This window comes from Xylocopa sonorina, chromosome 1, assembly GCF_050948175.1.
Source record: "Xylocopa sonorina isolate GNS202 chromosome 1, iyXylSono1_principal, whole genome shotgun sequence".
In the NCBI taxonomy this organism is placed as follows: Eukaryota; Metazoa; Arthropoda; class Insecta; order Hymenoptera; family Apidae; genus Xylocopa; species Xylocopa sonorina.
Genome location: NC_135193.1, coordinates 11344997 through 11400690, shown reverse-complemented (window position 1 = coordinate 11400690; position 55694 = coordinate 11344997). Strand labels below are relative to the sequence as shown.

Genomic DNA, 55694 nt, shown 5'->3' with positions numbered 1-55694 from the left:
TTCGTACGTTTCTCCCTGTTGTTCCTTCGCCCGTTGTGTCTTGCCGCTTTGGCTGGGCGTCGGTCTGGGCTGGTAAATGCCGCGGAGGGCTGCGGATTAATTGTCGCCGGTGGTTATTTGATTCTTTTTCTATCGCGCGTACATGGTTTTCTTGCTCCTTCCCGGCTCCCCCGATCGTTATAGAACCGTGGAGATTGAAATGTTTGATTGTGAGCATTCTTAGGAAAATGTAATTAGAAAAAGAGTAATGGCTGCATTTCAATCGAGGCAGTTTAACTTCTCGCCAAGATTTATCGCTACACGTTATATTTGTTTCTTTCGTGACAAAATTAAGATTAAATTTCTATCGAGACGGTACGATTTAATGTTGACAATTAAGAGTTAAGTTATTTCAAGCCAGAGGTCGTAGAAAAGAATAACCAATACCACATCGATAACATCGTTAAATCGTTAGAAAAATTTCCGTCGAGTACAAACGATGGAAATAAGTGAGAAACAGAACGCTTTGCGTTGAAGAGGTAACCGCGAGAAGAATCGAGGTCCCCGGGGGGTTGAGGAGAAAACGAGGAGGCGGCGGTGGATAGACAGGTCCGGATCGAATTTGCATGCCAAAACCACGTTTCCCCCGGATGCCTGCGATTCCAAGTACCGACTCGTATAACACGGCGGGTTTCTCTCCTTTGCCTCGACGCACTCAGCCGAGCGTCGCGAGCAAGGGATGAAGTTTGTCGCGTACTCGATAGAGGATAATTCCATTCAGCGAATTTTCCGACTGACCGACCGCACTTGCAAAGGGACGCAAAGGGATCCGTTTCGAGAAACCGCGGTGGAAAGTATGGAAAATTCGGGGCGATCCCGTGGCTTTCGTCGCGCGGTTACCATCCCCTTTGTGGCCCAGACGCGGACCACCTTTGTTCCCGTTCCCGATATTCGACTCTGTCTGAGTTTACGCGTTTACGAGTAATTTAAATGTTCGAAGGTGTACGAAACGCGTGTGATATGCAAAAATATGAAAAACCTTCAAGAAGTTGAGTTAACAGACGTTACACGACACCCTCATCTTTCACGCTCACCGATTGCGGCATGGTTTTCTTGTTAATCGTAAAGATCAGAGTTAGAGGATTATTTGTGGACTAATTTAGCCGATAATGACGCAGCTAGAGCAGAGCAAGAACACTTAACAGTGAAAGTTTCTTATTAAACACCTCTCGAACTGATGGCAATGACGTGGCAAAGTCGTTCCAATTTTGCTTCTCATCCTATCAACGCTAAATCACGTGAAGAACACGGTGTAACACGTTCTGACGACATCGAGAACAGATCGACCAACGAAATCAAGTTTCCGCGATTAAATGCACATCAGACGGATCGTTTGAAAATTTCTTTCGAAGCTTGTCGTCCATCCGGGTCACCTAATAACGCGTCGAGTCAATGGACGTCGGACAAGGGGTTAAAGACGATACGAAACACCGCATTTTCCCAAGAGAACAGAGGCGAGACGAGGGAACAAGAGAGAAGCATCGGGGGCAATCTCGACACCTCGCCACAAGCAGAAAGAGCACCACGGGCCGACTTATTAAGTCGAAAAGTTGCGCGCTACACCGCCACCCCCGATTCTTCGTCACGGATTCACCCTCTCCGTCGCTCTGTCCCTCTCCTTTCCTCTCGACCGGTTGGCCGCCTTATCGTTGCTTCGCTTTCAATTTATTAGCACTCGGCAAATAATTACCGACAAGAGGAGGCTGCGACGCCGCTCCTCAGCGTCGTCGTCAACATCGTCGTCGTCGTCGTCGTCGTCGTCGTCGTTGGTTCCTCGAATAACGGTGCGCGCCGCGGCAGCTCTGCCTTATTGAGCCGGAGAATGTATTCAGCTGGCTGGTTTGAATCGTCGTCGGGAGAAAGGGACAACGGGAACGGGAAGATAGAACGAAAGTCATTCAGGTGCGAGTTAATAAAAAAGCATTTCGAGCGGAGGCGAACGGATGCCAAGTGGCTGACTGCGCGCGGCGGCGTTCACCTCTATATAGAGACGTTCCTTCCTTGCTCACCGATGCGGCCACGACCGATATTTTTCTCCCTTGCTACCGCCAGCCGTAGCTAGTGTTCGCTGGGACGTGAATCGACTCACGGGGAAAAGGACAGCCTGACGACGACGACGATTCCTTTGCTGCTTCCTCGAGGGAGACGTACATCGTTGCTGGGTGTATCTGCTTTCGGTTAGGTGTAGACAGGGGGTGGAGACAGGGCTCGTAGTCTCAGGAAGAAATTAGGAGATGGCGAAGTTTTGCGCGAGTGCAAGCTGTAGTTAAATCATGCTGTACGTTTTCTAAATCTCAGAAGGGTGAGAACAGTTCTCAGTGTAAGGAGGAATGGTTAATTAATTGATTTACTTCGCACCCTCCCACATGTTAATCCCATAATGCGGGTCGCTGTACCGAACAAGGTGATCGACGTCGATCGACCATTATTTTTTCTCCACCGCGCGTTCACTCGATCCGTTTCAACGAGCATTTCGTTGTTAATCGTAAACTACACCCTTAACAATCCCGCGTGGACGTATTTCCATAATAAATCGCGAATTCTAGAGCGGACAATGCGGCGCCGATACAATGCCCGGCGAAGGGCGGCAACATTCGCGCGACCAGAACGCGTCCATTGTGCCGGTCTCGTTTTAATTATTATATTCGACGAAAATACTTTTCTGCGCCCACCGCCCACCCAACCACCCTCGTTCGCTACCACCGGCGACCCTCGCCCTCCTCCTCCTCCTCCTGCCCGTTCCACCAGAGATTTCAAACGCGAGTCACGCACACCGTAACGTCTGTTTCCTTCCGCGAGCCTTCCTTAAATAAAATATCATAATGCCACCGCTGGCGGCGGAAAATAAACGGAATTGTTTCCCTAATTGCATTCTATATACTCGCGTTTTTCTTTTACCCCTACCACAATGCGTCATTATTACACATTGAATATTATACGCTTATTCAACCCGTTCTCGCCATTGGGACTCCGCCATTCTCTGCGTTCCTCCACCCACGCGCCACCGCGCGTCGATATAACCGCGATAACAATCGAACCGGCAAAAACCATCCACGAGGAGTACGAATAGAAAAAAAGGAGATCGGGGGTGGGGAGAAACGAGAGAGGAAAACAGCAGGCGGAGAGTGGAGGAACGAATAAACAAATAAATGATTGTAAGGGTTGTTCGCGACGTTGTTGCGGCGTCTGTTCGCCCGTTTGTGCACGCGCGTATGCACACCGGTGTACGCGGTTTCCGGCGGAGGCGCGCGAAAAATCGAGCAACGAGAAAGGAAAAGCGACGAAGAAGGACTGGGAGGGTTGATGGGCGGGGGCGAAGGAAAAACAACGGGGCTAAAAAAGGGACTGGGGGGTAGGAGAGAGCAGCCGGGGTGGGGAGAACAGAGAATTTTACGCGACTTGGGAAAGGGACGAAGAAAGGGAGAAGAGAGAGTTTTGCGCGACTTGGAAAGGGGTGGAAGAAAGGGAGAATCGGCGAGAAGGGCGACGGGAATTCTCGTCGTCCCGGAAAAACGGGCATTATGTGCACGCACCGCTGCAACTTCAGCGCTTGGTCTCTACCTGGCTGGCACCCTGGCCAGCCGCGCACCCCCGCCGCCTCGAGACGACGGCTTGGAGAGGGCGGAATTCCGAATTTTTCGTCGCAGCTTTTTTTGTCGCCGCCTGTGCTCGCGACGAGGGCCAACAGGCGGCCAACGTCGACGAATACTCGCCCCTGCGTGTATACACGTCGCGCGAACAATCGCGCCGTGTACCTCGCGAGGTGGATCGTGGAAACGTTTCAGGGCGAATTAAAGAAACTGAGAACGTTCGCGAGGATACTTTCTGGGTTGACTCTGTTCCTTCGCAGGATTCTCTCTGAAAATCACGCTACGGTAGTTTATATTTTACAAGAAACAAAATTGCTGCTCGAGAGGAGCCATTTAAAAATCCCAGCATCGATCTTAATCGATGGTACGTGGACAGGAACCTTTATTCGAGGAATGCGACCCGTAATCAGTGCTCTGAAATATTCACGGCGCGGCGTAGAGAGCGCAAGAGCGAAGTAGTCGAACGAGCGGTCGGGGCCGAACGGTTCGAGAGGCTGCGTGGCTGCAGCGGCCGACCACGCGCCTAATTTATTAAAATAACGCTAATTTATCGCGTATCCCGCGGCCGGGCCAGCGCTGCTTCCAGGAATCCACGAAATCTATCGAACTGGTACCCGGACACGTGTAATATACAAGCTGCGAGCCCGCTCGTCGGGGGTTAACTCGGCGTGACGCGCGAGCGCCCTTATCGCCGCCTCTATATAATTCTTCCGGAGTGGACGTTAGAGGCCACAGGTGCCTCCCAGTGTCCCGTTCTGCCTCGTTCGCCGATGTACAGGGTGGTCGAGTGGGTTATCGCGTGTCTCTTTGCAATCGCGCGCGAATTACGCGCGTGGAACGATCGTTGGCGTGGACTTCGCCAATTTTCCTAGAAACATGTGAGAAGAATGTCTCGACTGTGATTGCTCAGCCTCTTGGCGGTTGATATAACAAAAACAGTTTTTTCATGCAAGAAAAAGTAACGAGTAGACGTTGATTCGTTCTGCAATGTCGTGAAAACGTAGAGGAGGGTTAATTAATCAGTCAGAAAGGCAAACTTCTCGCACCTGTGCCAGCTACAAAGTGACTGTACGCGCGTCACTCGGTTTCGTGCAGAGGAGTATCGTGGCATACGTTTGGCTGTTTAGTGACTGCGACGCGGAAAAGGGCGAAGAACGGTAGGAAATGTACGAGTTGGAATAGCGTAGAAAATTATGCGTTATATGCGTGGACGTAGAAAAGGAAGAGGCGCAGAGGGAGTCGAAGGTGACGCAAAAATGGATCACAATTGTCTAGAAATGGAAAGGTACGATCATTCGTTGACCTGACACGCGGTCGAAAAAGGGTGCGAGACACCTCGATGCACTTACAACGGTTATCGAGTCAATTAAAAAAGGAATTGAAAGTTCGATAGAAAGAACCGTGTGGACCGCTCAGGCCAAAGCGCATTTCGGGGCGCATGAAATATTCAAAAGCTTGCCGGAAGAATAGAACAATCAACTAACGGGGAGCAACATCCGAGCGATTCGAGGGAGAGCGCGGAAAAACAAACTCGCGGAATAGAAACAGCGTTGAACAACACCCGACAGGTGTTAACAGAGAAACAACACACTCGAGGGAACGCGGGAAAGCCTAAGCACAGCGCGAGGCGAGAAAAGGTATAACGCTGTGCGGCTGGTTGAAAATTGAAAATCAACCCTACGAGAGTCCCGGTGAAAACGTCGAACAGAGAGGAAAGGGCGTGCTGGTCGATAACTCGCAACAACCGTCGACTAGAAAAGGGAAAATTGAAAGTTCACTCGCAGAGAGAGAGAGAGGGAGAGAGGGGTTGGGGTGCTGGTGGAGAGAGAATTAATACTTTGAGCGTGGCGTCGCTCGTTTCCTATCTTTATTTCCACGAGCGGGAACAACCGGACACAAAACCCTGAAAAATAACGTAATTAATCAGAAATTTCTCGATCACCAACTTCTCTGAAATTCTTCATTTCTACGTTCAATTGATTTTTCTTGTCCTCTCGTACAAATGCTTGCAACTAATGACAAATCCATACAATCTGCCTCGTCGATTAACATAGACGTTGCTGTACCAAAAGCATTAGGTTCGACATTTATCATAGTTTCGCGAAGAGTATTCGAGGCACGCGTTCGCCGATTTCCGAGCAGTCGAACCGTTAAAGATCGAGTAACGAGCGGACAGGGGTGCAGCGGTGAACGACTGGCGAACGGAACGGGACGGAAGGTTGGGCCACCAGAAAACGTGGAACGACGACGCGAGAGAGGAAGAGAAAGAGAAGGCGAGAGGGGCTTTTAATTTAGTGTCCGAGTGCACGCGGCTACGGTATAAATATTTTTATTTATCCGTGGGCCACGCTGCACGGTGTCCAATGGTGTCCAATGGTGTCCGGTGGTGCGTGGCCCACGGTATGGTGGTGGTGGTGCGTCCGCGGAAATAAGCCGGTAATTTACGTCCACGAGACGGCCACGGATGCCCCCGGTGGGAATTTTCGGCCGATTTATGGGATTCCGCCGTCGGCCACGAAAGTGGAGAATTAAAGAACACATTGTGCCTGCCGGCGAGTGTAGTACACGATCCACCAAGCGATACGTCCACTCGATAAAAACGCGGATTAGAGGGGACCAGCGCGACACGCTTTTCTTCTGGGATAGGAAGCTTCGACGTTTATATTGTCCGTGGCGATCGTTTATGATCTAGGAAAAATTCTTCCTTTATCGTCTGGTCTTTCTTTTCTGTAAAATTCTTTTTCTTTATTCTGTTTCTCCGCGCGGATTAGATTCGAAGATAGGGGATGGATTTGTATACCGATCGAGGGCTTTCTTGTTTCTCGGGTAACCTCGTGTAACGTAGAAATTCCATTTTCACGGTGTGCATGTAATTATACTCTCGGAACCTTGTGTCGTACATTTTTAATCACACTGTTGCTTTTTATTACAATACTGTATTAATGGTACCGAGCAATCAATTCACGGCACCTGTTGGTCCACAGTTCTCCAGACCAACATGATAATGCCATTATAATTTTTCCTTTCGACGTGAAAATGAATTTCGATTATCAACGGTTAAACAATTACATCCCCGTTTCTTCTCCTTCGTAGTTGTCCCACCGACATTTTCCAGCACAATCATTTTATTAAAATCAATACCCAGTCACAGCAATCAGCCCTGTGTCTGGAAGCTCGAGGATCGTTCTGCAATTGCTCTCTCTCTCTCTCTCTCTCTCTCTCTCTCTCTCACTCCCTCGTGCACACCTCCCCGTTCGTTTCTCCGCTTGTTAACCCCGTGTTCGACAGGGTTTCACTAGAATTTCCAGCTAATAACACGCCCGCGCTCGTTATCGCGCGTCACACGTGCATTAGCACGAAACTAAGGGAACTCGTGCACGGTCCACTCGGCGTGTTTCCTTTGAATGTTCGTCGTTTCGCTGCTCGAAAATTGTTTGTAAGTGAGAAACGGAGAAAGAGCCAGAGGCGTGTCAGAAAGAGAGAGAGAGAGAGAGAGAGAGAGAGAGAGAGAGGGAGAGAGAGAGTGAGGGAAATAATCCGTGGCGTTTCACTCGGCAAAGGTGCCAACACGCTCGCGGTCATTCGCTCCGCAGAAAGGGAGGAAAGTCGAGGGGCAACGGGGATGGAAAGAGGCAGACCAAGGGAGGGTGGGAAGAGCGGAAGGCAGTTGGCAAGTTTCAAGGTGCAAATTAGGTAATTGTAAATTGTAAATACAACGCCGTGCAATTACACCTTGTCGCGCGCGCCTTTGACGCAATTATCGATTCTCCGCTGCGTGTTCGCACTAGGGCTTTGCGGAGGGAAAGATGCAAGGCTTGAAACGGTAACAAGTGAAAACGAGGAGCTGCATTTTTGTCACCTCTAATCATTTCTTCTGTTACGCTTATAGAAACGCGAGAGTGAACCTTTTGCCCGTTTCGCGATCGATTTCGCGTCGAACGAACTGGCAGATTCTTAAAGTCACCGTACTCTCAACGAATCGAGAGGAAGAGCACCAATTTCCCTTCCTTCCTTCCTCCCGTGCAGAAGGAAGCAGAACGTGGCGCTACCTGCTCGCTTTGGGTGCCCTTTTGTGGATCGGATCGCATTGTTGCCAGGCTGGAAAAACGCTCGATGATTCCGTTTCGATCAATGACACGTCGGGGACCCCCAGTCCGCGATCGATCGAGTTCCTTTTTTCTCATTCATTGCCCTGAATGCGTATCAAACGCACAGGAGCCCACGTCGTCCAGAGGGGGACACGTCGAGGCGGAATTATTATTTTCTTCTCTGTCTTTTTCAACGGCGAACCCTTCCTCGAACGCCAGGGAGTTGGGACCCGATTTTCGAGATAAACAATCCGCTCTACTTTCGCGCAGGGATTTACTGCTTCTCCTTTATGCGAGAAGGAGGCACGGAGCAATCCGGCTTTCCTTGAACGTTCGACACGCGTGATCGAGTCCTGTCAGACAGTTTTCCCCGCGCTACGATTCGATAATCGATTAGGGTTGGAATCGTTTTATTCTCATGTTCGAAAGTTGTTCCCTCGCAGGTGGAATGCGAGCGCGCGCAACGTTTCGCCATTAGCTTGCTGGTTCTCCAGTTTTTTATTCTTACCTCGCGAGAATGATAAACGATTTATTCAATTTAACTGGAAAGTGGTTTCTATTAGACATTCCTTTAGTTTGTTGGCTGATTCGGCCGATTGCTTCGAGACAGACAAGGCAGAAGTTTGGGAGAAATTGGTCCAATAAGTATCTGAACGAAGTTTTATTATCGTTCGTGCGAGCGATGAAGGAAAAAGCGAGAGATCGCGAACGGAGGTGGAGAGAGGGTGGTTCAGCGGTGGGTGAACCGATCGGAAGATTGTTTAGCGGAACGCGAAGAACGAACGAATCGAAGATGGATGTAGTCTGCGCGAATAGATTCGCTGGCTACGTTCATTAATCAGGAAAGCCCCTTTTGCATCCGCCAGTGCCATAGAGATATCGATTGCCTCGGTTCAACGGGCTCTATACAGCTACTTAGCCCGCCTAGGAGCGCCTCGAGCGCGTTCACTGTGCGCCGGATTTCCAATAAACGTCATTAACACTCGTCAACTCGTGCAGGAATCCGCGACGCCTACGATATCGCCTCGTGTCGACACGCGAAAGCTACCCGATTACTCGAGCCGATCGAAATTAACCGCTTGACCGAGGCGTCTAAAGAAACCTCCAACTAGCTCCTTATTTTCTATATAGAACATATTTTTCCTTTGATAATTGCGCGACAATAAACTACCCTCAAACTTCACACAAATCTTATTCCACGCATTGCCATTTTGTCTGATCTATCAAATTCCAAAATGCTAATTTAATTTATACATTCAAGTTTCCTTTCACCACGCGATCTTCCAATTTCCCGCACAATTACAAAATTCGACATCCACGTCCTCGACACAAGGCACAACTTAATACCCTTCAGCGCGGCGAGAATCCAAAGAAAAATTCGATTCCTGGTGAAAAGGGTTACAAGGCTGGCCTTAGCGCGCGCGATCCGAGGTGGTCGTCCATCGATCGCAGAAGTGGCAGGACAATCTTCTCGGACGGTTCTCCGCGAATCGGTTGGATGTCCCCGTCCTCGCACCCTCCCCCCGCGCACCTCTCACCGCCGTAGTTTTGCATTATCCCCATTACTGCTGATTCACACGTCCTCCTTTGTGGGCTTTGTGTGCCGCGACAATGCGTCCTTCTCTCTCTCTCTCTCTCTCTCTCTCTCTCTCTCTCTCTCTCTTTCTCTCTTTCTCTCTTTCTTTCTCTCTTTTTCTCGCGCTTAGAAAACACGAATGGCCCGCAACAGCGAGCCGGATGACAAACGACGCGACGGCGTACCCCATCGACCTGATATAATATGCGACTTCGTCCTGGATCCTTCGTCCACCGCCGGGTCTCGAGCGGCTCCTCCTTTTTTTTCTTTTTTTTTTCACCTTCTCGTACTTTTTGTTCTCCCCGTCCACCCGGCCGCGAGTGTCTCGGGCCTCGAATTAATTGTAATTAGCGGCGTTTGTGCTCGACGGCCGTAGAAGCGGTCCTTGGGGCTTAAAATGGTTGGGTGGTGACGCTGTTAGGTCCGCCGGCCCGACGATGGCTCCTTTATCCGCGCTGCGATTCATCTGAGACGATTCTAATTGGAAACAACTATACCTCCACGATCGTGGAGCCCGTTGTCTCGAAACGAACTCGTTTGGGGACGATTTCGAGGCGCGATAATTCCAGTTCCGAGCAGATGTTTAAGTTCGAGAGATCCGTTTATCGTTTCTCCATTTTTCAATGTGTCTACTTGATTAGCGGATAATTACAAAGGAAACGCGTGTATCGACTACTTTCCCCCGTGTTTTCGGCGATTCTTTCTCTCCGGACGATGTAATCGCGTAAACGCGTATCGTTTTGTAGTCGTCGGCCACCTGGGAGCGATCGAACCTCGAACAATCGTAAACGCAGAGTCACGATCGCCTCGTAGCGGCGTGGAGAAAATGAACGGTCGTATAGAGAACGAAGAGAGAGAAAGAGAGATGTATATGTATACAGAGGGTGAAAAAGAGGAGGAGAGAGACAAGGGGGTGGCTGTCATTATAGGCGCGGGGCAGAGCCACGAAACGAGGCCGCGCGCTAAAGAAACGGAACTCGTAGGATGACGATCGAATCCAACGTTTAACGATACTCGATTGTCGGTGAATTCCGGCCTCGAAATTGCCAGGCAAGACCACCTGTACTGCCAACCAAGTATCGCGCGCGTACCAACCCTCGCGAGCGGCTCGAAATCAATTCGCTTCGATTTGGCGCCGATTTTTGTTCCAACGCTTCGAAAAATCTAGACTGCTGGTGCATTCTAATTTTCTCGCTTGTACGACGCTCGAATGGAACAATCAATAGCAGCTACGGCTCTCACGCATCGAAACGTCGAAAAGTGGACGACACTGTCGGCTTGAATTTCGAATCAAGAAGTATACAACGGCACAAACGGGGACACAGAAGTTCCGCAAAGTGCGAATAAAATCCGCGAGCGTTTCTCGTGCCGTCACAATTAAATGGACTAATTAATTAGACAGCTTGTTTCCAAAGAGACGCGCGGTGAAACGGTATCTAGCAGCGTATTCAATTGGACCAGCGAAGCCCGTGATAACGCTCTGACTAGCATCTAGCTACTTAGCGTACGCGAGAGCTATTTAGTACCTAATCCGGTTAGTCGAAGATAAATCGCGACCAAGACAATTATCAAACAGCGATCTAACGAAAAATCATCGAAACGTATCATTGTTATCTAAATCCGCGCAAAGTTTCAATAAACAACTCTTGAACTCAAGAACTTGTTCATTAAACTATCTTAACGAACCTGCTCCACCATTCACTATTTTTTCACCAGCGAACTCGCGTTCTGACAGACACGCGTTATCGGTTCAGATCGGTTTCTCTCGATTTCAACTAGTTGCTCGAGTAAAGAACGAGAAACGGGTCGGCGAGTCGAGTCTCCAGCAGCTGCGATCGGCTCTGTTAATTTCGAAATTAACAGCCGATCGGCTATCGACAACGCGGAGGCGATTACAATTGACGCGGACCAGAAACAGAAGCCCATTTTCGCGGGGCAACAAAGGGCCACGGGCAACGTGACCAGCGAGACTCGTGTATGGATCGAGATTCGTCTGCGTTTTACCGATCCGCCGCCGCCGCCAGGCCGTCGAATTATCGGAGCCCCCGGATGAATTTGATTACGGCTTCTGAAGGTGCCGTGGAGATGGGTGACGCGGCAACAAGCATTGTGGTATCGTTTAATAACTCCCAGTGGGTGTCTAGCGAAGGCCACCGGTGTTATTCGGCTACGGGAGGCATTCATTCTCCGAGTGGAATCCGTAAACCGACGGCGCCGCTTCAAAGGATCGGTCTACGGAACGATCCGATCGATCGTCCAGTCGATTCTTCTCCTTGAATAGTCTTACACACTTCGACGCGGCGTTCGCGTTGTTACCGTCGCTTCGAATGGTAATTAATATCTTCGTGTCTTTTGTTGCTTCGAGCTAGAGGCTTGAGTAATGGAGGGTGAAGGAAAGCGTGGAATCGGAGGAGTCGGACACTTGTTGGGCAGCTTCGACAATTATGGATAAAAATTTCGAGGCTTTGAGCATGGGAGATTATTTTCAATCCCTGGTACTTAAGGTGAATAAATTTTGCAGAGCTCGGACTTGCGCGAGAAACGGCCCGAGCCCCGTTCCTAAACCGTTTCTAAACTCTCGCGTTAAATTATTATCCGCCATTTTGCTAATTCCATTTTCCGCGGCTTAATCCACTCGTTAAAATTGAAATTTAGTTTCCGCGGCGCTCGGAACGGATCTGATCGGCCTCTGAATCCGGCGATCGACGTTTCTTCCTTTTTTTTTATCGAAACGTTAATTTCCATGTAAATGGACATCGAATTATGGCACGGAGGAGGAGGACGGTGGCTAACGCGAACGGATCTTTGCTCGTGTGGAATGCAGCTGCAACTATGTGGCAGCCTCGTCCACCGACGCGTACGTGGAGTCTTCGATCCATCGATACGATCGATAGAATTAAGAATTTTTTCATCTTCCACATACCTTCAAGGACCTTTACATACTCTTCTTACGTAGCTAATTAACTGTATTAAATTCCGAGAAACAATCCAATGTTTCACATATGGAATTCTCTATGGAATTGTTCGAAGCGAGAACGATGGCGGATAGAGAGAAAAAGAGGGGAGGTGGAAAATCGTAGCAAGCAATAAAGAAAAGCGACGGAATAAAAGGCAGGACGACACCAGCCGATGGAAGGCGTCCACGTATGAGCATCCGTACAGCGGGAGGCCGCGACCAGGTGTACGAGTGTGAATAAACCACCGGCTAATTTACATAGACCGAAAACCGACGGCCGCAGCCTTCCTCGATGGCCTGGAATTCTCCAACAACAATGCTCGTACGTTTTATCCGGCGGGTGTATCTTGCCCGCTTTCAAAAGAAGAAACTCACTACCTGTTAGCTTCGACGAGGCGGCGGAACGCCGGGCCCCCTGAGTCCCCCTTTCGAAATTCTTATTTCGCGAGTCGCGTTCAAGCCGCATTCAATCCGAAGTGGGCGTGAAAATTGCGCCTTATCGAAGAAACCTCCCGTGAAATTAAGCGTTTCGTTAATTCCTACGCTTTTTCTCGTTTCCTTTCTTCGCTTGTATTTCGAAGAAGAGTCGATGGACCCGATCGAACAGCTTTTTACCTCGAGGCCCTGGGTGGCACCCTATACAACTCCAATCGCAACGCACAAATTGCAGTGGCGGTGGAACGACGATACTAACTACGAGCGAACTAAACAGCTTGGTAAATTCTTCCAAACCCTGCGAGTAAACTCGAACGGTACCAACCGTTCATTCCGCAGCAGCGCGAAAGAGCCTCTGACCTACGTCGAGGCAGCGTTCCCGAGAATCGCGACCCTAGGAGAGGCCATTGGCAAGGTATTCCGGGTGAACAAAGCGGCTGGCAAACGGGCGCCCCTTTTCGCTCGCATAATTCGTTGATTGGCGCTTCGCGGTTGCTCGAGTGCGCGTTTTACACGACCGATCGCGATCCAGTCCCGCTATAATTAATCGTTGATCATTGTTCGCGGGGGGGTTGCCTGCAGGCATCCGTCGCCCGTTTCCACTTAGCGCTCGAGAATCGACTCGATCGCTCCTCCACCGCCTCCTTCGTCCTCGTCTTCGCTCCTCCGCCTGCTCTTTCTTCGTTTTCCCTTCGTTCTTCGTCGTCGCCCGTGTTTCATTCCGGCCTCTTTTCAAGCGACGAACAACCGTCTCGCACCGCCAGGAATTACATCGACGATATTACGGACATTAGCGAGGGTTCCACGGAGCAGAGTCCTCGCAATCGTGTACGCGCTTCGTTTTTCTTTTATTTATTTTCTCTTCGTTGGTCGACGCGGTGTAAATAGGTGAAATTTATTCTCCTTAATTGACCGCAGAACTCTTATTTCCTGAGGAACGTCTGGGATCAGATAACGCGATTCGTTGGCAATTAGGAGGAGTTTTCTTACACGAGGTTTCAGATACTTCGATGATAAACAATCATCCTGGGAAGAAGGGTGTTATGGTAGCCTGCAAGGGTTTCGTTTCGCGTCACGTTAGTCTACGAGACTATGCGAAGCCACTGATTCATTTCTTCCGTTTCCTATGGCACCTACCCCTCTATCCTTTCGAGTAGCTTTCATTCGATCCTGCATCAAGTTTCAATTTCTCAAGCGTTCATAAAAAATGTGCATATCTCGTAGTTGGAAAGCGTTGCCACGATTCGACGCGGCCGAACGTACGTCAGAACGCGCGATTCAGAGAGCTGAAATGCACACGCGAGGGGTTAACTTTTCCTAGCCCCGCGCCGGTGCATGCTCCTCGCGAGCAAATAAATCCGACGCGATCCGCTCCGCCGTAATTAACCCACTCGAAGCTGAAAACGGATGTCCCATTCACTCGCCGGTGTAAATTCTAGCTGGCGCGGCGCGTCTCGACTTAATTCCCCTCCCAGAAACAACCAGACGGCAAACAACGGCGGCGCGCGGTGTCGCAATAATTCCCTAGGCGTGTGCTCAACGAATTATCGCCTAATCTCGGGGCAAAGCGAGCCGGTCGGCTGGCTGTTTGCGGTGCAATTATTTCGAGCAGCTGGCCCGCAGTGCTAACAATCCCTCGCCTCGTGGTTGTTTATGCGAGTCAATCGTTGCTGCTACCAGCAGCGACGCGGCCTCGCCGCGGTTCCTCGCCGAGCAAACATTTGCCATAAGCGCGCTTCGCCGCCCATAACCACCCGCTAACGCGAACCACGGAATCCGTACACGCCGGTTTGTTCGCCTTTCGTCGACGTAACCCGTGAGAAATTCGCTTTTTAATCTCGCCAATTAACGCCACGACTATTTTCGATCTCGATTCCACTGGAACTCCATTGAGCTTGTATTGAGAGGGACCAAGGGGTGGTTTGGGGGTTGGATGCGACGAGGGTGAACGAGTTTCATCCTCGATTGCTATCGAAATTCTAACAGAATATTAATTACATTTACTCGATATCTTTGCGTGGGCATTTCTCGTATATTTTCGTGGAAATCGAGGAAGAGGACGCGGCTAAACCGATCTAACGCGATCGCGATTACTGATACTCGCGTAGGTCTGCCACTTGAATCATCGTTGGTGGTGAACGAAACGTGCTCACTGTCGGCAGCGACGCGATCTCGAGAGTAATTAATCCTTTAGAGGAAACGGAGAGGGCTGCGCGAGGTTTTTTTGAAACGCAGCGCGGGCGGAAGGAAAACCGTCGACCGGAAGTAGACGCGCGTCGACTTGGCTACGGTGAAGAGGGAACCGCGGCGGCCTTCGAGGCTCGAAATTCCAGCGACGGTGCCACGCTAATGAAGCCGTGAGGTGGTGGCCGCGGAGAGCGGCATCCACGGACCGATTTACATTCCGGTTAAGCGATTTAAGGGAACCCCGGCGAAAGCCACTCGTTCAGAGGCGAACGTAGATTGCTCGTCGCTCTATAATGAATTTAATGAGAAAACCGTCTGTAGCCTCGTCTTTTCAAACGGCGCAGGAGACGCGACCTCCTGTCGCTCGACTTCGATCCGACCGACTGACGGGACGTATAATTAGTAATTAAATTATCCGTTTCGCTTGGGACCGGTAGCAGAACCCAGAGACAATCACGCGTTGACTGGTGACTCGTCTCGAGTGTAGAAAACAATTCTAGTTCCTCATTAAGAAACTAACATGCTTATAATATTTTTAAACATTGAGAGGAATAAATTAAAACGTTACTAAATCCTAGAAAGCACTACGAAACAGACAAAGATTTCGTTCCTCGATGTATCCTGTATTTTCTCTAACAAGAACCCGACTGTTTCACGGTCAGATGAAGACCTTCGCTGAGAACCAACGCGTCGTGACAGAAACCACCGTCTCGCTTCCACCAGTTCACCAGTTTACCCAGAGAAAGAAGCCTCACCGATCCCTGGTCCCCTTCACGGCGAGGGGCGGCGTCTAACTAGGCCTTACGCACCGTCCACTTAAAAAGCAATGGGGAACAAAAGGCCGCGGATCAGGCTCGATCAAATCCGTATCAACCGCTCCTCGACACCAATCTCGTCGAGCCACGGGAATCGGTGTTGGCACAAAAAACCGGGCGAAGCTCCGGTTGCGCCGCATCGTCGGATAGACCGAAACGGGTCCCCTAAGCGGAGCATTCCAAAGTCAGCAGGTACTAATGAAGTCGTGCGCGTCCGAGCGGTTGAACGTCCGCTCGAAGAGACCGGGGCCCCAGCGGATGATTTAGATTCCACCTAAACGATCTGTCTAACCGAGGAAAGGCGCGTCAGGCTCTGCCTCGAGTTCATCGCTGCTCACTCGCTATAATGGATTTAATGAGAAGGTAGCCAAGCCACCGCTGGTCGCGAGCGTTCCTCGTTCCACGGACGTCTCTCGTGACCGTCCTCGCCACGAGCGCGTTCGTAAACGCGTCGCATAATGGCTACGAACGAGAGAGAAACAATGCCGTGGGTGTCCACGAGAGGATAATGACGGTGAAAATTGTCAGTTTGTCGTGGCGAGGAGACGCGCGCGAGACGGTAATCACCGTTCTCGCGAGCGCCACCTCGTTATCGGCGGACCTGGAGGAATTGCTACTGGGCACGAACCGCTTTCTTCGGGATGCGACTCGACGAGCGAATGTGTGCGCGGAGTTGTCTAACTGCTTGTTAGTTCGCTCGTTTTTTTTTTTTCGTTTGATGAATGCGAGAGCGATGGGGCCTCTCGAACACCGGGTACTAAACTTTCAACACCTTACCGCGTGGATGGGAGAGTGGGTCGGGGTGGTATAATGATCGGTGGCCGTGATTGCTCGATGGGTGATGGACCGTTCTCTTGGATGATTGGGTTCGTTGCTCGATCCGCGACTGTCTTTCGATGTTTGATGGATCTCGTGGTCGTCGATGTCGTTATCATAGCTCAGAGCGAGTTCAATTGTAGTAACTATCTATACTAGCTAACGCATCTGTCTGCAATTTGCTTCCTATTGGGCCACTAATTAAACATATACACATATTTAAATCCTGTCTCACGTAAATTTCTCTTTGCCATCGTCTCGTTAAATCATCCCCAATACTTTATATCGCGTGTTGAAACCAATCAAATACACTGTTCCCTCAACATTCCCATTCGAGCCTCAAACAATCGCTACCCTTAAATTACCATCAGCCGCGACAAATCGGCAGCCTCCTACAGCCACCACAATGGAACGCGTTACCACCGTCGATTCGACGACGCGCGGCTCGCTTGACCAGGCGTTGAAAATCGTCGCAGGCCCCCGTTTTCCTGGCAAACTTTCCCAGGAACCCGAGAGGTCCCTTTTATCGCGCGCGGGATCACCAGCGAGGTGTTCTCTCTTCACGGACCCGATGGGCTGTCGCAGAGGTGCGAACCGTATGAATGGACACCGATCGCAGCTGTCGAACTTCGACAATGAGCCTGCGCCGGCAGAATGCTTCTTCCGCGTTTTCCATCGCGCCTCCGCCCGTCACCCGTGTCGGATTTCGATAAAAGACGAGCTGCTTGGCCGAACGGCGAGACTACGGCCTCTTGTTTTCGGGGATTTTCGAGCTACCCGAGGTCTCTCACTCTCTCTCTCTTTCTCTCTTTTCAAACGTGGAATCCCTGGATCTAGCCACCGCGCGGCATTGTTCAGGGCCACGTGAATCGGAGACCAGACGAGTCTTCCGGGTCCATTGGATCGTATTGAACCGATCCCCATTCTGGAAACGCGAAATTTTCGCGGTTCTCCTCGATGGAACTGTCGCTCGAAAATTGCGCTAATGAATAATGAGAGTTTCAGAATGAATTTGATGGTTTTTTTCCCGGAACATTGTGCGTCTCTTCGCAATTATTGATTAAATATTGAATTAGACTCTTCCTAGTTTATTGTACATGTGATATTTTCTTAGCTTCTTTCGAGAATTCGTTTTTATTGGATTTTAACGTATTTAATGTTTGAGGAGTAGTAAAGATTTGGAATGGATATCGAAACACTGGATGATGGTCGATAACGAAGACAAAGGTGAAAGGGGGAGAAGGTGAAGATTTCAATGGAGGATTTAGTCAGAATACGATGGAAGCCAGAAATGTCGAAGACGAGAATAGCTAGAGAAGAAAGTGGATTCGACGCGACGAGACCAGCTGGAAACTGGACCGGACGACGACCACGTTCACGATTACACGATGAAACAGCTCTCGAAGGATAATACTTAACGTTTATTTTGCTTTCTCACTTACAGTACAATATTTATAGATTACTTCTGCCGCTTTAAAGTCGTAATACTCGGAATAATCGTACAGTTTAAGAGATTTATCGTAACGATACAAATACAAAGGTTACACGTCGTTACAGCGGGTCATGGACGTTTCACGAAAGCATCTTCCACTCCACTCCCTTATACCTCATTTTTTTTCCTCCAACCATTACCACGTACTCTTCCTCTCGCGAAACGTCTACAAAAGCTCTTTCTCTCTCTCTCTTTCACTCTCTCACTCTCTCTGGCTCTTTCACTCTCACTTTTTCTCTCGTGAAATCGTTCAAACGAACGGGCACGTACAAACGAAACAACGAAAAAAAAGAAAAAACAACCAACCCAGGAAAGTACTAGGTACTTTTGTCTCAGGAGTTAAACAAACGAAATCTGAAAAGAGAAGAGAAAACAAGAAGGGGTGGTTCAACGGGAGAACGATACTTTGCAGATTCTCAATTACGATTCTCAGCGATCTATTTCACCGGTTGCTGAACGCTATACGATCGTTAATCGATCAACAATATCGAATAAAAAAAAATATAACAGAATCTTCGCGTTATTATATAATAAATACGTAAAAACCAAGAAGAAGGGTTAGTTATCTCACCGTTTGTACCACAGGGAGGAACAAACTTTCGCGCCAGGTTTTTTAATTCTTTTTTTTGGCTTTTAAATTTTCAATAATGAACAACAAAAGAAGACGAGTGATCTTCTTCACCTTTCTTTTTTTCTCGTTAAAAAGAGGGGAAACAAGAGGGTTAAGGGAACGAACGCGTCGCATTCCTTCAACGAATCGTAGGTCTATGTACAGAACGATTACGAATCAAACGACCGCACGAAAAACACGTTCTCCTTTCGTTGGTTCCGTTGCACAAGGCTCTCCATTCTTACGTATGGTGGATCTCGAAAATATTCCGACTTCTTCAAAATAAAAAAAAATAAACTATCATTCGTATCTTTAACAGCGAAACGCACAAGAAATGAACAAAATGATTCCCATATTACACCATATTACACATGGCTACTAGATTGAAAAAATTGTTGATGTATCGCGTACATTTGCAAATTAAGATTGTAAGAACCAAGATAATTATTCTTCGTGTTCACCAGCTGAACATCAAAGAAGAAACGCGAAATCAAATAGTATTATACAAACGACGCGTACAAGAGTCAACAGTTTTTCTCAATTCGCACAGTAATTTGGTGCAATCAATTTAATCGTTCCCTTTAAATTTCATCAAAGGACAAAACGAGTAAAATACGAAATCGCGCAAGCGTCTGAATACTTTCGAGACTGAAAATTCAACGAGAACGAAACACGGAAATTAGGAATCGGTAATTATCTAATTACTAACCGTATTAGAGACGAGGTTCTCGGTTTATCTCCGTTCGATGCGCGAAGAACAGGACGCCAATGAAGGGAAAGGTCCTCAGGATCGTTGTGGACGCGCGATTGGTGGTTGCCACGAGCGTCCAGACATCGAAACGAGTCTCTGGGCTCCTCTGGATCGGCGCGAGGGGAAACGTCGGGAACGGGTGGTGAAGGAAAACCGTTTTCGAGCGTCGTGCGCGATAATAATTCTTGCTACACTATTTACACGGGGACTATGTACACAGATTATTTTTCTCTCTTTTCTTCTTTCTCTTTTTTTTTATAATCTTACGTCTGCGATAAATAATCGTCGCGCGTCGCGAACCCGACGCGTCTGGGGATGGCTAGAACACGGAGAGTATCGACTTCGTTGTTACTTTCAACGATCTGCACCGTTGATGGCCCTCTTTTCGCCTGGCTAACGTAGGCGAACGTGTGTCCCTTGGTCCTAGCGTTAGGTACTCCTCTCTATGTACCTATCTCGAGGTGGATTCGACTTGGCGTGGCTTCACAGGCTCAGTTTTGGGATTTACACTCCTCTCTCGTTCTTGATGCTCGTTTCAAGGGTCGATCTTCAAACGGAATTGGTTTCACATTCGGTTCTGGATTTATCGTTTGACTCCATGAATTTCAGCTTTCCAATGTTGCTCTTGATGACGCGTCCAGGAGTATTTTACAGAGTGGACTCAGATCAAGTTGGCTACGTACTTTGCACAACTTTGCCTTCGTTAACCGTTATTATCAACAAGAACGAACTTCCCAATTCAGCTCCCTTATTATTAGTTCTCCAATCGCGAGAGATTAAGATCACGACAGTGGTTTCGCGAACTTAGAATGGCACCCAGGTACCCAGAAAGTTCCCTGAAACCTTCTCTCGACGTCGCGTCGGCCTCGCCAAGTCTGACAAACTCCCACCATCGGCCTGTGGACCTTTGGAACACTCTGGGGCCAGAGTTCAAGGCAACTGCTCCTCGAAGATGGATCAGAGCTACGCTCTATCGGGTCAGAAGATGACAGTGAGCGGTCGTCTGAACGATTCGTTTCCAGGCGCTGGGGCGGTTTGGTAGCCGCTGTACTGGCTCATCTGCGGGCCCAGGAGGCCGCTGGTCTGCACTGGGCCCGGGTAGTAGGTCGGTAGACTCGCGCCAGGACTCGCTGCCGACGAGGTGGACGTGGAACTTGCGCTGGACGAGCCTTGTTCGGTCCTCTCGTGCTGTTTGCTCATGTCAGGCGACTCTGCGGCTGGCGACCTCGTGGGACCACCGCCGCCCACGACGCTGCCGGGGCTAGACTCGTCGTAGAGCTTGTTGTGATCGTAACTGGGCCGATTGTAGTCGGTGATCGTCGGCTTCTGGTCCATGTAGAGCTTCGACTGCTCGAAGTACGCCTTCGCCGAGTCCAGGTAGCTCCTGTCGAGGTACGACTTAGGGCTCGAATCCAGGTACTTGGGGTCCGAGTACATGCTCATGGCCAGGGTGCTGGGCGGCATGTACGCCGCGCGGTACTTGTCCGCCTCCATCGAGTACTTCATCGCGTCCATCGAGCTGACCACCTGGAACAGGGAAGAAGATCGAGGGGTTGGCGATGTGGGTGTTGAAGCAGAACAGTTTTACAATTATAATTCCTGCAATTAAGGGTTTCATAGCGAATGAAAGGTATCGTTTGCGTTGAAATGTCCATCGTTCCAGCGTTCCACCCCTAAACAGTCACCCTTGTCACGACAAGGAATCTAGCCAAGAGAACGAGCACGCTGAAAGTTTTACGAAACGAAAGCAATGTTCTACTATCTCAAGAGAAGTGTCTCGTTCGTAGCGAGGTTTGGGGGACGAAGAAAGGACGCAACGCGTTCGGTTCGGTCGAAAAGCGAATCGCGAAATCGCTGGATCCGCGACGGCGGGGGCGCGCCGGCTGCGCCTCGAAGGAGATTTGTTCTATCCGGAGGACAAAGCTGCCAATGGCTATAAATTTCGTGTGTGCCGTAGCCGCGCGAGGCTGGCCTGCGAGGACGGCTCGCCGCGTGAAACTGCCACGGGATCCTTAAAAAAAGAAGGCGACGGGAAGAGAAAGGAAGAGCAAAAGATCCGGGAGGAGCGCGCGATTATTCCCGATTCTATAATTCGTGGACGAGGACCGCGCGCGGGACCCTTTGTCGGATCGTTAAGCGGCTTTGTCCGGATGATTTACATCCAGTCTTAGCCGCCTTGCTCCTCTCTCTCTCTCTCTCTCTCTCTCTCTCTCTCTCTCTCTCTCTCTCTCTCTTTCTGACTTTGCTACGTCCAATTGATTACCACTCGGTTCCTCTTCTGGCTCGGCTGAAAATCCTCGCGAATCGTCGTGGCCTCCGTCGGCCTCGAGTCGCCGTCGTCGATGCGATGGATCCGGAAATTAAGCGTCCCCGGCGTGTCTCGTCGTTCTAAGCTCTGCGAGCTAGGGTTGCGGACCGTCACCAAGATTCGCTGCTGGTATTTATAGCGTCGCGAGTGATTCGACGTTATTAGAGGGTTGATTCACTGGGGATTATTGGTCCTCGAGTTCGTTCAGATGTAGAAGGTATCTGCGCTCGTCTGAACAGGCGATCTCGAATAGTTTCGAACGAGCAAAGTATAATTTCCTTCGGTTAACTTCAAACCTCTCTCGTCTCATAAGTAGACTGTAATCGATTGAACGTTTCAAATAGAACAATGTCGAGAAACAAGTAAAGATAGATATTCCCATCGTTGATCCTGAAGACTTTTTACACGCGTTTCCATGGCGACAGTGTGACCAATTTCTCCAGCGAACACAAATTACCACATCGTCTCCGTTGATCAGGAATCCGTTCGACGAACTTTCGAGCCAGTTCTTGACAAATTACTCGTCCCAAGTTCCAGCTAACTATCCGTGGCACCGTGCACCCCGCGTGGATCGCGCATAAATTCGCGGGCCAAAGTCCGGCTTCCGATCGAAAGTCTACGCCCGCAGTCGGATCCATAAGGTCGCAACGTGGGTGAAATATCGACGGGCCGGGTGCGACAATGCGCCCGCGGACGACTTTCTCGCTTCGACCGAGTCGTTTCTACCCGTGAACGGAGAGGATCCATTCGGAAAATAAAGTGCTCCTCTAGGCAAAAGACATTCCACTCCCTCCTCTGTCCGTTCCCGCTCTCTTTCTCTCCTTCGACGCTCCCTTCGTCGTTTTCCATACCTGACGACACACTGCGACGGCAGAGAATAGGCGCTTTTGTGAATGAAAACAGAGAAGAGGAGCGGTACGACGTTATTGTACGCTTGAACGGCGACACCGTGCTGCTGCACGATAATTAAGTCTTGCCAGGACGAGCGATCGTTGGCGACGAAGACGAGGCGCGTCATCGACTATGGAACAGCAGATTTTTCGTTTATACTTAACGATGCAGATAAATCTAAACTTCCTTTCTCGAATGGATAGAATAAGAGCAACATCCCTCTCCAAATACAATCATAAAGACTCGAAGAGCAACGCGATCCGTCAAGAGTGGCAAAATTCTTCTTCAACATTCCAATCCTCCACTTCTTCATCTCACGCCATCAACCAAAGTTGGTCCTTACCAACCCCCAATTTCATCCCTCGGATCTCCTTGACTAATCTGCCATCGCGCAATTTAACGAGCTCTCCACGCACCCCCCAGTTCACCCGCAAGCCCCCGTCGCGCATTATCCTGAAATCACCGCCACCCTGTATTCCTTTCATCTTTCCTCCACGGATTCGAGGTGATCCAGCCGTGGAGACCCAGCTCGACGACGGACCCAACCGGGACGCGTCCTAAATGGCGAACGGCGATGACGGTGCCGACGATAACACACGCACGCGTTGGAATTCTTCGCTCGTGCCTCGGAGCCAGGTCCGCCAATAATAGTCGGCCCGGCCTGTATCGCGCCGCTGCGTCGTTCCAGACGCGTCGGCCATTCAGCCGTTGAATGCAGAAATAACTAGCTATCTGTTTGTCTCCCGTACCCAGCTGCGGAAATTCATACACAGACCACGGTCTCCGGTCTCTGTTTGCGAAGCCACCCGTGGGCCCCTTTGTTGCGACAGCGAATGAAACGTACCTACGCTCTCTCGTCCTCCGCCTCGCCCTCCTCTTCTTTCCACTCCGCGTCTCCACCGCTGCCAGAGCGAACCCCGTTCGTTCGCGTCCCTCTTCTGCTTCTTCTTCGCGATCACCCGTCGATCGCTGTTTTTTAGCTTCGACGAGTAGAGAGATTTGACGAGAGATTTTGTTGAGTTCTGGGTCTACTTTGAGGTGTAGCTTTTGGTTCGAGAGAGATTAACGGGGTGCAAGTGTGAGGGGGTTGAAGGTTCGAAGTATTACTCCAAATGATTGATAATTTTTGTTTGTCGAAGTTAGTGAATTTTTCATGATTCTTGGGAAGACCATTGTGGAATTAATCCGGGACATCTATTTCGTAGCGATTAATAGAAATTTGTTGGTCCATCGAGAAAAGGGGCGCGTGAATGCAACGATAAATCTCGAGATTCCCCGATCGAGTCTCTCGACGTCAGATTCCATTGAATGGGGACCGCGAAAGAAATAACCGCGTGGGTGGCTCTTTTCCACTGGGATCTCGATAACGCTCGTGTCTTACGCATTTCTCGTCCCTGACAAATCGCAATCGCCGATGCTACCCCCTCTCGATACCATTGATTCCTTTTCTCCTAATCGAAAACTGTATTGTACCGTCGAGTACCATTTTCTATTACCCCACCCCGAAAATTCCTAACATAAAGGTATCAAAAAAAGGCCGGAACGACAACAGAAAATTTTCCGGAACGACGTCTTCTGCTCCAATTTATCATTTAAAAAGAACCCTAGTTAAACTGAAAAGGCTGACACAAAACCCATTGATAAAGTAGAACTGAGACAAAAAAGCAGAACGTTGCGCGGCATTCTACGGTACCAGAAACGTCACGCACAATAGGAATACCATCCAACTTTCCTGTTGTCCACAATGTAACAGTACCATACACGTCAATTGTGCAAACAGACGCGTCTGCATCAGCAAAAGAAGTCGCGGGACGTGCACCGAATCCGGTCAGAACTCGGACAACAGTCGCATCACCTTTCATGCTACCACTTACTAATAACACAATTGCAATACCAGGCACCCGCGATGTAACAATTTCGCAATTGTTCCTGACCCCCTCCTCTTATCGTTCTCCGTATCAGGCATTCGAACAGCCGCGTGCGTTCAAACCAAAAAAGAACCAGGTGCCCAGGACGCGTCGAACCGGAAGACCGTGCGTCGCGATCAGCTGACGCACGAAATTGTCGCGAGGAATCGCGATCCAACCCTCTTGCGATCATTTATACCCGCTGGTGGACGTCCCCGATCGGCTCTCGAATGGCGAGAAGATAAGGGAAGCCGGTAGTAGAACGTGCGCGTTTGTTTACGAGGATCATCGACTTACCTGAGCAGGTGCTGCGAGGCCCGCGGACATCGCCGCAGCGGACTGCTGGGCGGCCGCTGCGGCGGCTGCGGCCATGCTGGCCGCGGACAGCGACCCGTATGCAGCCGCGGGACCATAGTACGAGCCCATGCCAGCTTGTCCCATGCTACCAGCCATTCCTGTAACAAACCAAACGTTTTTCTCGTTATTTAAGAAATAATGGAGCACTCGAATCCTCTAACGCGATCTTGGCGAATGCGTGGTTCGAGGAGGTTTCATTTTTGAGTGTCAAGGTTCCTCAAATTTGAACGAAACCACTCTCGACAACCTCATTCATCGAACATGCCAAGTATTAAACAAACAGATCATCGTTCGTAAGTTTCAATCACCGCGAACGATCCCCCAACGTTGTTCTCGTTATTTAAGAAATAATGGAACACTCGAATCTTCTTACGCGATCTTGGCGAACGCGTGGTTCGATGAGGGTTTCATTTTTGAGTGTCAAGGTTTCTTAAATTTGAACGAAACCACCCTCGACAACCCCCTCATCGAACATGCCAAGTATTAAACAAACAGATCCTCGTTCGTACGTTTCAATCATCGCGAACGATCCCCCAGCGTCGAGACAAAAACCTTCATCTCGAAACGGCCCGCTTGTCCCACAATACTGCAATCGCCCGAGCGGATCGACTTCGATCTTCGATGCTCTCGTCGATGCCTCGACAATGCCAATGATTAACCGCGAGCGCGGGCCCGTTGCCGTTTTTCGTCGAGATTAATATCAGAGGGAAGGGTTAAGGGGGAGAGAGAGACGTCGGAGTATCGATCATCGTCGTCGAACGACGGAAACGCGGCGAGAGAATGGCCGCGGCAACGAAGGCCCATTGTCGATGCGTCGCGTCGTGGATCCTCCGCGGCGCGACGTTTTCTTCGTCGCGCCGCGGAATGGGGCTCCTCGGGGATGATTGGCGTCGAGATTTATGACCAGCAACGAGGAATTCACGCGAGCCAGGTTATTAATCGCGATTTTGTAACCGAGCGTCGCGGGTACCGCGGTCTTCCTCGACGTTGGTACTCGTTGATAGCTGGAGAACGTCGAAGCGTCGAAGCGTCTCCTCCTTCGAGCACGGCTCCCTTGTCGTCAGCGGTCTCATTTGCGCTTTTGTCGCTGCTTTGTTCGATAAAAAAAACTCCGTACAATGTTCCTGGTAATTGGAGATTCATCTTTGTTGCTTCGAAACGATCTTCGTTTCATTGCGCGTGGAGTGTTTCGCTTCGTGTTTACTCGTGACCGATTGTCGAGCGATCGACGCGTATTCGAGGAACATTATTCTGCGGTGGAAGATCGATGCGTGAAATGTTCCCTGTCGAACTGGCGATATTTGTTCTACAGACGCGGACAAAGGTGGTACCTATGATTGGTACTTGTACCATTTCGAATAGATCGAACGATTCTAAATACCTACAGCTTGGGCTTCAGCGGTGAGTGAGTCACGCTTTCTCAAATCTTTTATTTTAAACTTGTTAAATATATAGTTCGATCGATCGTTGTTATAAATAGAGTCTTTAGTATCCGTCGCGATCGTTTCGAAATAAATACAGACTCGGAACCACTTTTTTTATTGACGCTACACAAGAGCGTGGCTCACCTCGCTAGCCCTAGGCAGCTCGTAACTTGTCCCGCGTTCACGTAAACGCGTTCACGATCCCCTAAGGGACGAGGTATCCCCCGTTTCATTCACGTCCCCCTCCGCTCGTGATCTTGTAGCATAAGCGAGCAGAATTATTAATTCCAGCAATGGGAACGGCCCGATTAAGACAGAAATTTATTCCGTCGCCCACGCAACACCTCGAAACGCGATCGGTAATCCCTGATTTATTGCTCGTACTCGGTCCTCCTCCTTCCTCCAACCCTTTCTTGCGCTTTCTTTCCCTTTCCTGGTTCCTTTTTCTACTCCTCTCGCGAACGGCCGTTTTATTTTGTTCGCGTTAACTTTTCGAGCAAATCGAGAATGTGAAAAACTGTAGAAATTACTTTTACGAAGTTATCATCAATTGTTCAAATAGTTAAAAATTGTTTGGTGGTGTAAAAGAATTTTTTTCCTTGGAACTACTTCATTGGATGAGAAAGATATCGTCGTTCGTTGTGAGAGAGAGGGTTAAATTAGTTAAGAAATTTTTAAAACAGCAAGTTCGAGTATAGTAAAAGACGATCGTGAGCACCCTTTTTTTCTCTCCCTCTTTCGCTTAGCTGCACGCGAATACACCTTTTCTCTCCCTCTTTTTAACCGACATGGACGGTTGGGCGAACACGTCTCTGGACGGTGGCACGCGCATAAGACAAGTGCGTGGGTGGCTGGGATAAATTATCGGCTTAGACTGGAATTTCTGACCGGAGTTTCCGCTCGCGCAGATAGCGAGCCACGACTTAAGATCGTGAGTTAAGAGTGAACTCTGCTAGCCGGAAATTCGCGCTACTTTTTTTTTTCTTGAACGAATCCGCTGCATCGAAGACAATAATAAAGCTGTCCATTCAGATCGTGAAGTGGTCGAAATTCAGAAACCTTTCTATGCAACAAGTTACCAAAAAATATGGAAAATAATTATTTCTACTAATTCATACACGAACGAGTTCAAAATCTCTTTAATTTAGTATCGCAAACGCAGGTTTTCTAAGCGCACAGAGTCCACTCTCTCTCCCTCAGACAGATGCAATGTTCCATTGCATCGAATTTGCCAAATCTCTCGATCGATTAGGTCACGTGTTTCCGTCGAAGGGCCCTGCTCGCAACCGCTCGCTTACGCACGGCGGCTAAGACAATTCGATAAATAATGAGCCAGCCGACATGTTTATGCCCTCGCGTGCATAAAGCTAATGAATCGTCCGCGCTGGCCACGGCCCTTCCGCGCTAAAGGAAAATTATACTCGACGATTTATTCCAAGCCCTTCGAGCCAAAGATTCCCGCGATACTCGCGGAAACTTTTGACCCGTGTTTTCGAAAATAAACGCGGGTGCCCTCGCGTGACTACTTAGCCCCTTTCTTCATCCTCTTCTCGTCTCCTTTGAAATATCCACTTTTTAAACCAAGTGCATGAATTCACTTGGCAAAAACATTAAACAACGGTTCCAATGACGATGCAGTGGACATCAGCGAGCAAGGAAAACGCAAAAGGATGGAAAAACAGAAAAAACTAGGGAAAAAGTTCGACTCAAATTCGAACAATCGTCCGTTCTTCACTCAACTGGGAGAGAAAAAAAATCGTTTAAAGAGACTTGGGCGAATGTTCGATCGAGCGGAGACCTCGACGGAACCGTCGAACTTAAAATATACAGGCGGTTGGCATCGATTCCGGCGCGAACCGTTTCGTTGTCCCGGGCGACAGAGCTAAATGGAAATTTCGTGCACCGACCGATTCGCTCTGCCCCGTCGCCACCCCCCATTGACGGTCATAATTTCGCGCGCGATTGTCCTCGGGGCTGGCGCGCACCCCCTCCGTTTTTCTTTCGCTCGCTCGCTGGAGAAATTCAAAATTACGTAATCCGGCTACGAGCCGGGAAACAATGGGCGCCGCGGAGAGGGTCGAACGAATCTGTGTAAACGCGAGCCGAACGGGGTGCACGGGGGTGTACATTCATCGAACATCTGTTCGCGGGGATGCTTCTGAGAGCCGTTGCCAGTGATAAGGCGAGCCGATCGAAATCGACAGATGCTGATCTGGCAATTGAACGCGAACGTTGACGCGAGTCGATTAAAACACTGCTGGGTTTTACGATGGGGGTGAGTTTGTTTCGCGATCACAGGGAGAAGTTTTTTAATCGCTTTTAATCGCGTGAACAAGTGTTTATAGAAATTACAGCGATGTTATTAATAGCTGCGAGCCAATTCGTTGCTCGAACCGAAATAATAGAAATGGCAGGGATGATGCGAGGGGGGTAGACTGGTTCGCGGTGGCGCGTTCGACGATGGCCGGCGAAAAGGGCCGCCGTCTTTGACGCTGGAAGCAGGCAACGCGTGAACCATTAGCGAGACGTTGGAGAAAATAGCGTGGAGGAAACGAGGGTCGGGCGGACCACGAAGAAATCGCCATTATAAGACTTCCGAGCACGGTTCCCGGGGGCATCGCCGGCAACAATGCGGCTGAAACGCGAGCCGAAAAGATAAGAATATCAAAGCCCTACCAGACGAGCTGTTCTTCTCTCATTGTACTCCGCCCGCAGCGCGCCTTCGAACCGCGAGATTCCGCGGGGATCGATCCCCGTCCACGTCTCTCTGGCCATCGTAATTGCGCCCTTTTTCTTTCCTATCGCGATCACCACCGGAAGTGTTTTGTATTTGCCGGATAATTGCGCCAAGTCGCGCGAGTCTATTCCTTTCGCCTGGTTCACCACCAGTTTTTTACGATAATTATATAGCATACCTTCGTAGATCGAAGGATATTTGTTAGAGGAGTCGCAAAGGGTGATAAAGGGTGGATTAGATACAACTCGAGGAAGATAGTCGACTTACCAGCTCGAAGGGCGTCCATTGGCACGCTGGGATAGGGGATACTGTAAGGATAACCCTCCTTCCGCAACGTTTTCGGCTTTCTTCTAGGCCTGTACTTGTAATCGGGGTGCTCCTTCATGTGCTGCGCTCGTAACCTCTTCGCCTGATCGATGAACGGCCGTTTCTCGTCCTCCGTCAGGAGTTTCCATTCAGCACCTGGAACAATGCGCCATTAACGACAATTAGAATCGGCGAATTAACAAGTTTCTCAAGTTTTATTGAACGCCCCGTGGGGGTGGGAAATAATACGATCGTTGAAACACGGGCACGGGCGAAAGTTTCGTTAAAAATTCCCTATTGAAAAACTCCCGTGCAACGGCAGATACGAATTTTCAAGTTGAAATATTTCCTCAAGTCCTCCGAAAACTTGGTTCGGTAAGATTTCGCGCAGCACATTTCGACGCGTGGAAATGAGACTAATTAACTTCGCGAAAAATCACTTCCGAGCCTCCCCCATTGGAAACCATTCTACTCTATCAATAAACTTGATTGGGTACCAATTGTTCGTGTCTTATCGACGATAATCGAACAGTAATTCATAGCAAAAGCAACACTTTTCACGTTGCATCGTATCGAATATAAGTCTGGAGGATTGAGTATCGATATTTCGTGCATTAACGATTCTCATTGCCAAATACGTACGTTCGATGGGCATATCGAAATACGTGTTAAAGATGTCGAGTGTGTAATTTCGTATGCGAAAGAAAGTACACGCGGCTGGGTTACCTGTCGCGTGCTCGCGTTTGCGGTTCGCATGGAGCGGTTTGTAAACGAGCGATAGGCACTTTGGATAACGCGTCCGATCAATGAGTATAAAAGGCATTCGGACGCTGTGTTTACCCGATGAAACGGCCGTGTTGTGTGCCACCGGCGGCAGAGCCAGCCGTTATGGCTGAATTATCGACGATCCGTAATCGTGCCTCATTTAAATCCGCTTAGTCGGCCATTGTTCGCGGAGAAAATTCTGGTCCCCGCGTCATCCCCGTGAAATTCGACCGTAAACACATTTTTTCGTTTATTTTAATATCCGCCAATTTCTTCGCGACGTCGACGGTCGATTATTTTCGTCGAAGTAACAAAGATCGCGATGTATCGGCTATGTCTGCCGCGAGCGAACACGGTGGACGAAAGGGGAACAAGAAACTACTCGCGAGAGTCCACTTACGGATAAATAATGGGCACGGAGAACGCGTTATCCCTTTCTTATCGCTAATTTTCCCGCACTGTCCGAGTTCATGCAACGTTAGCGTGCGCGATAGCGGGCAGGAATAAAAGGCTGGAAGAAAAGAAATCTCTACACGCATTGGACGGCGTCCCCGCGAATATATCCGTGGATTTACTGGAGCATGAACCTGCGTATCTCAGACACGACGACGCATTTATCACGTTCGTGTCCGATCGATGGACTGTAAATATCCTCTTAATTGGATCTCGACACGAGCTGTCAGTCGATAAACCATTCTCTAACAAGCTCCAAATGAAATACAACTCATTCTATTCCTGTCTATTATTCCAGTTCCTTAATCATTCCTATTCAAAAATTGTCCAAGAGGCTCTTGATAAGCCTCCCAGAATATCTATTTAGTATCCCCCGTAGTCCAAATTCTAATTCACTCCCAAAACCATCGTGAATCATCCACGTTGCGTATTCGGAACCGAAAATCCACTTTGTTTCTGAAACTTTCACCCTACACCCCAGTCGCCCACGCCAGTCGCGTTTCGGTGAAAAATCCCAGACACCCGTCGGCCACGCGAAACAACGGGCGACACTCGCGTTTCAAACAGTTCGACGAGCAACGCCGCGAAACAGTCCGTCGTTCGCCCGAAACAACCGATGTTTTCCGCCGTTCTCGCTCCCCCAGCCCTCTGTTTGTCGCTTCGATGGTTGTTCCTTCGCCGGTTGCTAGCCGATTGTCTCGGCTGGAATTAATTACCACTTGTCGCGAGGGGGTGCGGCGCGCGCGCGAGCGAGCGCGCGGCGCACAAAGCGCGAAGCCACCCCCCAGCCATCCTGGGAACGAGAAAACGGCGAGAAGCGGCGCCAAGTCCGCACTTTGCGGTCGCGAAACAGGTAACAAAGGCCACCTGGATGGTGGCAACAATGGCCGCCGATGTCGAGACGCTCGGCGCCTTTCCGCGTCGATCTTCGCCGGTCCGTTTCGAGTCGGGGGTGGCGGCGTTCGCCACGCGTTTCAGTCGCTGCGAAACGGGTTGATTGAGTTTCCTGGGATCGATTCCTGTCGCGACTTTAGCGGGATTCCTCTTGGAGGCAGCGTTCGGCCTTTGAGGTGTAATTGCTTGCGTTGGGGGTGGGGGATGCAAATTTGTAGTATTTATTTTAGAATATTCTAGAGTGATCTTAGAATGTTCGATAATCGCGAGTAATAATTGCGACGAGAAAGTTCGTTAACGTAATGAATTCCATCGCACCCTAAATACTGTCTTCGCGAACAACGAAACTGATGAGACTCTCGAGGATCGTAACAGAGGAGGAGATGATCACTTTCTTAAATAATCTGTCCCCGTTTCGCAGACGACGCGTAATCCGCAGGAAACAACGGGAGGAACATCTGAGTGAGATCCTCTCGCGGAGAGAAAAAAAGAAAAAAAGGTGGAAAATGGAAAAGGAGGAGTAGGAAGAAACGAGGCCAAGGAGAGAGAGAGGCTCGCAGAGTCCCGACAGCAATATCAGGAACGAGCACGTTCCGGCCGGGCACACACAACGGATCGCTCAAGGGGGATGAAAGTTCTCGATACAGAGAGGAGATACACTGGCGGAAATTCGAGGCGCACCGGAGCAGATACGGGAGCGGGTGGGAGGGCGGAGGGATCCGCGTTGCCCGATGGATCTTTTACTCTCCTCGTTATTGTTGCTGACAGCAGGCAACGACAATGGAAAGAGTTGCTTGGTGTATAGGCGGAGCACACTAGGAAGGAAAAGAGAGAAAGAGAGAAAAGGGAGGACAGGCGAAACAATACGGGCACGTGGTGGTTCACAATGAAGAGCAGAGGAACGGCTGCGCGGAGGAGAGAGAGAGAGGTAGAGAGGAAACAGGTACCGGGGAATCCGAGATTTTTGTCTTCCGGGACAATGTGCAGCGCTGATAACGCATTCGAGCCGAGCGAACTGGTGTCGGGCCATTCTTAATCCTTGTTCCGCAGCCCATTCTGGATACGCTCGGGGAACGGAAAGAAAGGTATATAGTGTTTCGAGGTAATGCCTCAATGAGGCGTTGCTTGGCCAGTTTCGAGCTTATTGGGATATTAGTTGTTCACGAAGGGTGTTATCGTTTCGAGTCAACAGGAAAGTGGCTCCTCGCGGAGGGGTTAATCGTCGTTTCAGTAAGGGGTGATGTTCCACGTTCGCTGTGTCGATTCTTCTCTTAACTAAATTAACTCCACACTTATTCCTGCGATCTTTTTCTCTTATCTTCGCGTCGATTCAGACAAAAAATATCGCGCGACTCGATGCGTTAGATTTCAAGCAAGAGAGCGTTTAGCAACCCGTTCTCGTGGGACGCGAAAACCAATAAATAAACCAACTATCGCAATCGTTTCCCTGGTAATCAAAGCGGGGACATCGAACCGTACAACGAGAAAGCGACCCAACCAATTATTCCACCGCCAAGCTCGAACCATAAAAAGAATCCGTCGATAATACTCGATCGATCCTCGAGGACGTCCAATCCCGCGTGCAACCCCCTCCGGACGAAAGGGTGGTCGTCTCCTCTTCCTTGGGCGCTATTTACATTATAGCCTATTCCAATCGATACACGTTTTCCCGGTCTGAAAGGCAGGTTGCACGGACGAACAAGAGGGGTGGCAACGGGGTGGCGGTGGCGAACTGGCTTCGCCCGCGAGGGGGTGGTGGCCTGGCGTATTTGTTTAGAACAAAGGCGCCCCTGGCACCGTCGGTATTAGTAGGTAGGTATTCTCGACCACTGCTCCTTCCTTCTCTTTCCGTGCTTTCCGTTGGAGAACGGGCACGACTACAAGGACGGCGTCGTAGCCGTCGCCGGCGTCGTCGTCGACGACGATGAAGGACCGGGCTTAAAGCACAATGGCGCCCGCCTTTCAGTCCTTTCGCTGGCGAACAATGCCGTTTATTTAACATCGTTTAAAAGTACAAAGCCTGTTAATTAATGGACGGGGGTCGGAGAGGAGAGCGAGAGAGAGGACGCGGAAGCTAGTGGAAGAGGAGCACCAGTGAAAGGCGTGGGCGAGGAGAGAGGACAGCCATGGCGACGGGTAGCCATTGCCAGCGTGGCTTTTACCACACCAACGACGCGCTATTGCACCCGCATTACTATTTCTTAAGGCACCCGCTATTAGTCCACCCGAGGAACTCTACCAACCCGCTGCCTTTCCGTTTTTCCTTCTCTCCTCCTCCAACCCCCGTTTTACCCCCTTCTTTTGCTCGTCTTCATTGTCGCGGGCAAAACTAGGCTACTACCGCTGCTACTACCGCGGTGGCACTGTTTTCTCTCTTTCTCTACCCTGTATTCGTTTCGTGTCTTCTTTCCGCGATTTCTTTCTCCCGTTTTCGTTTTTATTTCTCCTTTCTCTTCCCGGTTTTTCTTTTCTTTTTTTTTTCGCTTTGTTTTCTCGCGAGTCTTCGTTACGAGGAGAACAGAGCGAGCGCGCCGATGCTGTTCAGCCTTTCGCGAGTTCGTCCCTTGAATTAACCGGAGAACTGAAGTCGCGGTTGGCGCATTTTGTTTTCTTTTCGATTAATTAATTATTCTCGACTGAAAGACCGCCTCGTTCCTTCTGTTCGCCTTTCTACCGGCTCGGTTACAATATATTCCTGTAATTTTTATTGTCGCAACGGTGCATATAATAATACTTGGGCAACGTTACATTGTTCCATCGTCGTGCTTTATCCTGGGAAATGTTCGCTTTGCTCGGAAGATTGTAAAATGAAAAATATGTAGAATAGAGCGAACGTGAATGGCCCGACGCGGAGTCCGACACAAGCAACGCTTGAAACGTCGTTTCACCGTATTGTGGGACCATTTACAATTTTTGTTCGCCGTTTCGTTTCAACGTCGGTACGTTGTTTATTTATCCGCGTGGATCTCAAACGAGCACGCCACGAAAACCGATTCACGTCTCATTCCAACGGATGTGTAACCGACTAAAAATGAAAAAAAAAGACCACGCGAGGAGAGCACGAATTTCTTTGCGAGACTCGACGGCAATGGAATCGCCATTCGAGAAGTAATTTCTAAGAAAATGGCCACGAAACTCGAGGAGAGGAGGTCCGTTTGGAAGACTAATTTTCGCAGTGACGTCGCCAAAGGAACTGTACATTCGGGACATATTTCTCACGGAACACACCCCTGGTGAAAGGACCGTTTCACGAGAGAGAAAAGTCCATTTAGAAGACACTGTTCAGAGGGGTTTTCATCTTTCACGATTCAAGCGTCGCGGATCATCGCGCGACAGACACCGGACCTCTTTCAAAGAATATTCTGTAGTTTCTCGCGGCGAGTTAAAAAACGGGGGGTGGCGAACCGCGTTGCTGGAGCCGTTGCGCTGCACTGTCGATCGATCCCGTTCTACCCAGGGGCGCCTGTACCCGGTGCTGAAACGTGGAAATTGGGAAACGCTTCTTGCATTTCCTGCCCGCGCGTTGACACGACGCTCTGGCGACGAGCAACAAACTTATTTTGCTATAAAAAAGATCGACACGCGAGGGTGAAACGATTCTCGCAAAGGTTCTCGTATTGTCGTCTCGAACGATGCGAGGCAAAATTGTTCGCGTAATTACTCACAGAGAGCCGACAAAGTTTACGATTACAAAATTTAATATAAAATTCTACTCGGAAGCTTCAGATTTTCACGGTTCTTAGCCTCGATTCGCAGAATCAAACGCGGAACCCCAGTTACATCGCTCGATCCCCCATTGCTCCACCCTTAACTTTCACTTGACACGCGTTACGCAATCCCTGTGTTCCACGAATGCTATTCTTTCGTCGCGTCTAGATCGATGTAATTATTCATTTCTGGTCGATCGACACAATCGAATTACACCGTCTGGCACAATGGTAGCTCGTTTCACGTGTTGAGACACGCGTACGCGCCGGCCGATCCTTTTATTCGGGCGGCAGTTAATTAAGACGGGTCCATTAACGTCACGGCACAATGCGGCCAGGAAATCGAACGGCCGCCTATTTTCTTCGACGACTTCGTTTCTTTCGTTTGCACGGCTCGCGCAACAAAGTATGTAATTTATGCGGCGATCCGCGTCATTACTGTTGCGCCGTATAAATTAACGGGCACCGGTAGCGTTATCTCGATTATAGGCCCACGTGGTCGCCGGCGAGAAACAATGCCCTGTTTATCGGGCTTAACGATCTATTATTCGATGTAGAAGACATTGCTGGACGTATTAATGAGCCGTACACATTGCAGATTAATAGGAGGGGGCGGCCATTATTACCTACGTATGTAACAACCTGTTTCTTTCTCGCCTTGTATAAAGAGCCTAATTCCAAACAAATTGCCCGCCTTCCGTTGGCAAATATACGACTTCTCGGACCTGTGACGCGCGCGAGCGTATTGTGCGGAGCAAACGTTGCGTATTTCGCGAGTGGAAAAAAAAAACAGGAAAAAGAAAAAGAGGAGAAAAATGCAGATTATGCCCGGGTGTCGACTGGAGTGGGCCTCGCGTTTCAAAGGGAGACCTGAATGCGCGAGAATTTTAATTGATTCTCGTATTTTCCTCGCCGTAAGTAATGTCACTCAGTGGCGAATTGTGGACAGGGGTAACACGTTGCAGCGGCTCGTAGGGGAGACTTCCATTAGGCGAATTAAGAGATTTCTTCTGGTATTATTCACGCGCTCTGTCGCAGTCGAGGCTCTTGTTTCCGCGATTTTAGTAATCCTTCGTTTGTAGGATACGATCAATGTCAACCGTGTGTCTCTGGCTTAATTCAAGCACAATTCATACGATTCGATTTGGTTGTGAAAAGCGATGGATCCGAATCCAGAACAGATTCGAGCGTTCGAGAGGGGATTTCATCGTCTGAAATTAGCGAGCAGTTCGCGGCAATTTTTCGCGGCAAAGAAAGTGAGACGCGTTTGGTAACTCAGCCTGGGAAATCCGCGGCAGATCGCTCGCATCGCGTAACGCCCGACAGAAGCAGGAGGAGAAGGACGAGGAGGCGAGCTTTCAGCCTCGAGAGCTTTAAGCTTGCTTGGGGACGATCATTTTTAATCACGCGGAGACGGAGGGCTAGATAGAGGGATGAAAGAACGGGAGAGTAGCGGCGCGTGTACCTGTGTGCAGGCGTTTTGTGCTCCCGCCTTTGTCGCAAGGGCGGCATTGTTCTCGCGATTCTATAGGAACGCAGTGTCGGGGTCCTCCGCGAATTGTTTTCTTCGCGAATCTTGCACGAGCTCTCTCTCGCTCTCTCTCTCTCTCTCTCCGTCCCTCCTTGGCTCTCGCCGTGTCCTAGACACGATTACGTCCACTTTCCGCGGGATTACGGGTGCCTCGTGCCTTGGAGAACAGAGCCACCCTTGGTCTAACCCTTTGTCGCTTTCCGTGGTCCCCGCGGATTTTCGGCTAACGGAGAATCGTAAACGAATTGAAGATCTTTCGCGTTCAAACAGACGAAAGATCGTATATTGTTCCAGAAGTGATAATTAATCGACAAATTACCACGAAGCGAAGGTTTCGTTATTACTGATGAAACAGAGATAATAATTGTATAACCTAATATCTTTTTAAATTAAAAGTAATATAGTCTTTCAGTTGAAGAAGACAGTGCGATCCATTCCCAATTACCATCCACGGTGACGCAAAAGAAGAAGCCTGGCGAAGAGGAATGCCCGTTTCCCCCCGTTTAACCAGATAAGCCGCAAAACGGCGAAGCAATTTGAGCCCGTCAGAGGAGTCCTCCGCGACGCGTGGGGAAGGGTTCGGCCCCGAGGCCCGGAGGGAAGCACCTCGAAGGGTTAACTTCCCTCCCCGCCGGCCGTTTCAATGTCGATGAGCGCGCAAAACCCGACAAGTCGTTTCTTTAACGCACGCGAAAGAACTGCAAGGACGACGGGGGTGGCGAGCGGCTGCGGGGTGGGCCAGGGTAAGATAGAGGAGAGCGGAGAACCGGCAGAAATACTTCATTACGATGAAAGCTTTGCTCCAACCTCCTCAAGTCTCCTCTTCCCACCCCCTGCCGAGGCTGTGTCTCTCTATCCTCGACAGTCGTGTGTTTCCCGTGCTCGCGCGCGTATTTACTGCCCCCGCGTGTACATCCACCACCTTATCCTCTTTGTCGACTCTCCTTCGCCCGTTCCTCCATCGCTTTCTCTGTCTCTCTTCCCCTTTCTCGCACGTATGCACGTACACGCGCGCTGTGCGCTCCTCCGGTGCTTCGTTTCGACGTGCACCAGGCACGCGGAAACGCGTTTCTCGCGTCGCGCGGCGTTTTTACGGGGCAACAATGCGAGCTGGGTATTTTAGCGGAAGGGTTGCGGGGATGTGGGACTTGGCGAAAGGGGAATTACGGCGAGCGATGCGACAGGACGAACGGATCGTCTCTATCCGTCGATCACCTCTGAGTAATTGAGTCTCTGCGGACGGGACAACGGAAGCGTTCGTTGGGTTACTTCGAGTCGGGTGATAGGAATTCTGGAGGAATATCATTGAACAGAATTCATCACTGATAGAAAGTACTGTTAATTTTTAGAGATATAAATATAGTATCTGAATGGAGATCGATTCAAGTTTTATGAGTTTCTCGAATAATCGTCGATATTGTCGACACGAAACGTCCATTTTAATTTCCTTCGCGCTATAACCCTCTCCCTTGAAGCAGCATTCGAAAGCGCCTAAGAAACTTCCCCATTCTCCAGCAGTCTAATCGATTCTCATTCAATTAACATCCACCCTAACTCGTCTCGTAGGAAATACGACCGAAGAAGCAACCCCTTCCACGCGTCTAATCTACTCGAGCCAAGTAGAATCGTTCCAGCGAGTGGAAGAAGGATGTCGTCCAGTGAGACAGACAGTAAAAGAGGGAGAGAAGGAAAGTGGGGGAGAGAGAGAGAATCGAAAAGTTTGCGAGTCGGAACGCGGGTTACAGGAACGTCCAATAACCAGATTAGCTACTCCCGATGGACCGTTCGACCGATACCGTGGCTCAATCTCGCTTCCGCCACAGTTTTCGCCCCGCTGGAGGATCGTGAAACGTGTCCGTTCGAACGTCTGGAAGATAAACGGGGACGCTCATCCGCTAATCGATGTCGTAAAACCGGACGTCCTCGGTTCTCGATGACATTTCACCAACCGTTCGAACGCTCGCGCGAGCATTAGTCATTCGCGAAACGTTAGCGCTAGAAATAAAAAATCGCCACAGCTCGACGAATAAATATTTGCCGTGATAATTATCGATCGAACGTCGTGTATCGTTAGTTTCTCCTGTATTCGAGGCGACGACCCGATTTTTCAAACTGTCCACCATTTTTCCGGAACCGCGTCTCCTTTTCTTCACGCTTCTATCAATGAGGCTCTTATCTCGCGCTCAATACGATAGGATACAAAGGGTGGCAGCCATACAGCAATAAAAATTTCATTTCATTCATATCGAACACCGCTGTTCGGCTTTTTCTCTAACTGGAATTTCCATTTCGAGGCTATTTCGATGCGACACGCGGGCACGTGTTTGCTCAGGCTTGGCAAACACCATCAACTGTTAGTTGGTGAAGAGAGAGAGAGAGGGAGAGAGAGTACGTGAAACCGTGCATGCATTCAACTAGTTAGTTGGGCAACTAAAAAGTTTGCACTCCGTTGCAAACCACGGCCGACTAAACGGTCGGTCAACTGCGGCGCAGCTTTACCGTTTGTGCCACGTAGTAGCCGGGTAAATAATTAACCACTTCGCGTGTCTCGTCGGTGTATCTCTTACTTTTCTCGCGTGCATCCTTCAATTCGATAAATGCAAGCAGTGTTAGCGCTAATGCGTCAGAGAGGCAATAGAAAATATACCAGAAACATCCAAAGGGGATGGAATACAATCGCAACGAGCATGAAGAAGAAGAAGGCACGCGAAGGGAGCGAAGAACATAACAAAATAGTCGGAAAGGAAGAACGAACAGAAGCGGGGTCGTGGATGCGAAGTAGGAAGGAGGTACACGAAGGGGTGGCGGTGGTCGGTCGCAGGATGAAATTTGCAAATGCTCCGATAAGCCAGCGACGAGAGCTCCGCGATAGGGGGTGAGGTCGCGGGGGATGGAGCGAGTTGTATGTATATCAAGCAGAAATGCGCGGTGCCAGGGATATGGCGGTAAAAGAGCGACGAAAAAGTGTCGCTTCGACAAAGGGTGCAAGCTGGAGAAGAGAAAAGGGGGTGGTTACGAGGGAAGGAAGGAAAGAGAGAGAGAGAGAGGGAGAGGAGTAGAACGGATTCGAACCGACGCAGGAGCGAGGGCTGAAGGTACGCGGCGAGGCGAAGAGGGTGGAATCTCGCGGCGGAGGGAGGTGGTTCGAGCGTGCGCGCATCATTTTTCCCGAGGAGCAGGCACTTCTCTTATTCGTCGTCGCCGGGGGAGGAAAGCCGGGGGTGGGTAGAAGAACCGAGGCGAGGAAGAAAATGACGGATAAAGAAGCTTCGAGGGGTGGTTGCGGGTACGGGCTTTGTCGATTCCCGGGTATTTAACGGAAATACCAACCGGAATACCTTCGTCCCCGTTCGTCTTTATCTCCCTTTCTTTTCCCCTCACGGTTACACCGCCCCGCCGCCACTTTTCGACGTCCTCGTTCTCCCGTTTCGCCCTCGTGTACCGCGAGCGACGAATAATTCGAGCGTGTGTCGAGATTTGTCGGACGAACCGCGACCAACCCGTTCTCCAAAGGGATGAATAAGCTGGAATATTTCGTGGTCACGACCCAGCGTTCAACGGGGGAGCGAAATAAGGCGCGTGTAACATCGCACAGTTCGATCGTTCGGGACGCGGTTACGTTATACGACTGTTCACCAGTCAGCTGTTCTCCACTGCTTGTCTCGCGTACCTGTTCTTTGAAACGGTTCGTATTTTCGCGGCAAAGGGATCAACTCTTATTCAAACGACTTCGACGGAGGCGAGCGAACGCGTTTCTAAAACGCCTCTTTCAAACGTAGAACGGCATGTTTCACTAATTGCGAACACGAGAAACAGAAAGTAGGTGATCCGTATAGTGCCAGTTGCATTCTGACGATGAGAGAATCGCGATACCAGTGTCGACACAGATTTTTACCTCGACTTATCTCTGTTTAGAAGAACGAAATCTGTAACAAAACTTATTCTCACGAATAAGATGCAACTTCTTTCGAATACCATTCAAGCTCCAATCTAAAACCTCCCCTCATTCCCTTGAAAAAACTCTCGAGGTACATAAAATCCGGAAGACAGTGAAAACGCTCGTCGTTAGAATACAACTCAAGGGACCAATATCCACGCAGAAAACGAAGCAAGAAAAATTCCTTTGGTAGCACTCACCAAGCCTCTTGGAGATCTCCGAGTTGTGCATCTTCGGGTTCTCCTGCGCGATCTTCCGCCGTTGGAGCCGGGACCAGACCATGAACGCGTTCATCGGCCTCTTGATGTGCTCCACTTGCGCCTTCTTCGTCGCCGGGCCTAGAGGGCTGCCAAGGCCGACCCCCATCGGGCCGACACCCCCGCCGCCCGGCGGCGACGTACCCGACATGCCCTGCATACCGCGCAGGGTCTCCGTGAACGAGCCGTCGCACATGTTGCCGCCGGCTCTGTAATTAAACGCAGCCACCAATTAGTAAGCCCAGCGGGCACGGTTAATGGCCGGGACACGCCCCAGGCGACGCGCGACGGTTGTCCAGCTACCGACCGGACGTTTCTACTGAACGGGGACCACCAGGACCCCGCTCTGCTCGCGGTACCATTGTTTTCGAGGAGGATCGGACGCGCCGCGTCGCAGACGGACCTTGGGCCGCTCGCCGCGGTGATTTACGATCTTCGCGACGTTATCTCCGGTTATTTAGTCGCCAACTGGTTGGTTTAGAGTTCAGGGTAAACAGAGTAGATCTCTGGTGGGTAACCGTGGTGCGAGCGGTCCTTGCGCGGATGCCTTCGACGGGGGTGGTTTGGGGATGAATGGTATTCTTGGAAGGATTCGATTGCGGTGTTATTACGAGTCTCTCGTGACCAGTTTTGAGATTTTCAAGATTTATTTTGTATGTCCAAGAGGTTTAGTTAATTGCTTTGGTAATAAGTTCATGTTTTGACGTGATTGTGTAACTTATTAAAATATAGTTGTAGAAGAGGGAAGTAAGAGGAGGTGGAAACTTGTGAAACCTGATTTATCAATTTGGTGTAACGTTTTTTTGGTAGTTTGAATTGGTTTCGATAATAATAGGGTAACGAGATTCGAAACGATTTGAAAGGGTGCACGACTCGAAGGAAATCGATCCTGTTATTTATAATATCTGGTGTAATTTGCCAAGTTTTAAACATCGTAGGAAATGATGTTGTCCGAACGATGTCGCAACGTTTCGCGCGACTGGGATACCAGTTTCGAATTGTACGAAGCTATCAACGGAATTAGTACCTACGCCTGAGCAGCGAACAACCTTCCAAACGACTCGTTGGCGATTTTCTTTTTACCACCGCTAAGGAGCCGCGAGTCGAAACGCCACTGGCTGTCAGAACGGTATTAAAATCATTAAGAAACTGCTGAATAACCTTCCAAATTGACAGACTCGTTACATTAATCATCGTTTCATTCGTCGCAACGCAACAAGTTACTTGACCGCACTCATAAATATCCACGTTTCGCAACCGCTTGTGAAAGAAACAGCCGGGGAAGCATCGAAAAAAATCAATGTCGGGGAAATGAAAAATCGAGAAGTCGAACGGAGACGCTTCTCGAAACAATCGGAGAGAGGAACGCTGTCGGATAATCGACGCTAAGACTAACAGCGCTCAAATTGAAAGGCTGACACCTGCAATTAGCTTGGACGCCACTCTCGGATGTCCTTCGTCTATGAACCGCGCCAAAGGCGAATTTCCACCGGCCACAGGCGCCTCGTAATCACCTCCTAGCCGTAACTCTCTCGCATAGACCAGCCACGTTTGCGTGGAACACGACGTCCATACACATTCCAGCAACCATTCGTGGGTTTTAATTGTGCGCCAGCGACACTCGGAAGAACCGTGCGAGGGCCACTCGTGCCAGCCACTCCTCGCGCTCCCTGTAATTGCTTATTCGTTTGCTCTTTGATTCACAAGCAAATTAATCTTATCCTTTCCTCGTATCAAACCCATTAACCAATCTCTCGCCGCGCGCCAAGCCTTTCCTCGCCGTCTTTTTTACCCTAAATGTCACCCTTCGCTCGGGGTGCTCCTCTCTCCCTCTTTCGCCTGCCTCCCCAGCCGACGGGACACCCGAGTGTCTTTCCGTCTCTCTTCCTTGGCCTCTGCTACTCGAACTAACACAATTACGCGGATCTCCTCGAGCATTCATTAAGAAGAGGGAAAAGAGAAAAGAACCTGTAGTGGTCGAGGGAGTTAACCCGGGCGAGGGCAGGAGGGGTGGTGGCGGTAGTTACGATTTTGTAGGGTTAGAATCACCCTCGGCCCGGGGCCACCCTCGAGTGTCGTTCAGGACGGATTAATAGATACGTTGGTTAGAGAGACGCAAGATGGAGGAGGGGTAGTGGCGAGGGCGAGACGGGGGTGGAACGGAGCAGCGTGGCTGCTCTAGAGAGGCAAGCCCCAAGGGTGCTCGGGGGTGGTTCACCGTGGTGGAGAGAGAAGATGCTGGAAGTAATGGCTGTTGACAAGCTGCGACGGGGGATTAGGAAGTGCTAATTGAATGTTTAGGCCACGGCTGACGATACTCTCCGCACGCGGCAATTTATTGCTCTCGCTTTGGTTCGCCGATCCCTGCCAGCCAGGACGTGGAACGCGACTACTCGTCGAGTGGTTCTTACGGGTTCGAGGCGAGCGAAAATTGCCGTGGAAAAGTCGATTTGCATTTTAATAGACGCGAGGAACGACGGCGCGTTGAATTTTTAGAAGGTTCGCCGATCGAGAGCGTCGGATGTTTGTTGCACGCTGCGACTGACGGGGAGTTTCTGCACGCCATTGTGTTTATTTTAATTTCTCTGTGCTGATCAGTATCGTGGAATTCTGTTGACAACAGCCTTTGCTACTCGAGGAATTTTAACGAACATTTACTTTATTTTTCTGTCGTTACTTAAAGAATGAAACGATCGATTTTGTTCAGTAATTGTTGCAGCTTTTTCTATGTATACACAAGTACCTAAAAATATTTCTCTGAGCCGCTACATACATTTAATTACTCGAAAGAAACGTGAAAATGATTCCGGTTAAATTTGAGAAATAAATTGGCGGATTAATGAATGTATTTAATTTCAATTCTCGTTGCCTGGGGAGAGGTATTCTGGAACTAATTGGGTTACCGTCGGTGTTGATAAACACTTAAGGAATTCCGTTTATACATTCGACTACGAGTCAGGAATATTAATACTTCTTAGACAGGCTCGTTTCGAGGCAATTAAGTAACAATAATATCCAAACGAAGATAACAGAAAGACGATTTTATAATCGCGTTGCTAGAACGATCGTGCAGTCAATTCGCACGATCTAACTCGACAAAAATTCGTCAAACCCATTGCAGATTAAGCGAACAATCAAACGTATCCCTGTAACCACGAAAATATACTCAACTCAGTACCCTAACTAAGCTTCTTCCATCGACATCCTCGATAACAACGTAACAAACCACTCGAACCACCCCAGAATCGCAACTCGAATCGAACCTAATCTTCTCCTATCAAAGCACCGCAAAATTCGAACTGTAGCGATCTCAAAACTACCGTCGGACCTATTCGCACACCCTGAAGCACTCGACAAACGATCGAACGTGTTATCCACGAAGAGACTCACCTCATAAAGTGGCCGGCGGCTCGTTGGTGCAAGTCCAGCTCAATTTTGCTGCCGTGATTGAGACTCTCGTCTCACCTGGTCCTCAAACGATAAACTCAGACGACGCCCGTTCAGTCGAACGTGGAAACCAACAACAACAACAAATCAGCAAGTCACTACACTGTCATATATGTATATATATGTATATCAGGCCATCCACTATCGAGTCTCGAGAAATCACTGTGCTCCACCGCTGTATTCAAAACACTTCCTCCTTCGTCCACCGATCAGAGATCCGCGTCGCGGCACCGGACACGGTCCAACGACTGCATGGCCCGACTGCGCGCTCGAACAATGTCAATGGCGAAATGGCGAACGGCTGGGGGCGAAAAGGCGAGCACCGTACCGCTCGAGAACAACGCGGAAGACGTGCACCACGTTCAATCTGCCTCCGCGGACGATAGTTTTGAGAGTGTGCACGCACGACGCTACGCTTGCCGCCGATCCAAGGACTCCGCGCGCCAGTCTGGCCCCACCACCGAGATCCAAACGGAAAAAGAGCACACGAGCCAATAGCGACCCGAGAAGGGCGGGGCCAGCGAGGTGAACGCGGTATCGCTGGTGATTTTGGTTGGCTGCAGCCTCGAGGCTGTCGATAACGTACAATCCTTCGTTCCTCGTTCCTCCCCACCAGGGGTTACTTTTACGCTCCTCTTCCGTGGCTCGAATCTTCCCTCCTCGCTCGCCCGGAAGGTTCACCCTCCCGCCTTGTTTCGAACTTCCTTTCCGCGAACTGGCGACCGCCGCGCGGAATTTCCTCGCGATTTTGGCGAACGCGTCCCTGCGTAATTCTTGGCGAACGAATTTCTCGTTGTCGATAAGACTCGCATGGTTCCTCAGATGCGTTAGTTAGTTAGAGAAAGTCCAAGAAACTATTTTTCTTAAACGTCAATCTCGAGGCCAATAAAGGAGTATGTATATATTCGTAATGTTAGCTCAAGAGTAACGACTCGTAAGAGAATGCCTATCATCCATCGACAGATAGCCACGATTTCTGCTCCAATTCGACGCGTACCAAAGTTGATGCAAAATAATTTCTAGCTCACGAGCCTAAGCAACGGAGCCCAACGTGGTTACGCTCGTACAAAACACCCTCGCGTCCTGCAGCACCGTCAGGGGGTAGGTCAAACGGGGACGGAGAACTGGCGAACGAGTAGGGGAGAGAGGAGAAACGGAGGGTGGGCGACTTAGAGCCAGGTAGAGTAGCTACCGCCACCACCTCCACGAGCAACGAGCACGGGTACCAACCCATGCGTGGTGGGGGTTTCGTCGCTGAAGAAGGTGGGACGCATCGAGATGGTGGTTCGTTTGGTATCGCCGAGTCTCTCGAGTCGAATTCGAAAGAACGCTGCTAAGAATGGAAATAAGAAGGTGACTTCTCTCCCTTCGATGCCTCTCGCGTTCCTCCACCCCCTTTCGGTTGTCCCGAGGTAGAACCGCGCTGGCAGCAGCCGAGCCTGCTCGCCTCTTTCCTCGCACGGCTCTGTTTCTCTCGCTTCCACCCGAGTGGAGGACATTGTGCGCGATCCACGAGGCGGCCCGCGTCTCCTCTACAAAATGGTAGCTCGCGGCATTTTGCTCTTTTAAGCGCTCGGATAGCGGGGGGTTTCCACGTACCGCACCCCCGTGGCGTGCACGGATATGTCGATAGATGAGCCACGAGTCGCGCGGCGGTTCACGGAAAATCGGAGGATCTGGCACGCGCAGAGGTGGCTACGGGGGTGGACGGATTCGCGATTTTTAGTAGAAATGTTACGTGCAGCGGTTGAGTCGGAATTCTTTGTCAAACTTAGAGGTGGAGGAAGATTTTCGTCGAGTTACCTGATTTTGGTACCACTTAGCGAAAGTTTCATGGAGAACTGAGTCTGCGATCAACCTAAACCCTGTTTTCTACTTGAAATTACGTTCTTACCAATCGAACTTCAATTCCTCGGCTACTTAACTTTCCAATCTCTCATAAATAAAAATTAACAATCGTTTACTGTAAAATGTCGATTCAAATGCGAAGATTAATCCGTGCGCCTCGTTTTAAAAGATATTAATACTCGTCAACGTGTCCACCGGTTTCTTCCGCTATTTTTATTTACGTCAACGTTACAAGCGTCGCGCACAGAACGCGGCTCGCGTTCCGTGCAAAAAAGAGAGAGAGAGAGAGAGAGGAAAAAAAACGCCGTTCAAATCGAGTGGCTCGATCGCGATCCGCAGTCGAGGTAACGAGTGGCCGTGCTCGGGCCGAGTGACAGGCTGGCACAATCGAGCGATTTCATCGTTTCCACGTAGCGGTGAAAAGGTTCCCAACTGACGGCGCGAAGTGGCGTCGATTACAAAAGAATTTATAGACCGTCCGTTTTCTCTATAGACACTCGATTCCACCCTCTCTCGCGTCCATCGATCGCCTCTTGTTTATTCCCAAGTGGCGGCGAGGGTGAGCGCGTCGAAAAACGACGGGGGTTGGCGGGGGCTGCGGCGAACGAGTTTCGAGGACACCCCGAACCGCCGCTAATCTGATAATTTCATTTCGACTCCGGTCATTTCCCGCGCGATCGACATCGGTCAACTCCCGCGATCGCGTGCAAACAGAATCGTTTGTGCCACCAGCAACCTGTCTATCCGAGATTTCGCCTGACTCTCCAGGACAACGCGAGTTTTGTCGCGACAGCGACGTGTTGGCTTGCCACTTTTACTCCCGTAAAAAATATAATTTCCCGGTAATTCTCGTGGAAAATTGTTGCGCCACACTGTGGGGAACAATGACCAACGGCGGCCATTGATTCAGGCGACCGCGCATATAATTACGGCCCGTGAACAGGGAAATTTCAACGTTTCTTTGTGGCGACAAATGATCGAACGCGATGTCGTACACGGGCGAAGCTTTCCGCGACGATTTTTCGCGCAAGAATTTCATAGAACAGTCAACCACCAATTTTCGAGCGAACGCCAATCTACAATTTCAATCTTACTTTCGCGCGTCCTTCGAAATTGAAGCTTGAAAACCATCGAGTGGAACGGCTCGAGGAAAATGTAATCACGATGAAGAGGCTGGTTGATTCGCGCGCTGTTTATCGCGCGGATGATTTATTTCCCCTCTGGTCTAGGCGCAGCACGTGCTGCCGTCCCCGTGCACGGGTCGCGTCGATATTGTTGTACGCGTCGTGGAACATGTAACGTATGAATATCTAATGCACCCCATCCACAATTAAATTCGGACAATATGTTTTGTTTCGCGAGGGGTGGGGTGGGGGTCCAGCCACCCTCGAGGAACGGAGGGGTCTCTGGCGCTGTGAATCGGGGTGCTCTCTCCCTTCGGGATCCTCCGTCGTTGAATAACGCCCCAAGTGTAAATCTCACGCTGTACACGCGGATACCACGAGTGGCGATAATAACTTTCAGGCAAATCGCAGCAGACCGCAGCCTCTTCAACTTGTCCGCGTTCTAACGAGATTCGACTTGTCGACGGATAATCGTCGACGTTCGTTCGTATACACTTTCACACTTTCTGACAATTTTCAAAAGATTTACGACGAGATACAACTGGGTACACGAAGCAAAGACACTAAACTGCATAAATATCTGTCGCCTAGTACAAAGTACGTAACAGGAAGTACCGTTTAAAACGAAACCTGTTACCACCGAGTTACCTGAACCACGTAACGCACCACGCGTTCTCCGATATCAGATCTAGGAACCAGTACGTTTCAGTTTCAAAAGCCAACATCATAATTCACCCTACGAAACTTTCTCTTCACCAGCTACCGCTAAACGCGGCGAACGATCTATTAAAAGAACAGACACACGAACCAGGAAAAACAACAATGTACCCCAAAGTATCCTGCCTGTGTCCAAGGACAATGAGCCACCAGCCTCGAGCAGCCTCGAACGCTTTCGTGCCACCAGTTGTCCAGGATCGTAGGATCGTCGAGAGTCCCGCGTCACCTGGACCAGCGATTCGCTTCCCCAGCAGCCAGAGGTGGGAACAGCCGTGTCATCCCGTGGCATTGTCTCGAGACGGATCCAGCAGTTTTGCGGTGATGAGTCGGATCGTAAACGCGAGCCTCTGCTCCTGGGACAAAGGACGGCCACCAGTCCTTGCAGCAGGCAGCCGGTGATCTCTTTAAACGAGCCAAGCCACGTGAGAGGGGTCCGGCGTGTTCGCCGGAAATGAAAGAAACTTTATTGGCCAGGCCCAGGGATCTGTCGGAGGTCGATTTAAGGGAACGAGGGCTGGCAAACGGGAAGGAACCACCCGCGGGACGATGGTCCTCCGCCTTCGTCCTTTCCCGCAGCTGAAATCTCCTTGAAATTCGTCGATCGTCGCCGTTGCTTCCTCCCTGGGACGTGTCTCCGCTTGCCTTTCACTGGTATTGTCTTTCTGTTTTGCGGATGAGCAGGTGTCGCGAGAGAGAGAGGAGAACGCGGATACAATGGCGACAATGGACGGCCACCGGTAAAACTTAGCCCGTCCAAAAGGCCACGGAGGATTGTCGTCGCGCAGCGTGTCGTCCTTTTTGCCATATCGCCAGCCGGTGGCTCAGTTGTTTCCTCCCTTTGCTCTTCGGAGCTCTCAGCGAGTAACTCGGTTTTGTAACAGTTTAATAAAATTGTACGGCTTCGGGGTATATCCTCTTGGGGCGAGGAACTGCTGGTGTAGCTTCGAGGAACCAATGCCAGTTGGGAATTATGCATTTGGGCTCGAGATCGGTTGCATGCTTCTCTTTTGAGAATGTCTCGAGGACCTTTAGTTGCTCGAGGAGGCCATTCACTGTGTAGAGATTACGGTATTACTTGGCTATTGGTTGACGGACAGCTGAGATGTTTGCAAGATCTTCCTCGATCATCCTCCACGTTTGTATCAAATAATATGACCAACGTGACAAAATACAAGTGTAATCTTCTGAAAGAAGCATATACAATAGAACGATTCCTCTAATTAATGCTTGCAGCTCTTAAATAACAAATTCACACTCGTTTATTTATAATTCTCTAACCTTCGTCGTATCTCAACGATCGACGCGTTGTGCAACGCATCACGGAGGACCGTCGTGCACCACCCACGCCGCGTTGTCCACCGAAAATCAGCCGATTGTTCGCACGCGGGCTGCTATTCGAGAGGATCGATAGACCGATCGGTCTCTCCTCGTGGCCTACAGGTGTTCGAGCGGCTCGTGGGCCGGCCCGGCGAGCCGCAAATAATTAATAACAGTCGGGCGACAAATCCCGGAAGCGACGGCGTGTACGCATCAGAGTGGAACAAAGGCGAACAGGAGGGCTAATGGCCGGCTAATACTCGCGCTAAGCCCTTTAAAAGCGTCCGACGGGGGCAACCCAGGATCCGTTGGGATCGTTCCGCCACCTACTTACAGCCGAATTTGCACCTACAAAAGCCCCTGGCCAGCATCCCCGTCGACGCTTAGGGGTATGCTCGCGTGTTTTTCTCCTTACTGGGCATCCTGCGGGGCTACGAGCGTCCTTAAGCGGTCCGATCAACCGGAACAGTAGCTGCCGCCATTCTTTGCCGGCCGTTCGATTAATTTCGCATAATGGCCGACGATTTCCAGCGGACCAAACAGCGTCAGATCGTTCTCGATGGTTCTTTCGGTGTCTCGGACAAAGGGGTGGGAGGATCATGCGGATAGAGTCTTCCAGGAAGTTGGAAGGAATGTCACTGTGCATAGTACCTATTGAACGTTTAGTTGGATAGGCAAGGAAGATTCGTTTGCAAGGTTTGTCCAGTTTCGAGTATTCTTCGGGAATTCAAAGGGTTACGAGAAAGAGTGTTCTTCCAGTAAGGAAGATCGTTGTTCAATGAGACCGTGCCTACATTCTTAGCTCGATTTGTTGTTCGGTCACTTTGTAGCGGGTACAATACAGGTAGGTGCAGCGCGATCTCATCCGCTTTCAATAAAAATGCTAGGTTTTATATCCGATGGATTATGTATTGAAGACGTTTACCTGAGAGTTTATGCGATTTGCTTAGAAAATACTTTGCTATTGTGTTTCACGTAGACTGAACACGTACGGTCTCTTTACATGCTATCTTTAAAATAATTGGAGAATTTCCTGAAACGTCCGTTCCTTTAATCCTCTACTGAAACTTCTCCATCGCCTCTAATCGTGTCCGAAATTGTTCGATAATCCAAACGCGATTTTGTCGTTACATCCATTATCGTTTGCATATTGAGAAGAGCGAACCTAAAAAGAACCGCGTCGAACCATCGAGGACAAAAGGGTGGGTTTCGCAAAAACCGTGAGCCAGGTCCTCGAAGTTCCACGAGCGACAATGAAGAAGCATCTCGCATTAACGAGCAGAGCTAGACAAGGGGCTAGGTCCCCCGTATCGGTTCCATTTTCAACGAGGACGCCGCGTTTCGACGGCCACCGCTGAAAGCAGAAGGTGGCTCGACGAGGGGGCGTTCGCGGGGCGGACGCGCGCACAGTCTTGGAAGGAGCAAGTTCACCTATTTTCGCGGTACGCCGCGCGAAGAAAGGGGCCGTGCTTGCATCCGCGGGCAACACAATGCCGCGGCGAATAAACCAGACGAATGGCGACGACGACAACAACAACCGCGTCGACAATGAGGAAAAAAATGTTCGAACTCACCCCATCCGTGGCGCCCTACCCAGCCGCCATCCGTCGCCCACCACCCGCCTCGCCTTCTCCTACGTCGCCGCACTCTCTCGTGATACGTGGAATTGATGGATGAGAATACGACGACACGAATACAGAATACACCGCCGGTTGGTATTCCCAGCGCGGAATACACGACGGCTCTCAAGCTTTTAGCCCGGGCAAATAAATCGCGGGTTGCGAAGAGGCGACGCTCGTGGATAAATTCCCGTCTCTCTTCTCTTCGATTCTTCCACCTTCGCCATTCTTACCCACCCACCAACCCCTCTCGCCACCCTCCCAGCTTCCTCGCCCTTTCTCTCGCTCTTGTAACGCCGTCGCGCGCCATCCCTCGCGCACCCCTCGACACCACCCCATCCCTAACCCAAACATTGTGACACCTTACGCTGCTGACGTGTTCCGCGCGCGCGCCTACGCGAGAAGAATTCCACATTTGTGTACGACTCAGGCTACACGAAGATCCATCTGGTTGCAGGGCCGTCGAATTTTCGGTCCGGGAAGCTTTTTGTACGGCTCTGAAACGTCGTCGTGGTTTGGTTACTTATGTACTCGGTTTCTCTCGCGGCGAATTTGAGGCTGCGAGTTTTCAGGACGGTTCGAGTGGCTGCTCTTGCCAAGGGTGCGTGTTTCACTCGCTGCTAACGAAAATCTAACGAACATTTGCAATATCGATGCTTCTCGAGCGGCACTGTTACATTAACTCCACTAAAACGATCCTTCAGATCCCTCAAGTGACTTCAACTATTCCAATCAAGGCATTTGTCAACTCAAACATCCCCAAACTGCAGCCTCTGTGAACAAAACGATGACTGAACGAACAAAGTTGACTATCGATAGTCTCGAGCACGCGTTTTCCGCGCGTCGTTCAAGGATGAAGAAAGGGAAATCACCGTCCCTTCGTGCACAGGTGTACCTTCGAACACGCGCTGGTTGAGAAAGAAATCCCGGATAAGCCGAATTCGGGACTTCACATCGCCGGTCACTCGGCTACGTAATACGTAAAACGTCGCCCTGGGCGTGTGTCCGTCTTTTTGTGCGTCCTGGGCTCACGCCAATCCGGATTCACCGACGAAATTAAGCCAGTGCTCTGGCGGGATCCGCTTACGACATTATCGAGTCCTCGCGGATCCTTGCTCCTGTTCGCACCCTCTTTGTCCGCTGACCAAGGCTCGAGAGCGTAGTTTCTCGCGGCACGTTCATTTCGCGATGACTCGAGGGGAAGTCGAAGGATTAATTAATCCCTCCGCGAGTAAATTGTTCAATTTGTTGAAGTTATATACGACTGACTGAACAAATAATGAAATTCGAAACGAATAAACGCTCCTACTTTCTTTTACGATATTTGAGTAATGTGTGATAAAAACGATCGAGCCAACAAGACGTTCCGTCCGAAAATCCAGCAGCTGGCAATTGCGAGCTTCGATGGGGGTCGCGACAGCCACGTTGGAACCTCGCGAAATAAAACCGCGACTCGTCGCTCGTCGCTCCAGAATTGAAAATGCCAATTTTTTTTCCCCCGACAATGCCAATTCCGAAAATATCCGTTGCCCCAACGTACCTCCCCCTCGCCTCTCTTGTCTCTCGCCGTCAGCGGGAGACGAGACGAAACGAAATGCAAATGCCAGGGAGCGAATGGTGGACCGAGCTAGCTACTCCTCCTCGTTCCTACCCCGCGCGTAGGCGCTCGTACTCGATGCGACGCCGAACGGTACCTCGGCCGAAGCCATCCTCGGTGCACGACAACAAAACCACCCGGCGGCGCTTTCACCGCGTTTACCGTCCACGTACCGTCTCCTATTTTTTTCCCAGCATCGAGGAAAATCCGATTCAGTGGGGTGCTCCCGTATTTTCCATCCTCCGCCTATACACGCGTCCCCGCGCGTATTCGTGCACGCGCTGGTCGAGTCCTCGTGCGTGTGCGCGTTCGAATCCACTGTGGGTTTCTGTGTGCGTACACGGCGCGTCGCATCTCGGGACATCTCATTACGCCCGAAGAAAGGAAGTCGAAGCCACCGAGAGGGTGAAAGAGGAAGAGAGAGAGAGAGAGAGAGAGAGAGATCCGCATCGCGGCGCTCAGGCTGAAGGATCCTCTACTGTCATTTAGTCCTAGCACAATGGACGGGCCGTCTGCTATCCGATTGTTTGGCTACATTTTTTCCCACAAAAGAGAGTAGCGGGAGCCCTGGCACGCGGGGTGAAATACCCGTGGCGAGATGCGGCGAGGGGCACGGTGAGTCAACCCGAGTCAGTCGATCGCCAATTGACTGACGTTATCGAGCCATCTTCCAGATTAGGAAGATCGCTTAGGAAAAGACCCGGCTGCCTGTTATATGGGATAGCCGCGTACCCCGTGCGCTGCTCCTTTATTCCCTCGAACAAGGGGTATATATATTGGTTCCTCGAGTAATTCGAGGCTAAGGGGTGCGTTCGACTCGCAGCGAGTCTTCGAGAGGACAGTTCTTCGTGGCTCGTTCGCGGCGAGGATTGATCCGGAGCGAGGTAGCTTCGTGGCAGCTGCCAGTGAGATGGAGATTGGTTTTCGAGTGGTATCGCTGTAGTTTCGAATGCGCCCGGCTAGAGGGTTGTTTTCTGTTGAATTTCGTGAACGAGCCAGAGTCTCGCTTGAAACATTCCTTCGTATCTCTCCAGAGCGTCGAATCGATGTTTGTCTACGAATGAAATCAACCGTCTCTGAAAACGCGTCGCGCAGACTCGTTCGCCAGGATTCGAGCGGAAGTGAACGCGCGCTTAACTTCTCCTCGAGAGTGGCGGTCGAAGCGGCGTATCGCGAATCAGCCAGCGTCAGATCCGCGGAAGTAAAGGGATTACGATCGAGGAACGTTGGAGGTTAACCCTTGGTCGGGTGGCTACCGATTAAAACAGGCATCCAGGAAGAAGGGAGAGGACGCGAGATGGAGAACGGTGGGCGTCGAGGACGGATCGGCAACAATGGTGCCCGCGATCGGATTATCCGGCGCGTACACACGTTTCGCGCGTACGTGTAACTTTAAATCGTTAGGACGAGAGGGGGGCATAAGCTGGCCACGTCGTGCACGGTCGCTCGACCCGCCACAAAGGGCCTGGTTATTCTCTCGTAGATCTCTTATCTGGTTCGATCCTCGCGGAAAAGCGTGCAACGACCCGGTAAAGTCTTCCCTTTTGCGGCGGCCCTTTGTGGCTCCACGGCTCACGGACTCGCTGGCTCCCCTCCTCGTCAGAGTTTCTCTCTTTTCGCTTTTCTAATCTTATTTACAGAGGGCGATCGGTCGAGCAGCTTCGTTCGATCGTGGACTGGCTAATTTCATTTGTGACGCGCGATTCGGATCGCCCGGCGATCTATAAAAATCCCAGCGAATTTGTAGATCCGAGTTAGCGATAGTTTTCAGGGTTCGTTGCTTCGCAAATGTCCCGATTGATTGAGAATTGTGGAACGTTCGTGGCTGGTCGGGGATACTTTTGAGCGGACTTGCTCAAATTCTCGGATATTCACGCTCGTCGAAACTTGGAATACTAATAGCCACGCGTGAATCGTATTTCGCAAACTTTTTGCGCCCCATAACGAATACGAAATTCTATGAAATTCTATGAAATTAGAAGTCGATTCTCTTGCGAAACTCCATTCGAAAGCAAAATCCAGAGTTCTCCAGCGTTCCTCTAGGAGTGCCTGTTGTACGTGGTCGTCGTGGCGTTGGGGATCGTCTGCGTCGAACTGAATGGCCGTGGTTCCCGCCAAAAGCGAAAACGAAGGGCGAGAAGGGAGACGAAAGAGGAGGTCCAAGGAAGGCGCCCAGCGGTCTGGTCCGGACGACTGGACTGGCACCCGGAATGCGCGTGGGTTTCGATTTTCAGGCCATTAGGCCGTGTTTCTACCCACGGAGTTGTCTCGTTCGACCAGCCACCCTCAATGAAACCTGACGCCTTTCATCGCTCGTTCTCTGTCGTACGGGCGGAAACGCGAGCGGAAAACCGTGCGTCCCCTGGGGACGCTCGAGAAAGAAAGAGGGAGTACGCTGGAGGTGAGACACGGGTGTGCAGGTAGGTCGAAGAAGTTTCGACACGATGAAAAGGCGTTCCGTGTCACGTCGAGAGGGCAGGTGTTGCCCGCTAGAAACGACGCCCTCGTGCAACACGTGCAAGCGACGCTCAGACGCTTCTGAACGATTAATTCCTGCTGTTTCTGCTTTCCATTTCGAGGGTGAAAGCGTTTCTGAGATTGATGTGGGTTAAAGACGCATCGATTCGTTTATGGAAGAATTGATCTTTTTTTGGAGGTGTTGAATATTGAGAAAAAAAATCGTGGATGTAATTTTGAGAGAGTTTTAAGGTATCAGTTGCTTGTACAACTGAATCAAATCTCTGTTTATGTAATTAAAATCCAGTTAACTGTACAAAGTAGGTGACGAAACAAGTGTCTTCCATCCCTCTGATTGTACAACAGGGAAATAACGATGGCGATAAAAAGAAGATGAGGAAGGGAGAAAGAGAGCGGTAACTCTGGAAATAGTGTTGGCCAGTCACGAATGGGGCAAGGACGGAGATTTAGTTTCGTCTAACGGGGCAACAATAAATTCGTCGTGCTGTTAATAAATCCCATTGCTGGCGAGAAGAGAGATTCCCGAGGCCGCGGCACAAAGGCGCGGATGAACGAGGATACAGAGGGCGGCCCCTTTGCAGCGTTTATTGTAGGAAGCGAGCTTAAGTATTGTTACCTGCTGCTACTGGCATTGTCGCTCCCTCTCCTCTTCTCTCGCAGCATCTTCACTTTTCCATCCATCTCTCTCCCTCCCTCTATTATTCGTCCTGTTTTCGAT

The 55694-nt window shown here is 50.1% G+C and overlaps 1 protein-coding gene across 1 annotated transcript; it reads right to left on the bottom strand.

Moving 5' to 3' along the window:
- Positions 1–20281: 20281 nt before the first annotated feature.
- On the bottom strand, positions 20282–44664 carry LOC143430636 (uncharacterized). The gene is made up of 5 exons (XM_076907014.1): positions 44220–44664; positions 40773–41038; positions 29247–29441; positions 24759–24916; positions 20282–20882 (listed from the first exon to the last, which is right to left on the bottom strand). Exons 1-5 carry the CDS (start codon positions 44222–44224, stop codon positions 20334–20336), a joined length of 1173 nt encoding a protein of 390 aa, XP_076763129.1. The 5' UTR covers positions 44225–44664; the 3' UTR covers positions 20282–20333.
- Between the last annotated feature and the right edge of the window lie 11030 nt (positions 44665–55694).

What these genes read in the sequence shown, in the direction of transcription:
- LOC143430636 (XM_076907014.1), bottom strand. An exon ending in GGAGATCTCCAAGAGGCTTG is followed by an intron (nt 29,442 to 40,772) that starts GTGAGTGCTACC and finishes GCATTGTTCCAG; the next exon opens with GTGCTGAATGGAAACTCCTG. An exon ending in GCCTCGCAGCACCTGCTCAG is followed by an intron (nt 20,883 to 24,758) that starts GTAAGTCGATGA and finishes TCCCTGTTCCAG; the next exon opens with GTGGTCAGCTCGATGGACGC.